Source organism: Scyliorhinus canicula, chromosome 6 (assembly GCF_902713615.1).
Source record: "Scyliorhinus canicula chromosome 6, sScyCan1.1, whole genome shotgun sequence".
Taxonomy (NCBI): Eukaryota; Metazoa; Chordata; class Chondrichthyes; order Carcharhiniformes; family Scyliorhinidae; genus Scyliorhinus; species Scyliorhinus canicula.
In genome coordinates this window covers 20767897-20839985 of record NC_052151.1, presented here as the reverse complement: position 1 = coordinate 20839985, position 72089 = coordinate 20767897, and the positions used below count along the sequence as shown (strand labels likewise).

Below are 72089 nucleotides of genomic sequence, written 5' to 3'. Positions count from 1 at the left end.
CTCTCCGGTGGTCGACCAGGATAAGACGCAAGCCTCAGAGACTGGATTTATGAACATTTGTTTTGTTTGCTCTGTTGTGTATTCCTCAGTCAGTCACGTTAGACAGACTCATTCACATGTACTTCCATTCACATACACCAAAAAAACATAAAAAAGGGGGAGATGTCATGATATGCAAACATGCAGCTAATGAACACTTAGAAGAGGACACGACCAATGAGCAGTCAGGACACTCAGGGGTGGTATCTCACTATAAAAGGGATGAGGCAATCATACCCCGCCTCTTTCCACAGACCAACATCTACAGAGTGAGACAGGGTGTATCCTCAGCATCACACCCCAGCACGTGGCTTAGAGCAAGGCTGGTTCAGTTAGACTGAGTTACTACAATTAGGTTCGCAGAGAGTCGAACTCAGTGAGAACTGTGCTAATAGTTCAATAAACACATTGAACTCATTTCAAAGTCTGGAGCATCTTTTACTTAAAACTGCACCAAGTGGCAGCCTGTGTTATTCCAAACAACATAACACAACAACTCTAATAAGATTGAAGATGTGCAGTTGCGATCCCAGGCAGCCAAGGCTGTGGGCCAAGTGCTGGAAAATGGGATTAGAATAGTTAGCTGGTTGTTTTTGACTGGTGCAGACACGGTGGGCTGACGGATCTTTCTGTGCTGGAGGTTCCTGTGACTCTATAACTTTTTTAATCCACCTTCTCAAATTGTCCGGCCACATTTGAGAAATTTGGCAGTTGGCCAAAAATCAGTTTGCCTCTGAGCTAAAAATAGACAGCAGTTGTCCTCTCCAGAGTTTCCTGGTGGGTTGGGTCGTCTTAAAACGGCAGCTCACCTGCATCCCCCCCTTCCCCCACTCCAAATCAAAAGCCCAGCCCAGTGGCTAATTAGAGCAGCGGGAATGATCACCAGCTGGAAGTGTATAAGCAGCTGGTGAATGGCAGTTCCTTTGTGACCTCACAGTACGGTCACCTGCCTTTCAGAGCGCTGAGTTTGCGGATGCTCCGACTCTGTGCCAGGCTCCGCAGGCAAGACCAGGGGGAGGTCAAGCAGGATTGGGGGATTCAGAGACAAGTTTCTCCACTTTAGACAGATGGTAACATGGGGCTGGTGGGGGTGGAAGGGGCCAGACGGCAAAGACTTGAGTACAAGGGGGGGGGGGGGGGGGGGGGGGGGGGGGTTGCGGCAGTGAGGGGAGAGTGCTTTATGAGTCAAGTCATGGGCAAGGGAAGAGGCAGGAGGGCCAACCTTTTTCTGTGGGGTGGGAAGACAGGGGAGGGGTTCACTGAGGCACACGATTGTGAGGAGGAAAGACTGGGTAAGGTTGCACACAGAAACATGGAAAATAGAAGCCGGAGTAGGCCTTCCGGCCCTTCGAGTCTGTTCCGGCAATATGATCATGGCTCAGTAATATGTTCCCTTTTCCCCCCACATCTTTTGATCTGTTTAGCGCCTAGTGTTGTACCTAACTCCTGGAAAACATAAAATGCTTTGTCCTCCGCTGATTCCTGTGATAGCGAGTTGCACAGGTTTACCACTCTCTGGGTGAACAAATTTCTCCTCATCTTAGTCTGAAATGGTCAACCCAATATCCTCAGACTGTGACCCCTGGTTCTGGACACACCCACCATCAGGAACATCGGGCGGGATTCTCCGACCCCGTGCCATTGGCGCTGGCGCGGTCGGCGTAGCGCCGGTCGGGGTCTGGCGATTCTCTGCACGCAATGGGCCGAGTTAGGCCGAGTCCCGCCGGCGCCGTTCTCATGTGTTCCAACTCGGCGGGACCTTGGCCTTGATATTGCGAGGGCGGCCTGGTGGGGGCAATCCAACCCCGGGGGGGGTGCCTGGCCTGCCCACCGATCGGTGGGCGGGCTTATCCTGGTGGGGGCCTGTATTCCTCTGTGCCGGGCTCCTATTGCTCTCTGCCATGTTGCGTCGGTGCCGGAGCGGAGAAGGCAAACTCTTGCTGGCCGTAACATGTATGTGCAAACTCGATAGTCAGGTAAGTTTGGTAGATTTCCTTCCCGTAAGGATATCAGTGAATCAAATGTTTTTGTTCCCCAACAATCAACAATGGTTTCATGGATCATCATTTGACTTTTTGGGCAGGATTGTCTGCGAACCGGCGGCAACTCCGGCGGCAACTTGGGCGCCGAGGAGTGGCACCGGCACCGGAATCCTTCGCACCTTCAGGGGTTAGGCTGACGCCGGAGTGGTTTGCGCCCTGCCTGCCGGCGCGGAAGGGGCTTGGCATCATGCCAACCGGCGCCATAGCGCCTTTGCCAGCCGGCGTGAGTTGGCGCATGTGCGGGAGTGCCAGCGTGTGCTGGCATCAGCCGAGCACATGTACAGGGGGATCATCTCCACGTCGGATATTGTGGAGGAGCACAGCAGCCGACGTGGAGGAATAGAGTGCCCCCACGGCACAGGCCCGCCGGCGGATCGGTGGACCCCGATTGCGGGCCAGGCCACCGTGGGGGCACATCCCAGGACCAGATCTCCACATCCACCCCGAGGACCTCAGAGGCCACCGCGCAGCCAGGTCCCGCTGGTAAGTACCTACTCTAATTTACGCCGGCAGGTCCGGTCGAAAACGGGTGGCTTTTGGCCCATCATGGGCCGGATAATCGCTGGGGGGCTGCTGCCAGTGGCCGCCAACCAGCGCGGCACGATTCCCGCCTGTGCCAAATCCCCAGCGCCGGAGAATTCGGCAGCCGGCGGAGACAGGATTCACGTCGCCCCCAGACGATTCTTCGACCCGGCCCTTTATTTCCAGACATTGTTATTTCAAATTTCACCATCTGCCATGGCAGGATTCAAATCTGGGTGCCCAGAACATTGCTCTGGGTGTTTGATAACCCGCCCAGTGACAATACCACTTCGCCATCGCCTCAGGAAGGGACGAGGTCAAAGGGCAGGTATTTTATCTTCTCCGCTTCCACTGGAAGGTGGGTGAGAACAGGCGAGGTTTGGGGTGATTTGAGTAAATGTGAATTGAACATTGAATAATTCATTCACAGACACCGCAGTAAAATTGTTCGATTTAGTTCATTTCGGTTTTCCTGTTAACATCCTCCTCCATTACCCAATTATTTTACCACCTGCAAAAGTTGAAATTATGCCTTGCACACCCAAATCCATATTATTAATATTTACCCAAAGTGTAATTATACTATTGCAGATGAAATGAAATGAAAACCGCTTATTGTCATGAGTAGGCTTCAATGAAGTTACTGTGAAAAGCCCCTAGTCACCACATTCCGGGGCCTGTCTGGGGAGGCTGATACGGGAATCGAACCGTGTTGCTGGCCTGCTTGGTCTGCTTTAAAAGCCAGCGATTTACTTCACCCAGTCTGAAAAACAATTGTTCACCGTGACTCTCTGGTTTCTGTCACTGAGATAATTCTGTATCAATGCTGCCAATCACTTTAAACCCATGCGTTTAAATGTTGCTATCATATTGTAATTTCACAAACACCTTTTGAAAGTGTATAAACACAACAACAGCTGTACAATCCCCATTATCCATTAAATATCGAAATGAAGTTTTTCAAACAGGATTCCCCTTGAACAATGATGTGGAGATGCCGGCGTTGGACTGGGGTGGGCAAAATAAAATGTCTTACAACACCAGGTTAAAGTCCAATAGGTTTATCTGGAATCACTAGCTTTCGGAGAGCCTGATGAAGGAGCTACGCTCCGAAAGCTAGTGATTCCAGACAAGCCTGTTGGACTTTAACCTCTTGAAAAAGGCAGAATTTCCACCGAGTCTCAATCAGGAGCCAGCATTCCCGCAGCATCCGGTAAACTAAGAGAGATGCAGTTTATCAGCTTCCACACGGGTTCATGTCGACTCAAATAGTGGGATTCATGCCTGACAAAGAACCTTTATTATACTCGGAAAATTCAACAGCCACAGCTGGAGTCAGAACATGAGTTTGGAATCTCAATCCCAGCACACGTGGGAAACCTACCCAGATTCTGGGAACATAAATCCTGCAGGTTTCAAAGAAGTAGCCCAAATGACCCTTCAACCCACTAGTCACATGTGAACGAGGAACACTCTGGGATTGACAATTGTGGAATTCTTTGGTCAGTGTGTCAGTCTGTACAGAAAGTTTCAAACGTGACAGGTTAAAGAGTGAATTGTTGTTTTATATTCTGTTGTTACTTTGAAGGAACATAGTGTGGAGATTCACCTGAAGAAGGAGCCGTGCTCCGAAAGCTCGTGTTTGAAACAAACCTGTTGGACTTTAACCTGGTGTTGTAAGACTTCTTACTGTGAAGGAACATAGAACATAGAACATAGAACGATACAGCGCAGTACAGGCCCTTCGGCCCACGATGTTGCACCGACATGAGAAGTCAAAAACTAAAGGCTATCTAACCTACACTATGCCATTATCATCCATATGCTAATCCAATAAACTTTTAAATGCCCTCAATGTTGGCGAGTGCACTACTGTAGAACATCTGACATACCTGCAGAATTATTAAAATATAGATAAGTGAAAAGTTTCCCCAGGCCGACCTCCAATGCATGTTCCATATCCATTCCAGAAACCTCCGTTTCAACCAATTGGTGGCTTTTGAATTTCATTACATCATAACTCTAAGATTAGAAGAGAAAATCGATTACGATATGACAACTGAACTAACACCAAAATAGATCAGTGTTGAGAGGATTGTCCTCAGTTCCAAGGTGTGGTCACAGTATTCATGTCCTGGATGGACTGACCATGTAAAAGATTTCGGAGTTTTGATGGAATTGTTGGCATCAGCACTTCCAGATTAATTTTGATTCCTCTCTCACTTTGTCAACTTTAGTGTTCTGCACTCTGGGCCTTGTCCCTTCCCCATTTTTAAAAAACAATAAACATACATAGTGAAAAGTTTGTTGACGTTTTTCTACACTGAATCAATACAATGAACACATTCCCAGTTTTGTAACCCCCACAAGACCCATGGGGACAACCCGCCCAATCCACCTGTGGGGCACGTGGATTATGAGCTCGCCCGGTGAGGGGTGGAGGCCCATTAATTTAATCAGATAAAAGGCGGCCTAGGAAGAAACCGGCATCTTCAGATGGTCCTGGCTGGGACGAGCTGTGCCCTTCACTTAGCTTAGCTGAAGGAGCTGAGTAAAATATACCCATGTTTACTGATGATACAAATCTAGCTGGGAATGTAAGCTGTAAACAGAACACAAAGAAGCCCACAGGTACAGGCAGGATGGGTAAATGGACAATACCTTGCCGGACAGAGATGGCAATACTGCACAGCCCGCTCCACCAGCTGTTAAGAAGGGGCACCAGTGGGTATGCCCCCCCCCCCCCCCCCCACCGCACCAGAAGAGATTCATGGAGATGAAACAGAGATTTCCCTCTAAGAAATTGCTCACCCATTTCAAACCAGCCAAGTTGCTTCTACTCACATGTGACACTTCCCCTTACGGAGTGGGGGCCGTGTTTGCACATCGAATGTGCGACGGATTGGAACAGCCTATCACATTCGCGTCCTGCACACTGGCTGACGAGAGCACAATTATGCGCAAATTGAGAAGATACAATTTAGTGACATTAAGTCTGTTATAAGTTCCCTTTCAGAAAGTGGGTTTGATTCAGTGAATACAGGAGGAGCTGGAACAATCCCCAAGTGTACATTCCTTCACATTGTCTCACTAACTCATCCCAGTTCCCATACCGACCCATCTCTTGATCCGGTGCTGGAGAAGTAATCCCTGATATTTTCCTTACTACTCGACCTGGTAGTGAAGACCAATCAGGCGATGGCAACTCCTGTATAAAATGTTAATAAGAGCCGAGGACCGATTCCAGTCCAGTCTCATGTCTCAGGGTTGGCGTGTGAGCTGTCGCAGCGCCGCACATGTACCCCAAAAAACAGGCATTAAATAATTTGTACTGGTCCAAACAATAGAGAATGCGGTAAACTCTGAACTATACTTACCGCGCCCTGAATTACGAAAATGGGTTTAAAGCAGTCAACTTCTTCACAGAGGTCGAGCACCTTGTCTACCGCATTCTGTGCAGCGAGTTGGTTCCAGAAGAGGACAGACACGGTTAAGAAGATTCTCAGCATCTTGGTGTCGGCTCAGATCACTGGTGAATCCACTGAATGACTCTCAGCACCTTCAGCTCGATCTGCAGTTTGAGCAGAGAGCTCAGAGATTTTTATACTGTTTTAGGGAGATGATTTTGAATAAAGTTTAGCTACAGGCATGAACATCATGCATTGAAGAAATGCCCCAGGTAATTAACTATGGAAATGTTTCTTCGTCCCAAATGTGATGAATTTAGAAATCATTAACTATGTGAGTGCTGGTTGCTGGGAAGTCTGCACTGTCCGCGGCAGCTATTTCATTATTAGTTCCAATTCACATACTCAGGATTGACCTCCCTGTTTGCAAGGTGAGTGGAATGGAAGATTCTGGTGTTAGTGACCCAGCAGAAAACAATTTCACATTTGGGTTTCATATCCGCTCAATTTTATTTGCTGGGTTTCCTGCACCGGCAGCAACTGTGAACAGAGTGACCATGCTGCACTCCAACCACGGCACAGACCACTATTTCCTCAGTGCGTTGGTCAGGCTGCTGTGCCTCCCACATTTCACATTGTTTCTCTTTCATCTCCCCTTTTCCAAGACTGGCTGAGGTACATTGCCATTGTGTCATAATCATAACAGCACTTACGAGGTGGCAATGATTAAACTCCCCGTGACCCTCGCCGAGTATCCCCTCCCCCCCCCGTGAAAGGGGACGGGAACCCGAAATAATGTATAGTTATGGTCTGTATCAGGTCGGCCAGTTCTGGTACCAATAGGAGAGACTCGGTGAGGGGGCTGGATTCTCCATTTCTGAGACTAAGTGTTGATTCGTGGAGTTTCCCGACAGCAAATCTGGGACAAATATGTAAACAGATTATGGAAAGATGTAGGAGCAACAGGGTGGTGGTGATAGGAGGAGATTTTAATTTTCCCAACATTGACTGGGATACACTTAGTGTCAGAGATCTAGATGGAGCAGAATTTGTAAGGAACATCCAGGAGGGTTTTCTAGAGCAGTATGTAAATAGTCCAACTCGGGAAGGGGGCATACTGGACCTGGTGTTGGGGAATGAGCCTGGCCAGGTGGTTGAAGTTTCAGTCGGGGATTACTTTGGGAATAGTGATCACAATGCTGTAAGTTTTAGAATACTCATGGACAAAGACGAGAGTGGTCCGAAAGGAAGAGTGCTAGATTGGGGGAAGGCCAACCACACCAAAATTTGGCAGGAGCTGGGGAATGTGGATTGGGAGCAGCTGTTTGAAGGTAAATCCACATTTGATATGTGGGAGGCTTTTAAAGAGAGGTTGATTAGAGTACAGGACAGACGTGTCTCTGTGAAAATGAAGGATAGAAATGGCAAGATTAGGGAATCACGGATGACAGGTGAAATTGTGAGACTAGCTAAGAGGAAAAAGGAAGCATACATAAGGTCTAGGCGACTGAAGACATTCGAAGCTTTGGAAGAATATCGAGAATGTAGGACCAATCTGAAATGAGGAATCAAGAGGATTAAAAGGGGTCATGAAATATCTTTAGCGAACAGAGTAAACGAAAATCCCAAAACCTTTTATTTATATATAAGGAGCAAGAGGGTAACTAGAGAAAGGGTTGGCCCACTCAAGGACAAAGAAGGAAAGTTATGCGTGGAGTCAGAGAAGATGGGTGAGATTCTTAACGAGTACTTTGCATCGGTATTCATCAAGGAGAGGGACATGACGGATGTTGAGGTTAGGGATAGATGTTTGATTACTCTAGGTCAAGTCGGCATAAAGAGGGAGGATGTTTTGGGTATTCTAAAAGGCATTAAGGTGGATAAGTTCCCAGGTCCAGATGGGATCTATCCCAGGTTACTGAGGGAAGTGAGAGAGGAAATAGCTGGGGCCTCAACAGATATCTTTGCAGTACCCTTGAACACGGGTAAGGTACCGGAGGACTGGCGAATTGCTAATGTTGTCCCCTTGTTTAAGAAGGGTAGCAAGGATAATCTGGGTAATTATAGACCGGTGAGCCTGACGTCAGTGGTAGGGAAGCTGCTGGAGAAGATACTGAGGGATAGGATCTATTCCCATTTGGAAGAAAATGGGCTTACCAGTGATAGGCGACATGGTTTTGTGTAGGGAAGGTCATGTCTTACCAACTTAATAGAATTCTTTGAGGAAGTGACAAAGTTGATTGATGAGGGAAGGGCTGTAGATGTCATATACATGGACTTCAGTCAGGCATTTGATAAGGTTCCCCATGGTAGGCTGATGGAGAAAGTGAAGTCTCATGGGGTCCAGGGTGTACTAGCTAGTTGGATAAAGAACTGGCTGGGCAACAAGAGACAGAGAGTAGTAGTGGAAGGGAGTTTCTCAAAATGGAGAACTGTGACCAGTGGTGTTCCACAGGGATCCGTGCTGGGACCACTGTTGTTTGTGATATACATAAATGATCTGGAGGAAGGTAAAGGTAGTCTGATTAGCAAGTTTTCAGATGACATTAAGATTGGTGGAGTAGCAGATAGTGAAGGGGACTATCAGAGAATACAGCAGAATATAGATACATTGGAGAGTTGGGCGGAGAAATGGCAGTTGGAGTTCAATCCGGGCAAATGCGAGGTGATGCATTTTGGAAGAAATGAGATGAAAATAGCTTATTGCCACAAGTAGGCTTCAAATGAAGTTACTGTGAAAAGCCCCTAGTCGCCACATTCCGGCGCCTGTTCAGGGAGGCTGGTATGGGAATTCAAGATCCAATTTAAGAGTGAACTATACGGTAAATGTAAAAGCCCTGTGGAAAATTGATGTACAGAGAGATAGAACATAGAATAGTACAGCACAGGCCCTTCGGCCCTCGATGTTGTGCCGAGCAATGATCACCCTACTTAAACCCACGTAACCCGTATACCCGTAACCCAACAATCCCCCCATTAACCTTACACTACGGGCAATTTAGCATGGCCAATCCACCTAACCCGCACATCTTTGGACTGTGGGAGGAAACCAGAGCACCCGGAGGAAACCCACGCACACACGGGGAGGACGTGCAGACTCCACACAGACAGTGACCCAGCCGGGAATCGAACCTGGGACCCTGGAGCTGTGAAGCATTGATGCTAACCACCATGCTACCGTGAGGATCTGGGTGTTCAGGTCCATTGTACCCTGAAGGTGGCTGCGCAGGTCGATGGAGTGGTCAAGAAGGCATACGGCATGCTTTCCTTCATCGGAAGGGGTATTGAGTACAAGAGTTGGCACGTCATGTTACAGTTGTATAATTATGTGGAAATGCTGGCGTTGGACTGGGGTGAGCACAGTAAGAAGTCTTACAACACCAGGTTAAAGTCCAATAGGTTTATTTCAAACATGAGCTTTTTGGAGCACTGCTCCTTCAACACTTGGAACACTTCAGCAGTCAAGGGCATTCAGCCTCTGATCTCCGGGTAAGCGTTCTCCAAGGCGGCCTTCAGGACATATGACAACGCAGAATTGCCGAGCAGAAACTTACAGCTAAGTTCCGCACACATGAGTGCGGCCTCAACCAGGATCTTGGATTCATGTTGCATTACATTCACCCCCCCACCATCTGGCCTGGACTGGCAAAATCCTACCAACTGTCCTGGCTTGAGACAATTCACACCTCTTTAACCTGGGATCATCCCCTATCTCTGGATCTGTAATGATTTGATTCCCCGCAAATGCTCGCATTCCAAGCATTGTCTGGCATCTCTGACTTTGTCTATATAAATATTTCTGGAACATACCTCTCCATTCACCTGAGGAAGGAGCAGTGCTCCGAAAGCTCGTGTTTGAAACAAGCCTGTTGGACTTTAACCTGGTGTTGTAAGACTTCTTACAGTTGTATAAGTCTTTGGTTCGGCCACATTTGGAATACTGCGTACAGTTCTGGTCGCCACATTACCAAAAGGATGTGGATGCTTTGGAGAAGATGCAGAGGAGGTTCACCAGGATGTTGCCTGGTATGGAGGGCGCTAGCTATGAAGAAAGGTTGAGTAGATCTGGATTATTTTCATTAGAAAGATGGAGGTTGAGGGGGGACCTCATTGAGGTCGACAAAATCATGAGAGGTATGGACAGGGTGGATAGCAAGAAGCTTTTTCCCTGAGTGGGGGACTCAATCACTTGGGGTCACAAATACAACGGAAGAGGGGAAAAGTTTAAGGGAGATATGCATGGAAAGTTCTTTATGCAGAGGGTGGTGGGAGCCTGGCACGCATTGCCGGCGGAGGTGGTAGAGGTGGGCACGATAGCATCATTTGAAAATGAAATGAAAATTGCTTATTGTCGCGAGTAGGCTTCAATTAAGTTACTGTGAAAAGCCCCTAGTCACAACATTTCGCCGCCTGTTCGGGGAGGTTGGTACAGGAATTGAACCGTGCTGCTGGCCTGCCTTGGTCTGCTTTAAAAGCCAGTGATTTAGCTCAGTGTGTTAACCAGCCCCTATCATTATTTAAGATGTATCTAGACAGATACATAAATGGGCAGGGAGCAGAGGGATACAGATCCTTAGAAAATAGGCGACAGTTTTAGATAGAGGATCTGGACCGCCGCAGGCTTGGAGGGCCGAAGGGCCTGTTCCTGTGCTGTAATTTTTCTTTGTTCTTTGTTCTTTGGCACCGCACCTGGACCGATTCTGCTGCTGTTGAGGGACCTGCACCGGCACCACGTGGAACACAATCAATCCCAATGGGAAACGGTGCCGGATTCACTGGGCCCGTGATTGACACTCAGGAAGCTGACAAGTTGCAGCCGCAGATGCACACTGCACTCCCCACACACACCATCCCAGCCAACAAAGTGGCAGTAAGACGCACGGCCCAATGATTTATGCACACCAAGCTGGAAACCCTCCCGGGCGTCATGGAGGAGACACGGATCACCCTGTATCCCAGCCCTGGAAGGAGGTGCCAACTGCTGCCATTCACTGTGCCTGGGCACAAGGGCAGAGGTGGTCAGCGCCGTAGGCAACTCGTCCGTACCGGCCAGCAGTGCCGGAAAAACCACATAACCTCCTCAGGGTCTCCAGGGTGAGTAGGTAGAACTGTTACCCTGGCACTGACCCGTGTTCCACACACCCGTAACCCCACTACCCCCAACCCAGAGTGCCGCAGAATCACCATCCTGCACCAGATCCTGGAACCCACGCCGGGCTCCAGAGCCCATGGCCGGGTGCCCTGGCCACTGAGGCCACCAGCTACCCACTCCCTGGGCTTCATGTGTCTGTCTGTCTAACACCGTCATTTTCTGTTTGCCCCCCCCCCCAGCCCCAAGGAGAAGGCCGCCCATAGTTGTCAGGAGCGGAGACAACTGGAAGGGGACAGCCAGACCGGCAGCCCCTGCCCCTGCCGGATCTTGTGGGCTGAACAAGGCCAACGCCATGCCACCGGGACACCTGAGCATCAGACCCATCCAGGCCAGGTCGCCCCATAAGATGGCCGCTAACAGGGACCCAGGTCGCAGGGCGGGAATTGCTCCAGCACATCGTCCCTCTGCTGCGCGATGTTGTGGAGGACGCAGCAGGCCACCACAATACGGGTGACCCTCTGAGCGTCATACTGGAGGACTCTGCAGAGCGGTCCAGGCACCTGAAGCATACCTTCAGGAGGCTGAACACCATTCGATGACGCACGAGGCCGCTGTATGGGTGTCCTTGTATCGGGTCTCCGCATCAGTCTGTGGCCACTGGATAGGTGTCATCAGCTACGGCCGCAGTGGATAACCCTTGTCTCCAAGGAGCCAAGCTCCCAGCCAAGGGGGCCGGTCCATTTCAGTTTGTGTAGAGCAGCCTGTCATCAGCAGGAAGGCCACCGTGCAGCGACCAGCAGGAAGGCCACCATGCAGCGACCAGCAGGAATGACACCATGCAGCGACCAGCAGGAAGGTCACCTTGCAGCGACCAGCAGGAATGCCACCATGCAGCGACAGCAGGAAGGCCACCATGCAGCGACAGCAGGAAGGCCACCATGCAGCGACCAGCGGGAAGGTCACCTTGCAGCAACCAGCAGGAAGGCCACCATGCAGCAACCAGCAGGAAGGCCACCATGCAGAGACCAGCAGGAAGGCCACCATGCAGCGACCAGCAGGAAGGCCACCATGAAGCGACCAGCAGGAAGGCCACCTTCTGCCGACCAGCAGGAAGGCCACCATGCAGCGACAGCAGGTAGGCCACCATGCAGCGACCAGCAGGAAGGCCACCATGCAGCGACCAGCAGGAAGGTCACCATGCAGCGACCAGCAGGAAGGCCACCTTGTGCCGACCAGCAGGAAGGCCACCATGCAGTGACCAGCAGGAAGGCCACCATGCAGCGACCAGCAGGAAGGTCACCATGCAGCGAATATCAGGAAGGCCACCATGCAGCGATCAGCAGGTAGGCCACTGTGCAGCGACCAGCAGGTAGGCCACCATGCAGCGACCAGCAGGAAGGCCACCATGCAGCGACCAGCAGGAAGGCCACCATACAGCAACCAGCAGGAAGGCCACCATGCAGTGACTATCAGGAAGGCCACCATGCAGCGACCAGCAGGAAGGCCACCATACAGCGACCAGCAGGAAGGCCACCATGCAGCGACCAGCAGGAAGGCCACTTTGCAGCGACCAGCAGGAAGGCCACAATGCAGGGACCAGCAGGAAGGCCACCATGCAGCGACCAGCAGGAAGGCCACCATGCAGCGACCAGCGGGAAGGTCATCTTGCAGCGACCAGCAGGAAGGCCACCATGCAGCGACCAGCAGGAAGGCCACCATGCAGCTACCAGCAGGAAGGCCACCTTGTGCCGAGCAGCAGGATGGCCACCATGCAGCGACCAGCAGGAAGGCCACCTTGCAGCGACCAGCAGGAAGGTCACCATGCAGCGACCAGCAGGAAGGCCACCATGCAGCGACCAGCAGGAAGGGCACCATGCAGCGACCAGCAGGAAGGCCACCCTGCAGCGACCAGCAGGAAGGCCACCATGCAGTGACCAGCAGGAAGGCCACCATGCAGCGACCAGCAGGAAGGGCACCATGCAGCGACCAGCAGGAAGGCCACCATGCAGCGATCAGCAGGAAGGCCACCATGCAGCGACCAGCAGGAAGGCCAGCATGCAGCGACCAGCAGGAAGGCCACCATGCAGCGACCAGCAGGAAGGCCACCATGCAGCGACCAGCAGGAAGGTCACCATGCAGCGACCAGCAGGAAGGCCACCATGCAGCGACCAGCAGGTAGGCCACCTTGTGCTGACCAGCAGGAAGGCCACTTAGCAGCGACCAGCAACCTTGGCCATCCAGTCACACCTTTCCACTCCACACCCAGGTCCCTCCTGTCACAGTGCCCCACCCACACCCAGGCCCCTCCTGTCACACCTTCCCACTCCGCACCCAGGTCCCTCCTGTCACACTGCCCCACCCACACCCAGGTCCCTCCTGCCACACTGCCCCACCCACACCCAGGCCCCTCCTGTCACACCTTCCCACTCCGCACCCAGGGCACTCCTGTCACACTGCCCCACCCACACCCAGGCCCCTCCTGTCACACCTTCCTACCCCACACCCAGGGCACTCCTCTCACAACTTCCTACCCCACACCCAGGGCACTCCTGTCACACCTTCCCACCCCACACCCAGGCCCCTCCTGTCACACCTTCCCACTCCGCACCCAGGGCACTCCTGTCACACCTTCCCACCCCACACCCAGTCCGCTCCTGTCACACTGCCCCACTCCACACCCGGGCCTCTCCTGTCACACTGCCCCACCCCTCACCCAGGCCACTCCTGTCACACCTTCCCACCCCACACCCAGGGCCCTCCTGACCCGCCTTCCCACCCACACACAGGGCCCTCCTGTTACACCTTTCCACCCACACAAAGGGCCCTCCTGTCGCACCTTCCCACCCACACACAGGGCCCTCCTGTTACACCTTTCCACCCCACACCCAGGGCCCCTTCTGTCACACCATCCCACCCCACACCCAGGGCCCTCCTGTCACCCCTTCCCACCCCACACCCAGGCCCCTCCTGTTACACCTTCCCACCCACACCCAGGCCCCTCCTGTCACACCTTCCCATCCCACACCCAGGCCCCTCCTGTTACACCTTACCATCCCACACACAGGGCCCTCCTGTCACAGCTTCCCATGCCACACCCAGGGCCCCTCCTGTTACACCTTTCCACCCCACACCCAGGGCCCCTCCCGTCACTCCATCCCACCCCACACCAAGGGCCCCCCTGTCACACCTTCCCACCCCACACCCAGGGCCCCTTCTGTCACACCATCCCACCCCACACCCAGGGCCCTCCTGTCACCCCTTCCCACCCCACACCCATGCCCCTCCTGTTACACCTTCCCACCCACACCCAGGCCCCTCCTGTCACACCTTCCCACCCCACACCCAGGCCCCTCCTGTTACACCTTACCATCCCACACACAGGGCCCTCCTGTCACAGCTTCCCATCCCACACCCAGGGCCCCTCCTGTTACACCTTTCCACCCCACACCCAGGGCCCCTCCCGTCACTCCATCCCACCCCACACCAAGGGCCCCCCTGTCACACCTTCCCACCCCACACCCAGGGCCCCTCCTGTCACACAGCCCCACTCACACCCAGGGCCCTCCTGTCCCAATTTCCCACTCCACAGCCAGGGCCCTCCTGTCACACCGCCCCACATCACACCCAGGCCCCTCCTGTCACCTTTCCACCCCACACCCAGGCCCCTCCTGTCACTCCTTCCCACCCCACACCCAGGCCCCTCCTGTCACTCCTTCCCACACCACACCCAGGCCCCTCCTGTCACTCCTTCCCACCCCACACCCAGGCCCCTCCTGTTACACCTTTCCACACACACCCAGGCCCCTCCTGTCACACCTTCCCACCCCACACCCAGGCCCCTCCTGTCACACCTTTCCACCCCACACCCAGGGCCCTCCTGTCACATTGCCCCACCCCACACCCAGGACCCTCCTGTCACACCTTCCCACCCGACACCCAGGCCCCTCCTGTCACACCTTCCCACCCCACACCCAGGGCACTCCTGTCACACTGCCCCACTTCACACCCGGGCCCCTCCTGTCACACCTTCCCAGCCCACACCCAGGGCCCTCCTGTCACACCTTCCCACCCCACACCCAGGCCCCTCCTGTCACACTGCCCCACCCCACACACTGGCCCCTCCTGTCACACCTTCCCACCCCACACCCAGGCCCCTCCTGTCACCACTTCCCACCCCACACCCGGGCCCCTCCTGTCACACATTCCCACCCCACACCCAGGCCCCTCCTGTAACACTGCCCCACCCCACAACCAGGCCCCTCCTGTCACACCTTCCCACCCCACTCCCAGGGCCCTCCTGTCACACCTTTCCACCCACACCCAGGCCCCTCCTGTCACATCTTCCCACTCCACACGCTGGCCCCTCCTCTCACACCTTTCCACCTCACTCCCAGGGCCCTCCTGTCACACCGTCCCACCCCACACCCAGGCCCCTCCTGTCACACCGGCCCCCCCCACACCAAGGGCCCTCCTGTCACACTGCCCCACCCCAAACCCAGGCCCCTCCTGTCACACATTCCCACCCCACACCCAGGGACCTCCTGTCACACCTTCCCACCCCACACCCAGGCCCCTCCTGTCACACCTTCCCACCCCACACCCAGGGCCGTCCTGTTACACCTTCCCACCCCACACCCAGGGCCCTCCTGTAACACTGCCCCACCCACACCCAGGGCCGTCCTGTCACACCTTCCCACCCCACACCCAGGGCCCTCCTGTCACACATTCCTACCCCACACCCAGGGACCTCCTGTCACACCTTCCCACCCCACACCCAGGGCCGTCCTGTCACACTGCCCCACCCCACACCCAGGGCCCTCCTGTCACACCTTCCCACCCCACACCCAGGCCCCTCCTGTAACACTTCCCCACCCCACACCCAGGCCCCTCCTATCACACTGCCCCACCCCACACCCAGGACCCTCCTGTCACACTGCTCCACACCAAACCCAGGGCCCTCCTGTCACACTGCTCCACACCAAACCCAGGGCCCTCCTGTCACACTGCTCCACACCAAACCCAGGGCCCTCCTGTCACACTGCTCCACACCAAACCCAGGGCCCTCCTGTCACACTTCCCCACTGCACACCCACTCCCCTCCTGTCCCACCTTCAAACCACTCACCCAGGGCCCTCCTGTCACACCTTCCCACCCCACACCCAGGGACCTCCTGTCACACCTTCCTACCCCACACCCAGGGCCCTCCTGTCCCACCGTCCCGCCCCACACCCAGGCCCCTCCTGTCACACTGCCCCACCCCACACCCAGGGACCTCCTGTCACACCTTCCTACCCCACACCCAGGGCCCTCCTGTCCCACCGTCCCTCCCCACACCCAGGTCCCTCCTGTCCCACCTTCCCTCCCCACACCCAGGGCCCTCCTGTCACACTGCCCCACCCCAAACCCAGGGCCCTCCTGTCACACTGCCCCACCCCACACCAAGGGTCCTCCTGTCCCACCGTCCCGCCCCACACCCAGGCCCCTCCTGTCACACTGCCCCACCCCACACCCAGGGACCTCCTGTCACACCTTCCTACCCCACACCCAGGGCCCTCCTGTCCCACCGTCCCTCCCCACACCCAGGTCCCTCCTGTCCCACCTTCCCTCCCCACACCCAGGGCCCTCCTGTCACACTGCCCCACCCCAAACCCAGGGCCCTCCTGTCACACTGCCCCACCCCACACCAAGGGCCCTCCTGTCACACCTTCTCACCCCACACCCAGGCCTATCCTTTATCACCGCTCCACTCCCAGGCCTCTCCTTTCTCACCGCTCCACTCCCAGGCCTCTCCTTTATCACCGCTCCAAGCCCAGGCCTCTCCTTTCACACTGCTCAACTCCCTGGATTCATATTTCATCTGGCTCCACTCCACTAGAATTCAAGACCGGCAAATACCTGTGAGGACAAAAGACAAGTGTGCCAAGTGTAGGGAACGCTCAATAACGAGGGACATTATGAATCTTATCAGAAATAAAAAAGAAGCATTCGTAAATGTCTAAAAGGCTCAGGACAGATGACGTGCTTGAAGAATATAAAGCAAGTAAAAAGGAACTTAAGGTAGGAGTTAGGAAGGCTAAAAGGGGTCATGAAATGTTGTTGGCAAACAGGATTAAGGAAAATCCTCAGGCATTTTTTACATATGTAAAGAACAAGAGGGTAGCCAGAGAAAGGATTGGTTCATTGAAGGATATTGGAGATAATGTCTGTCTGGAACCAGAGGAAGTGGGCAAGATACCAAATGAATACTTTGCCTCAGTATTCACCAAAGAGTAGGACTTGGTGGATAAGGAGTACAGGGTAGAGTGTGTGGATATTCTGAGTCATGTTGATGTTAATAAAGAGGAGGTATTGGGTATCTTAAAAAGCATTAAAGTAGATAGGTCCCCAGGGCCTTATGGGATCTACCCCAGAATACTGAGGGAAGCAAGGGAGGAAATTGTTGGGGCCTTGACAGCAATCTTTGTAATTCTCATTGGCTACAGGTGAAGTTCCAGAGAAGTGGAGAGTAGCCAATGTTGTTCCATTGTTTAAGAAGGGCAGAAGGGATAATGCAGATGCCGGAATGTGGTCACGAGGGACTTTTCACAGTAACTTCATTGAAGCCTACTTGTATCTCTCAGCGATTATTATTATAACCCAGGAAATGATAGGCCAGTGAGCCTGATGTCATTCGGAGGGAAATTATCGTGAAAGGTTCTGAGAGATCGGATTTACTCATATTTGGAAACAAATGGACTTATTAGTGATAGACAGCATGGTTTTGTGAAGTGGAGGACATCCCTCACTAATTTGATTGAGTTTTTTGAGGAATTGGCAAAGATGATAGATGAGGGAAAGGCAGTAGATGTTGTATACATGGACTTCAATAAGGCCTTTGACAAAGTACCTCATGGTAGACTGGCACAAAAGGTGAAGTCACATGGGATCAGAGGAGAGCTGGCAAGTTGGGTACAGAACTGGCTTGGGCACAGAAGACAGAGGGTAGCAGTAGAAGGCTGCATTTCCGAATGGAAGGATGTGACTAACTGTGTTCCAAGTGGGATCAGTTCTGGGGCATTTGTTGTTCGTGGTGTATATAAATGATTTGGAAGAAAATGCAGCTGGTCTGATTAGTAAGTTCACAGATAGAACATAGAACGATACAGCGCAGTACAGGCCCTTCGGCCCTCGATGTTGCACCGACATGGAAAAAACTAAAGGCCATCTAACGTACACTATGCCCTTATCATCCATATGCTTATCCAATAAACTTTTAAATGCCCTCAATGTTGGCGAGTTCACTACTATTGCAGGTAGGGCATTCCATGGCCTCACCACTCTGCGTAAAAAACCCACCTCTGACCTCTGTCCTATATCTATTACCCCTCAATTTAAGGCTATGTCCCCTTGTGCTTGCCACCTCCATCCGCGGGAGAAGGCTCTCGCTGTCCACCCTATCTAACCCTCTGATCATTTTGTATGCCTCTATTAGGTCACCTCTTAACCTACTTCTCTCTAACGAAAACAGCCTCAAGTCCATCAGCCTTTCCTCATAAGATTTTCCCTCCATACCAGGCAACATCCTGGTAAATCTCTTCTTCACCCGTTCCAAAGCTTCCCCGTCCTTCCTATAATGAGGCGACCAGAACTGTACGCAATACTCCAAATGCGGCCGTACTTGAGTTTTGTACAACTGCAACATGACCTCATGGCTCCGGAACTCAATCCCTCTACCAATAAAGGCCATCACACCATAGGCCTTCTTCACCACCCCATCAACCTGGGTGGCAACTTTCAGGGATCTATGTACATGGACACCGAGATCCCTCTGCTCATCCACACTACCAAGAATTTAACCATTAGCCAAATATTTCTCATTCCTGTTATTCTTTCCAAAGTGAATCACCTCACACTTCTCCACATTGAACTCCATTTGCCACCTCTCAGCCCAGCTCTGCAGCTTATCTATGTCCCTCTGTAACCCGCAACATCCTTCCGCACTGTCTACAACTCCACCGGCTTTAGTGTCGTCTGCAAATTTACTCACCCATCCTTCTGCGCCCTCCTCTATGTCATTTATAAAAATGACAAACAGCAACCGCCCCAGAACAGATCCTTGTGGTACGCCACTCGTAACTAAACTCCATTCTGAACATTTCCCATCAACCACCACTCTCTGTCTTCTTTCAACGAGCCAATTTCTGATCCACATCTCTAAATCACCCTCAATCCCCAGCCTCCGTATTTTCTGCAATAGCCGACCGTGGGGAACCTTATCAAATGCTTTACTGAAATCCATATACACCACATCAACTGCTCTACCCTCGTCCACCTGTTTAGTCACCTTCTCAAAGAACTCGATAAGGTTTGTGAGGCATGACCCACCCTTCACAAAACCATGCTGACTATCCCTAATCATATTATTCCTATCTAGATGATTATAAATCGTATCTTTTATAATCCTCTCCAAGACTTTACCCACCACAGACGTTAGGCTCACCGGCCTATAGTTACCGGGGTTATCTCTACTCCCCTTCTTGAACAAAGGGACCACATTTGCTATCCTCCAGTCCTTTGGCACTATTCCTGTAGCCAATGATGACTTAAAAATCAAAGCCAAAGGCTCAGCAATCTCTTCCCTGGCTTCCCAGAGAATCCTAGGATAAATCCCATCCGGCCCCGGGGACTTATCTATTTTCACCTTGTCCAGAATTGCCAACACTTCTTCCCTACGCACCTCAATGCCATCTATTCTAATAGCCTGGGTCTCGGCATTCTCCTCCACAATATTATCTTTTTCTTGAGTGAATACTGACGAAAAGTATTCATTTAGTATCTCGCTTATCTCCTCAGCCTCCACACACAACTTCCCACCACTGTCCTTGACTGGCCCTACTCTTACCCTAGTCATTCTTTTATTCCTGACATACCTATAGAAAGCTTTTGGGTTTTCCGTGATCCTACCTGCCAAAGACTTCTCATGTCCCCTCCTTGCTCGTCTTAGCTCTCTCTTTAGATCCTTCCTCGCTTCCCTGTAACTATCAAGCGTCCCAACTGAAACCACGCCTCCTCTTAACAAGAGATTCCACTTCTTTGGTAAATCACGGTTCCCTCGCTCTACCCTTTCCTCCCTGTCTGACTGGTATGTATTGATCAAGAACACGCAATAGCTGTTCCTTGAACAAGCTCCACATATCCAGTGTGCCCAACCCTTGCAGTCTACTTCTCCAAACTACACATCCTAAGTCATGTCTAATGGCATCATAATTGCCCTTCCCCCAGCTATAACTCTTGCCCTGCGGGGTATACTTATCCCTTTCCATCACTAATGTAAAGGTCACCGAATTGTGGTCACTGTCTCCAAAGTGTTCACCTACCTCCAGATCTAACACCTGCCCTAGTTCATTACTCAAAACCAAATCCAAAGTGGCCTCACCTCTTGTTGGCCTGTCAACATATTGTGTCAGAAAACCCTCCTGCACACATTGTACAAAGAACGACCCATCCAATGTACTCGAACTATATCTTTTCCAGTCAATATTAGGAAAGTTAAAGTCTCCCATAACAACTACCCTGTTACTTTCACTCTTTTCCAGAATCATCTTCGCCATCCTTTCCTCGACATCTCTAGAACTATTAGGTGGCCTATAGAAAACTCCCAGCAGTGTGACCTCTCCATTCCTGTTTCTAACCTCAGCCCATACTACCTCGGAAGAAGAGTCCCCATCTTGCATCCTTTCTTCCACCGTAATACTGTCCTTGACTAGCAGCACCACACCTCCCCCTCTTTTGCCCCCTTCTCTGACCTTACTAAAACATGACACAAAAATTGTTGGAGTTGGGGATAGTGAAGAGAATTGTCAGAGGACACAGCAAGATATAAAGTGATTGGAGTCATGGGTGGAGAAATGGCAAATGGAGTTTAATCCGGACAAGTGTGAGGTAATGCATTTTGGAAGGTCCAATGCATGTAAGAATTACACAGTAAATGGTGGAACTCTTGTGAGTACTGACAGGCAGAGAGATGTGGACGTGCATGTCCAGCGATCACTGAAAGTGACAACATACATGGATAAGGTGGTCCAGAAGGCAGAAGGCATGCTGGCCTTCGTCGGTCGGGGCATTAAATATAAAATTGGCAAGTCATGTTGCAGCTGTACAGGACCTTAGTTTGGCCTCATTTGGAATATTGTGGACAATTCTGGTCGACACACTACCAGAAGCATGTGGATGTTTTGGAGAGGGTACAGAAGCGGTTTACTAGGATGTTGCCTGGTATGGAGGGCATTAGCTGTGAGGAGAGGTTAGATATGCAAGAGAGGAAATTGCTGAAACCTTGACAGAAATCTTTGGATCCTTACTGTCTTCAGGTGATCTCCCGGAGGACTGGAGAATAGCCAATGTTGTTCCTTTGTTTAAGAAGGGTAGCAAGGATAATCCAGGGAACTACAGGCTGGTGAACCTTACGTCAGTGGTAGGATAATTAGAATAGAATAGAATAGAATAGAACAGTACAGCACAGAACAGGCCCTTCAGCCCTCGATGTTGTGCCGAGCAATGATCACCCTACTTAAACCAACGTAACCCGTATACCCGTAACCCAACAATCCCCCCCATTAACCTTACACTACGGGCAATTTAGCATGGCCAATCCACCTAACCCGCACATCTTTGGACTGTGGGAGGAAACCTGAGCACCCGGAGGAAACCCACGCACACACGGGGAGGACGTGCAGACTCCACACAGACAGTGACCCAGCCGGGAATCGAACCTGGGACCCTGGAGCTGTGAAGCATTGATGCTAACCACCATGCTACCGTGAGGCCCCGAATTACTGGAGAGAATTCTTCGAGACAGGATCTACTCCCATTTGGAAGCAAATGGACGTATTAGCGAGAGGCAGCATGGTTTTGTAAAGGGGAGGTGGTGTCTCACTAACTTGATAGAGTTTTTCGAGGAGGTCACAAAAATGATTGATGCAGGTAGAGCAGTGGATGTTGTCTATCTGGACTTCAGTAAGGCCTTTGACAAGGTCGCACACGGCAGACTGGTACAAAAGGTGAAGTCACACGGGATCAGGGGTGAGCTGGCAAGATGGGTACAGAACTGGTTAGGTCATAAAAGGCAGAGAGAAGCAATGGAAGGGTGCTTTTCTAATTGGAGGGCTGTGACTAGTGGTGTTCTGCAGGGATCAGTGTTGGTACCTTTGCTGTTCGTAGTATATATAAATAATTCGCAGGAAAATGGTCTGATTAGTAAGTTTGCGGACGACACAATGGTTGGTGGAATTGTGCAGAGCGATGAGGACTGTCAGAAGATACAGCAGGATTTAGATCATCTGGAGACTTGGGCGGTGAGATGGCAGATGGAGTTTAATGTGGACAAAAGTGAGGTAATGCATTTTGGGAGGTCTAATACAGGTAGGGAATATACAGTAAATGGTAGAACCCTCAAGAGTATTGAAAGTCAGAGAGATATAGGTGTACAGGTCCACAAGTCACTGAAAGGGGCAACACAGGTGGAGAAGGTAGTCAAGAAGGCATTCGGCATGCTTGCCTTCATTGGCCGGGGCATTGAGTTTAAAAATTGGCAAGTCAAGTTGCAGCTGTATGGAACCTTAGTTAGGCCACACTTGGAGTATAGTGTTCAATTCTGGTTGCTACACTACCAGAAGGATGTGGAGGCTTTAGAGAGGGTGCAGAAGAGATTTACCAGGATGTTGCCTGGTATGGAGGGCATTAGCTATGAGGGTCCATTGAATAAACTTGATTTGTTCTCACTGGAACAACGGAGGTTGAGGGGCGACCTGATAGAGGTCTACAAACTTATGAGGGGCATAGACAGAGTGGATAGTAAAAAGACGTTTTCCGAGGGCAGAGTGGTCAATTACTAGGGGGCATAGGTTTAAGGTGTGAGGGGCAAGGTTTAGAAGAGATGTGCAAGGCAAGTTTTTTACACAGAGGGTAGTGGGTGCCTGGAACTCACTGCTGGAGGAGGTGGTGGGAGCAGGGACGATAGTGACGTTTAAGGGGCATCTTGACAAATACATGAATGGGATGGGAATAGTGGGATACGGACCCTAGAAGTGTAGAAGACTTTAGTTTAGACGGGCAGCATGGTCGGCGCAGGCTTGGAGGGCCGAAGGGCCTGTTCCTGTGCTGTACTTTTCTTTGTTCTTCATTCTATAACTTTGGTGTGTTCTCACTGGAACAACAGAAATTGAGAGGCGACCTGATAGAGGTCTACAAGATTATGAGTGGTATAGACAGAGTGGATAGTCTGATACTCTTTCATCGGGTAGGAGAGTCAAGTACTGGGGGACACCGGTTTAAAGTGCGTGGGGAAAAGTTTGGACCAGATGTGCCAGGCAGGTTTTTTACACAGAGGGTGGTAAATATATGGAACGTGCTGACTGGGGAGGTGGTGGGAGCGGGTACGATAGCGGCATTTAAGGGGCATCTAGACAAATATATAAATAGGCTGCTCCATGGCGGACTCAACCCGCGGACCGAGACTGCCAAAATAGTGCCCACATCGGCCGCTCGCCCGACCCGCACCGCCTGCACACATAGCACCCAGTACCGAAAGAAGTCCCCCTTCGCTGCGATCGATCTGCCCCCGACTCTGATGGCCGTGTACTGTGTCCACAGCTGCCTCGCACGTTTCCCAAACGGCAGGACCACATTAGAAACACGACGTCGGGAATTCGTCTGGTGGGAGATGGAGAATAGCGGGTCGGGTCTCAGGCCTGAGATGGTGGATATTCGGCACGGCGTACCTGGGCGGGATTCTCCGACCCCCCTGACGGGCTGGTAAATCGCCGGGGGGCAGCGTGAGCCCCTCCCCCGCCGGCTGCCAAATTGTCCGGCGCCGAAGTTTTGGTGGGGGCGGGAATCACGCCGCGCCGATCAGCGGCCGCTGGCAGCAGCCACCCCCAGCGATTCTCCGGCCTGCAATGGGCCGAGCGGCTGCCCGCATTAGGCCCGTCCCGCCGGCGTAAATTTGACCTGGTACTTACCGGCGAGACCTGACTCTGCTGGTGGACTCCGGGGTCCTCGGGAGGGCACGGGGGGGATCTGGCCCCAATGGGATGCCCACACAGTGGCCTGGCCCGCGATCAGGGAGCACTGATCTGAGGGCGGGCCTGTGTCGTTAGTGAACTCTTTCCCTCCGCACCGCCTTCTGTGGACCTCTGCGATGGCCGGTGTAGAGACGAAGCCCCCTGCGCATGCGCTGGGATGACACCAGCGCATGCTGGGGCTCCCGTGCATGCACCAAGTCGTGCCGACCGGCGGAGGCCCTTCACCGCCGGTTGGCACAGTGCCAAGCCCCTTCCGCACTGGTTGGCGTGGCGCCAACCCCGCCGACGCCAACCTAGCCCCTGAAGGTGCGGAGGAGTCCGCACCTTCCGGGCGGCCCGACGCCAGAGAGGTTCACGCCACTCCTCGGCCCCGGGACTGCCCGTCCCGCCAGGCAGGGGAGAATCCCACCCGTGAAGAGGAATAGATTGGTGCAGACCAATCTAGGCACCCTACAGACAAAAACAGGGGAATGCATAATATGCAACAAAGAAATGGCTGAGCAATGAATGCATACTTTAGCCCTGTCTTCACAAAAGAGGACACAAATCAGATACCAGAAATTTTGGAGAATGAAAGTATTAGTGAGAGAGAAGAACTGAGTGAGATCAATATTAGTAGAGAAATGATGCTGTGAAAGCTGATGGGATTGAAGGTGGATAAATCCCCAGGGCCTGAGAATCTGCTCCCCAGAGTGCTTAAGGAGGTGGCTCTGGGCAGCACGGTGGCACAGTGGGTTAGCCCTGCAGCCTCACAGCGCTGAGGACCCAGGCTCGATCCCGGCTCTGGGTCACTGTCCGTGTGGAGTTTGCACATTCTCCCCGTGTTTGCATGGGTTTCGCCCCGACAACCCAAAAATGTGCAAGCTAGGTGGATTGGCCATGCTAAATTGCTCCTTAATTGGAAAAATGATTGGGTACACTAAATTTATTTTTTAAAAAAGGAAGTGGCTCTGGAAATAGTGGATGCATTGGGGTCATCCTCTGCGATTCTATAGACTCTGGAACAGTCCCTGCAGATTGGAGGGTACCTGATCTCACTCCAATATTCAAAAAGGGAAGTAGAGAGAAAGCAGGAAATTATAGACCAGTAAGCCTAACATCGATAGTGGGGAAAATGATTGAAACCATTATCAAGGATTTCATTGTGGAACATTCAGAAAGCAGTGCCAGGATCAGTCAGAGTCAGCATGGATTTATGAAGGGAAAATCATGCTTGACAAATCTGTTGGAATTGTTTGAAGATGTAACCAGTACAGTTGACAAGGGGAAACCAGTCGATGTGGTATATTTGGACTTTCAGAAGGCGTTTGACAAAGTTCCGCTCAAGAGATTATTGTGCAAAACGAAAGCGCATGGGATTGGGGGAAGTGTATTGAGGTGGATAGAGAGGAAACAAAGAGTAGGAATTATTGGGTCCTTTTCAAATTGGCAAGCAGTAACTAGTGGGGCACCACAGGGATCGGTGCTGGGATCCCAGCTATTCACAATATATATTAATGATTTGGATGAGGGAACAAAATGTAACATCTCAAAGTTTGCAGATGATTCCAAGTTAGGCGGGAGGGTGAATTGTGATGAGGATGCAAGGATCCTACAGCAAGATTCTGGACAGGTTGAGCGAGTGAGCAAATCAATGGCAGATGCAGTATAATTTGGATAAGTGTGAGGTTATTCACTTTGGAAGCAAAAACAGGAAGGCAGATTACTACCTGAATGGTTGTAAATTAGGAGAGTGGAGCGTGCAGCGGGACCTGGGTGTCCTTGTGCACCAGTCGCTGAAGGTAAGCATGCAGGTGCAGCAGGCGATAAAGAAGGCTAATGGGATGTTGGCCTTCATTGCGAGAGGTTTTGAGTATAGAAGCAGGGATGTGTTGCTGCAATTATACAGGGTTTGGTGAGGGCACACCTAGAATATTGTGTACAGTTTTGGTCTCCTTTCCTGACGAAGGGTGTTCTTGCTCTCTCTCTCTCTCTCTCGAGTGCAGCGGAAGTTTACCAGGGATGGCGGGACTGTCATATGAGGAGAGATTGACTAGGTTGGGATTGTTCTCGCTGGACTTCAGAAGAATGGGGGGGGATCTCATAGAGACTTATAAAATTCTAACAGGACTAGACAGGGTAGATGCAGGGATGATGTACCCGATGGGGGTGTGTCCAGAACCAGTGGTCACAGTCTGGGAATTCAGGGTAATCCATTTCGGACAGAAATGAGGAGATATTTCTTCACCCAAAGAGTGGTGAGCCTGTGGAATTCATTACCACAGGACGTAGTTGATGCTAAACATTGAATCTATTCATGAGGTGGCTGGATATATCCCTTGGGGAGAATGGGATCAAAGGCTATGGGGAGAAAGCAGATTAGGCTATTGAGTCGGATGATCAGCCATGATCGTGATGAATGGCGGAGCAGGCTCGAAGGGCCGAATGGCCTCCTCCTGCTCCTATCTTCTATGTATCTATTTATCTATGTAACATCCACTGCCGACTCTCATCAATCATCTTCGTCACTTCTTCATATGGCTTCTATTCATATTTCCAAGCCAGTTAATGTTCATATGCTCCAAATGGAGCTGGATGCGGAAGCTGCCATTTCCAGGGAGGTTCTTATCAAGCAAGGAGTGTATACTTTGGGCGGGATTCTCCGCGAACTGGTGGGGTGGGCCACTTACGGGCCGAAGAGTGGCGTGAACGACTCCGGCTTCAGGCCGCCCCGATGGTGCGGAATCCTCCGCACCTTCAGGGGCTAGGCCAGCACGGGAGTGTTTGGCGCCACGCCAGGCGGTGCAGAAGGGCTTGACACCATGGCAACTTGCACCGAAGGGCCTCCGCCTGCCGGCATGAGTTGACGCATGCGTGGGAACGCCAGCGTGTGCTGGCGTCATCCCAGCGCATGCGCAGGGGGTTCTCTGTGCCGGCCATGGCGGAGGTTGACAGCGACCGTTGCGGAGGGAAAGAGTACACTGATGGCACAGGCCCGCCCGCGGATCAGTGGGCCCCGATTGTGGGCTAGGACACCATGGGGGCACCCCCCCGTGGCCAGTTCCCCCCGCGTTCCCCCGAGGAATCTGCAGGCCTCACGTGGAGCCAGGTCCTGCCGGTAAGAACCTGTTGTGATTTACGCCGGCTCGACCCGCCGAAAACAGGCAGCCACTCAACCCATCGCGGACCGGAGAATCGCCGAAGAGGCTGCTGCCAGCGGCCGCCGACCCGGCGGGGGGTCGGAGAATCCCGTCCAAGGGTCGACATGGCGGCTCATTTGGCCACTGATACAGGGGAGTGGCTGATTATTGTAGTATCTACCCTCACACTGGTGGTTTCTGGGCTCCAGTCAATGCACCTTTCTTTTACTGTTGTGCAAGGAAATGGCCCTCGCCTGTTGGGCCACGATTGGCTACACCAGCTGCAGTTTGATTGGCAGCATATCCTGCAAGGAGGCTCTGGCGGTTTGTGTACGGTACTGAGCAAATTCCCGGAGGTTTCCCAGCCTGCTTTGGGTATCATTAAAGGGGCAGTGGCCAAAATCCCGGTGTGCCAGTAAGCCCAGCACTGATATTTTCATCTTGCCTGGTTTCCTATGCTATAGTGGAGATGGTTGAGACCGTACCTCAGCATTTGGTAAGTTTGAGCATTATTCAGCCAGTGAGCTTGGCTGATTGGGCGGCGCAGGTTGTCCCCGTATTTAAGCCTGATAGGACAGTCTGCCTCTGTGGAGAATAAAAAGGCATGCTTGTTAGGTGGATTGTTCATTCTGAATTCTCCCTCAGCATACCCGAACAGGTGCCGTAGTGTGGCGACGAGGGGATTTTCATAAAAACTTCATTGTTGTATTATTGTGAGCCTACTTGTGACACCAGTAAAGATTATTATTATTATTGAATTGACAGTGGACTAGGCTTCGAGTTCAGACCGTTATCCTTTACCTCACATTGAGCTGGAGCTTGATAAAGCCTCATGGAATTATGTCACAATTTATACACACAAGGGACTTTCTGAATACACCTGACTTCCGTTCAGAGTCTCTCAGGCATGCGCAGTCTTCCAGCGCATCACGGAGAATATCCTGCTTAGTTTGCCCCAGGTTGCGGTTCACTGATTTGGCGTGTTAGTCACAGGGGCCACGGAACACAATCATTTCCAGAACCTCAAGGTGGTGTTGAAACGGTTTTCCAAACATGGGGTCCGCCTGCACAGGGCGAAGTGCGTGTTTCCCGCGAAGGAAGTGATATATTTGGGATATCGGGTGGATTGAGATGGCCGGCACCCGATTCGAGATGGGGAGGAAAATGGCCCCCGCTCCAAGAGACGGCACGGAACTTCGATCTTTCCTTTATTCTGCCGCTTTACTCTGAATTTGGCTATCGCCTCGCCAGCCTCCACTTGCTTTTGAAAAAGCACCAGCCTTGTCTTAGGGCAAGGCTCAGGATATGGCGTCTAACAAGGTGAAATGGCCATCGCCTTCTTCAGGAGTGTTGACACATTTTGGCTCCTCAAAACCGTTGTATGTCACGTGCGATGCTTCACCGTATGGTATTGGGGTAGCTTTGTCCAAGCGAATGGACGATGACCGTGACCGTCGGTAGCTGTGCCTCCGGGACGCCAGCTGCGTGACAGAAAATGTGGCCAGATCAAAGAAGAAGGTCTGGCAGTCATATTCGGTGTAAAGGCATTTCACCAATACGGCTATGGTCGCCATTTCTTTATCGTCATCAATCACAGGCCATTGCTCAGCCTCTTCCGTGACGACAAGGCGGTTCTATTTCAAATCCCAGGATGAGGAAGATGAGAATGTTTTGGGAATGTGGTTGCGATTGTATCTCTAATAGACCTGGCGGGCTGAGAGGGGTTTGCAGGAATATCACTGTGTTGTTTTGCAAAAATATGTGTGGGACCACTCAAACAAAAATATTTTAAAAAACATTTTAAAATGTTTTGTTTTTACAATTGGGAAAGTGTCCTTCAGATGGAGAGCAGGCCTCACTTCAGCCAGGAGCAGTCCCTGGAATGGGGGTCTCCCAGTTTCCTGCAGCTTTCACACAAAGGAGGGGGAACTGGCAGCAATCCCAATCGAGGACATTATCCTGTCAGTACAACCTCTTCCTGTGACATCTGCAATGCAAAGTGTGGAGGGAAGGAGCTCTTGATCCTCCAGAAATTTTGAAGGCGTGAGGAAAGGAGAATGAGACCCGGTTGGCACGGTGGTTAGCACTGCCACCTCACAGCGCCAGGGACCCGGGTTCTACTCCGAACTTGGGTGACAGTCGGTGTGGAATTTGCACATCCTCCCGTGGCCCGTGTGGGTTTCTTCCGGGTGCTCCGGTATCCTCCTATGGTCCAAAAAGTGCAGGTTATATGGATTGGCCCCTTAGTGTCCAAAGGTTAGGTGATGTTACGGCTTTGCGGGGGTGTGGGCCTAGGTAGGGTACTCTTTCAGAGGGTCAGTCCAGACTCGGTGGGACGAATGGCCTTCTTCTGCATTTTTGATAAGGGAATAGATAAAGGTTTCCGTGGCTGCAAATGACACTCCAGGACGTTGCCTCCCTGGTGCTACGGTCAAGGATGTCTCAGAGCTGTGACAGGACATTCTGGATGGTGAACAGCCAGTGATTGTGCTGCACATTGGTACAACTGACACATCACAAAAAAAGAGATGAAGTCCTAAAAGCAGAATATAGGGACTGAGGAAGAAAGTTTAGATGTCGGGCCACAAAGGTAGTGATCTCAGGATTACTACCAATGCCACGTGATAGTCAGAGTAGAAATAGTAGGACGTATCGCATGAGTACGTGGCTGATGAGATGGTGCATGGTGTGAGGGGAAGTGTTTCAGATTCCAGGAACATTCGGACCAGTTTTAGGGAAGGTGGGACCTGTACAAAACGGACGGGTTACACCTGGGCAGGACCGGTTTAAACACATATGGCTGGGGGGGGGGGGGGGGGGGGGGGGGGGGTTGCAATCTATGTATGGATTCAGAGCAGGGGGATTCGAGAACAAGAGACAAAGACAGCAAAGGGAATAAGAAATGTGATAGGCAGAGAAATCAAGGGCCCATAGCAGATAATGGCACTGTAAAAAATAGCAGGGACAGGTTGAGGGACGTTGAAAGGACTAACCTTAACATTTTGTACCTGAAACCTCTGAACATTGAAACTAAAATGGATGAAATAGTGCACAGGTCGATGTAAAGGGATATGATACAGTAGGGATTTTGGAGATGTGGCTCCAAGGTGACCAAGGATAGGAACTAAACATTGAGGGCTCTTCCGTTTTTAGGAAGGACAGGCAGAAAGGAAAAGGTAGTGTAGTTACATTATTGATTAAAGAAGATGTTGCATAAAGTATAAATCTTTTTATTGTCACAAGTAGGCTTACATTAACACTGCAATGAAGTTACTGTGAAAAGCCGCTAGTCGCCACATTCTGCCGCCTGATCGGATACACAGAGGGAGAATTCTCAGCTGGTACGGGAATTGAACCCATGCTGCTGGCCTTGTTCTGCATCACCTATCAGCTTTCTTGCTCACTGAGCTAAACCAGCTCCTCTTGATCCAAGATTGAGGAATGATATTAGCACAGACGATGTGAAACCTGTCTGGGTCAAGCTAAGAAACAGCAAGGGGCAAAATACAAATGTAGGGGTGGTGCAATCCATCCAAACTGCAGAGGGAATGGTGGGAATAGCATTAGACAGGAAATCGGAGATGCATGTGATAAAGAAACATTTATGATTATATGTGACTTTAATCTGCATATAGATTGGGTGAGTCAAATTAGCCACAGTACAATAGAGGAGGAATTTCTGGAGTGTGTATTGGATGGTTTTCTGGGCCAAGGTGTTGAGGAACCAACAAGGGAGCAGACCATCATGGGCTGGGTGTGTGCAATGAGAAAGGATTAGTTGGCAATTGAGTTGTGAGAGAACCCTTGAGGATAAGTTGTTGATTCTGAGAGCAGGGTTCTGAATCTCAATAAAGGTAACAATAATGGTATTAGGCATGAGTTGGCAATGTTGGACTGGGAAACATTACTGAAAGGAAGGGCAGTGGATAGGCAATGGCAGGCATTCAAGGAACGAATCAGTGAACTGAGAAAGTTGTTTATTTCCATTTGGCGCAAGAATAGAAAGGGAACTGTGACCAAACCATGGCTTACAAGGGAAATTAGATATGGTATTAGAGTCAAAGAAGAGGCCTACAAATGCGCAAAGAAAACCATTAGACCTGAGAATTGGGAACAGTTTAAAATTCAGCAAAACGGAACAAGGGTTTGATAAAGAAGGGGACAATACAATATGAAAGGAATCTTGTGGGGAACATAAAAACTTATTGTAAAGGTTTCTATAGGAATGTAAAGAGAAAATGATTGATAAAAATTAATGCAAGCCCCTTACGGTCAGAAACGGGAGAATTCAGGAACGGGGAGCAAAGAAATGGCTGAGGAACTAAATTCATACTTTGATTCTGTCTTCACAAAGGAAGACATGAATTATGTACCAGAAGTTTTGAGTAACACAAGGTTTTGTGAGGAGCTGAAGGAAATTAATATTAGTAGGGAAATGATTTGGGGGCAATGTATTGGATTGCAGGTGGGTATATCTCCAGGGCCTGATAAATCCTTAGCTAATACAACCCCTATATTCAAAAAGGGAGGCAGAGAGAAAAAATGGAGCAACAGACCAGTGAGCCTAACATCGGCAGGGTGGTGGGGGAGGGAGTTGCTGAAGACTATTAACAAGGATTTAGAAATTTAGAAAGCAGTGACAAATCTACTCAAATTCTTTGAAGATGTAACTAGTACAGGGGGGAGGGGGAGCAACCAGAAGTTGTGGGGCACATAGGCACCAACGACATGGCTAAGAAAAGGGATGAGGATCTAAAAAGTGATTTTAGGAAGTTAGGTTGGAAGCTAAGACAAGCAGAGTAGTGATCTCAGGATTGCTACTGGTTCCACGTGCAAGTGAGGCAAGGAACGAGAGAGCGAGTGCAGCTGAACACGTGGCGACAGGGCTGGTGCAGGAGGAAAGGCTTCAGATATGTGGATCATTGGGATACCTTCTGGGGAAGGAGGGACCTGCACATGGAGCTTCAAGTCAAGAGGAAGAAAGAAGCTTACATAAGGTTGAGGAAGCAAGGATCTGGCACTGCTCTAGAGGGTTACAAGGTAGCCAGGAAGGAACTCAGAAATGGACTTCGGAGAGCTAGAAGGGGCATGAAAATGCCCCGGCAGGAAGGGTTAGGGAAAACCCCAAGGCGTTCTACACTCACGTGAGAAATAAAAGGAAGATCAGAGTGAGAGTAGGGCCGATCAGGGATAGTGGAGGGAACCTGTGCCTTCAGTCTGAGGAGATAGAGGAGGCCCTAAATTAATATTTTGCTTCAGTATTCATGAGAGAGAGGGACCTTGTTGCTCATGAGAACAGTGTGAACCAGGTTAATACACTGGATCAGGTTGATATTAAGAAGGAGGATGTGCTGGAAATTTTGAAAAGCATCAGGATAGATAAGTCCCCTGGGCCTGACGGGATATACCCAAGGTTACTACGGGAAGCGAGGGAGGAGATTGCTGTGCCTTTGGCGATAGTCTTTGTGTCCTCACTCTCCACTGGAGTAGTACCGGATGATTGGAGGGAGGCGAATGTTGTTCCCCTGTTCAAGAACGGGGATTGGGAAATCCTTGGGAATTACAGACCCATCAGCCTTACATCAGTGATGAGTAAAATATTGGAAAGGATTCTGAGAGATAGGATTTATGATTATTTAGAAAAACATGGGCGCAATTCTCCGCTGCCCACGATGGGTCAGAGAATAGCGGGAGGGCCTTCCCGACATTTTTCCCGACCTCCTGCTATTCTCCCCCCCCACGGCCGCCCCACGACACAAATCGCTGCTCGGCGTTTTTACGGCGAACAGCGATTCTCCCCAGGCCGATGGGCCGAGTTCCCAGGCCTTTACGGCCGTTTTCATGAACGCAAACACACCTGCTCTCACCGTTCGTGAAACCGGCCGCAAAGTGCCGTCCCGGACAACCATGGCACCAATTGGCGCGGCCGCACCACGGCCGTGCCAAGGGTGGCATGGGCCTGCGATCGGTGGGCACCGATCATGGGCAGCGGGTCCGATACCCGCGCACTATTTGTTCTTCCGCCGCCCCGCAGGATCAGTCCGCGGGGCGGCTGAGGGGCATGACAGCCCGCGCATGCGCGAGTTTGACGCATATGCGTGATGACGTCATCCGCGCATGCGCGTGTTGGAGCCGTCGAACCCGCGCATGCGTGGCTGACGTCATCATGTGCGTCAGCCGCCGTGACGCTTGGCACACAGGCTTAGCGACGGTCGCTAAGGCCGTGATGCCGTGCTTCACGGGGCCGCGCTGCTAGCCCCGCCCGGGAGGGAGAATCGGGTCCCGGGAGGGGGCGCGGAGGCTGCCATGAAAAACGGCCAGTTTCACGGCAGCCTTTACGACTCTCCGCATTTGCAGAGAATTGGCCCATAGTTTGATTAAAGATAGTCAGCATGGCTTTGTGAGGGGCAGGTCATGCCTCACAAGCCTCATTGAATTCTTTGAGGATGTGATGAGACACATTGATGAAGGTCGGGCAGTGGATGTGGTTTGTATGGATTCCAGTAAGGCATTTGATAAGGTTCCCCATGGTAGGCTCATTCAGAAAGTTAGCGGGCATGGGATACAGGGAAATTTATCTGTCTGGATACAGAATTGGCTGGCCGAAAGAAGACAGCGTGTGGTGATGGATGGAAAGTATTCTGCCTGGAGGTCAGTGACCACTGGTGTCCCACAGGGATGTGTTCTGGGACCTCTGCTCTTTGTGGCTTTTATAAATGACTTAAATGAGGAAGTGGAAGGGTGGGTTAGTAAGTTTGCCGATGACATGAAAGTTGCTGGAGTTGCAGATAGTGTTGAGGGCTGTTGCAGGTTTCAAAAGGACATTGACAGGATGCAGAGCTGGGCTGAGAAGTGGCAGATGGAGTTCAACCTAGATAAATGTGAAGTGATTCATTTTGGAAGGTCGAATTTGAATGCTGAATACAGGGTTAAAGGCAGGATTCATGGAAGTGTGGAGGAACAAAGGAATCTTGGGGTCCACATACATAGATCCCTCAAAGTTGCCACCCAGATTGATAGGATTGTTAAGAAGGTATATGGTGTTGGCTTTCATTGACAGGGGGATTAAGTTTAAGAGCCGCGAGGTTTTGCTGCAGCTTTATGAAACCCTAGTTGGACCACACTTGGAATATTGTGTCTAGTTCCGGCCGCCTCATTATAGGAAGGATGTGGATGCTTTGGAAAGGGTGCAGAGGTGATTTACCAGGATGCTGCCTGGACGGGAGGGCATGTCTTGTGAAGAAAGGTTAATAATAATCTTTATTACTGTCACAAGTAGGCTTAATTTAACACTGCAATGAAGTTACTGTGAACAGCCCCTAATAGCCACATTCTGGCGCCTGTTCAGGTACACAGAGGGAGAATTCAGAATGTCCAATTCACCTGACAGCACATCTTTCGGGACTTGTGGGAGGAAACCGGAGCACCCGGAGGAAACCCACGCAGACACGGGGAGAACGTGCAGACTCCGCACAGACAGTGACCCAAGCCGGGAATCGAACTTGGGACCCTGGCGCTGTGAAGCTAGAGTGCTACCCACTGTGCTACCATCAGGTTGAAGGAGATAGGTCTTTTCTCACTGGAGTGAAGAAGGAAGAGAGGTGACATGATAGAGGTGCACAAGCCGAACAGGCTCCAGAATGTGGCGACTAGGGGCTTTTCACAGTAACTTCATTTGAAGCCTACTTGTGACAATAAGCGATTTTCATTTCATTTCAAGGTGATGAGAGGCATGGATAGAGTGGATAGCCAAAGACTTATCCACAGGGTGGAAATGGCTGTCATGAGGGGACATAATTTTAAGGTGATTGGAGGAAGGTATAGGAGAGATGTCAGAGGTCGGTCCTTTACACAGAGAGTGGTGGGGGTGTGGAATGCACTGTCAGCAGAGGTGGTGGAGTCAGAGTCATTGGGGACATTTAAGCGACTCTTGGACAGGCACATGGACAGCAGTAAATTGAAGGGGTGTTGGTTAGGTTGATCTTAGATTAGGATAAATGGTTGGCACAACGTCGTGGGCCGAAGGGCCTGTACTGTGCTGTACTGTTCTAATGTTCTGCTCTGTTCCATGTAGTAGAGTTCACCAGGGAGAACCGGTGGATGTGGTTTATTTCAACTTTCTGAAGACTTTGCATCAGGTCTTACATAGCAGATAACTGTGGAAAGTCAAAGCGCATGGGATGGTGGATAATGCATTGGGTTGGCTCGAAAGCTGGTGAGCAGACAGGAAGCAAAATATTGGAACAAATGGGTCTTTTTCTATTTGGCAGACAGTGACGAGCAGGAATCTATGCTCAGACTCCAACTGCACACGTTACAAATAAATGATTTGGACGAGGGAACTAAATGTCTAGGACTAGATTCTACATGTCGGGATTCTCCATTTTGCCGGCAGCGCGGGGGTTTCTCAAGGCGTGGGGCTGCCTCACAATGGAAAACCCCATTGACCAGCTGGGGAAACGTGCTGATCTCCAAATTTGCAGCTGATACTAAGTTGAGAGGAAGATCCTCAGTGAGACCTTGGTGTCCTCGTGCATCACTCGCTGAAAGTAAGCGAGCAGGCGCGGCAGGCAGTAAATAAGGCAAATGGTATGATGGCCTTCATAGTGAGAAGAATTGAATATAGGAATGGAGATGTTATACTGCATTTATATAGGGCATTTGTGAGATCACAACTGGAGTATTGTGTGCAGTTTTGGTGACCTTATCTGAGGAAGGATATACTTCCTATGGAGGGAGAGTTTACGAGGCTGATTCCTGGCAAGGGGAATGACAAATGAGGAGAGTCTAACTCGGTTAGGATTATATTCATTGGAGTTTAGAAAGTGAATGGGCATCTCACAGAAACTCATTAAACTTTAAAGAGGCTTCGACGGGGTTGATTCAGAAAGAATGTTCCCGATGGTCCAGACTCCAGAACTAGGGGTCATTGTTTGAGGATAAGGGGTAAACCTTTTGGGACTGAGGTGAGGAGAAATTCCTTAACCCAGAGAGTGGTGGATCTGTGGAATTCACTATCACAGAAAGCAGTTGAGACCAAAACATTGCGTGATTTCAGAAGGAATTAGATATAGCTCTTGGGGCTAAAGGGGCCAAGGGATACAGAGGAAGGCTGGATCAGGTTATTGAACTTGATGATTAGCCATAATCATAATGAATAGCGGAGCAGGCTTGAAGGGCCGAATGGCCTCCTCCTGTACCTCAGTATGTTTCCATGTCATGAGTCTATAACCAGATCCCAACCAACCCATCCAGATTGGCGAGAGTTTCAAAACAGTGAAGAAATTCCCAACACCAGATGAATGACTGATCCATGAATTGTTGCATGTTGGCCGTTATCTATCCAGTGATATCCCATTGACAGAGTTAGAAAGACTGTTCAGAGTGGAGTTTGACAGGTTGAAGTGTCAGGCTGCACGGGGATGTGAGCTGTCACCTGACCAATATGGAGCTCACTCTCCAAGTGTCACATCTCTCAATAAATTACCCTCCATTTCTTCATTCTTACTCATTCTTTAATTTTACACCTCAGTGTTTGAATTGAATCGTTTCACTGAAATGTGGAGAGTTTATCTAATATGAAACTAGTGATGTGATCATTGACCCAGATTTATTTCTGAGGAAGAATCTAACACGAGACCAAATGTGTAAATGCATCACCCTCTTTATTTCACAGTGAGAAGACATTCCCAGCAGTTTGAAAAACAAAAGACAAACAAAGACTAGAAGACGATGGCTTATTTACTCCACAAGAGAAACCTGTGAATGGGACACCTGTTAACAAGAGTCAGATCTGAATAGATCATTTTCTCAATCACAGATTCAGTCTGTCGATATTCCCAATGTCAGCTCCCAGTGTGGGTTTGAGGAGATCTGAATTGAAACTTTATTCCATCTTCAGTCTCTGGATTCTAATTTTAGATTCTTCCTCCAGTTTAAGGACCAGTTTAAGCTGCTTCATACCTGAGTCACAAAACTCCCACTTCACTTTCCTGACCTGGGCCTATCTGTTTCCTGTACCTGGACTGGTCTGAGTCAGACCAAACTGGATTGAGAAACAACCTTTTGAATCATCCCCACCACAATGTCCAGTGTTTGATTATCAGGAATGACAGGAACAGGGAATACTTTACTCCCCACACAGGGAGTCCCCATTCGCAGGTTTCTCCAGTGAGTGTCGTGTTCTTCCTAGAGTGTACAGTGTCTATTCCACAGTCTGTTATATGGACCGTTCCCATTATATTTCACAGCACAGGAGACAGAACTATTCAAACATTGAAGGCAATTCTTCCAGATGATGTGATGAAAATCTCAGTGTTTTACATATGGTGAACACACTGTCTCTTTACAGTTTAAATATTCCCTTGGAATTAAATAATTCCATCTGGAACTAACTCCGAGTGAGAGAGCCCAGGAACAATCACACATCTGAACACCTCATGATTTCATATTGAACACCTTCAATACACTGTGCTCTGTAACAAATCCCAATTTCAATTAACTCTTTTCACATCAACGTTAAACAGTCTGGTCAGTTTGATGGATAAACGTGAATATAATCCATCGCTGTGTAAAGATAGAAACTTCTGGAACTATATCTGTCACTCAGATCATCTCAGTCGCAGTCTGTGCACAATTCATTTAAAGCAAGATCACAGAAAAAGCAAATTACTGCAGTGATTAATCCCCGTTACCCAATCGAGGGCCCACCATCCTGTACAATTGAGTTTAGCCCTGTGTGTGTGTGCAGTGTGGAGACGTTAGACTGATATTATCAATGCTGCTGCATTGAGGTGGTTGGTTAGCAATGAAATTGAGACATCGCAAAATAATTTGCAATTGAAGGGGAACCTGATTCTAAACAATATTAAAGGAACAATAGCAGCCGGGATTCCTCTATCTGGGATTGCCAGATCTTCCAGGCTGGAGGCTCACACCTGGTTAACATGTGGTTGGAAGACCATGTGATGTCTCCATATTTGGTTGGTTGAGTGAGTGGGTAAGGTCATGGAGACTGGAATGTGATGGATTGTTGAGGAAATTCAGCCAAATAAGGAAAAAGTAGAAAAGTTGAATATTTTGCACTGGAAAATGTTATTCGGAGAGGCTAGATGAACGATAGAAATGTAAATATGCAGACACAATAAGCAAGTCTCACCTATTTGCTCCTTGAATGCCTGCCATTGCCTGTCTGCTGTCCTACCTTTGAGTAATGTTTCCCAGTCCATCATAGTCAGCTCATGCCTCATATCCTGAATCACATGCATCACTGATTTCCTGTGTAATATTATTCCCAACATTACAACCCCTACGATTGCCCCTTGATGCTTCTTAACTTGTCCCACACAGATTCCACATCATTTGTGCTCATATATTTCCTCAATATCTTTTTTAATCAACAATGCAACTCCACCACCTTTTCCTTTCTGTCTGTCCTTTCTAAAAACTGTATAGCCCTCAATGTTTCGATGTTTAGTTCCCACTCTTGGTCATCTTGGAGCCATGTTTCTGTAATCCCAACTATATCATATCCCTCTACATCTATCTGCGCAAATAATTCATGCATTTTACCTTGAATGAACAGACATTTCACTCACTCTGAGGTAAATATATCTTGTTTTAAGTAAGGAGCTTAAATCTATGCTGAATATTCCAGGTTAAACTCAATGTGTACTTTGTGGAAAATGAAAGCGGTTTTAGAATAGAGGCCGGGATTCTCCGGCCATTCATTGGCTGCAGGCTTCTCTGGTCCCACTGGCAGGGTACCAGTGTTGTGGGCTGGCTTCAATGGGAATTCCTATTGACTCCGGTGGGAGCAGATAATCCCGCTGCCAGTGAATGGCGCTCTGTCTCCTGCTGCCGAAAAAACACTTGGCTAGAGGCCCAGAGAATCCCGCCCAGAGTTAAGCAACATCTCACTGTTCAGTGTCCACAAAGGGAACAAAACCTAGTTTTCAGGTTCATCAGTTTTTTCAAAAGCAATGTACATGAGCCCACGTGTGTTATACAAAGCGATACGAAATAACTCTCCAAAGTTTTGATTGTCCTGTTTTAAGTCATTCTGGAATTGAACCACGCGATTTTCAATTTCGTCTTCATCAGCTTCCCCGTCAAAAGCCCTGGAACAGAATTAATAGAGGAATTTAATTTTTATTCGTCCTGACAAAACCAGTTTGGAAACCAAGTTGGTCGTCAGGACAACATGAACAGGAGTTGACCATTCAGCCCATTGAGCCGCCTCCACCATTCAGTTAGTCCACAGCTGTAGTGACAACATAGAGAAGCTCACCAAATGGACAGACAAGTGACAGATAGAGTTTAATACAGAGAAATGTGGGGTGATGCATTTTAGAAGGAGGTAAAGGGAGAGTCAATACAGACTTTATGTCCCAATTCAACAGAGTGTACCGGGCCAGGGGACCTCAGGATGTATTGCTCTTTGAAGGTGGCAGCAGTAATTGAGAAAACTGTCAATAAAGCATCTGGTTTCCCTGTCATATAGGTTGTGATGATATGAAGACACCAATCTCTTATATGGGTGACATTGTCCATGGGAGGTGGGGGTGGGTGGGCCTGAAGCTCACTTAGAGATCAGGGTACCCTTTCAAAATGGCGCCACAATCTCTGAGGAGCCGGTCTCACCGGCAGGTTCGGCTCGAAGTGTGGGCTAGACCGGCGGAAAACTTCTCAAGGAATGAAAAAATGACAAGAAGATATCGGAGCAGAATTAGGCTATTCAGCCCATCGAATCTGGCCCGCCATTCAATTCTGGCCGATGCGTTCCTCATGCCCATTCTCCTGCCTTCCCCCCATAACTGCTAATCTCCTTATTAATCCATAAATTCCCTTATTAATCGAGAACCCCTGATTTGTGCTTCAGGTGCTGTAACCTACAGGGCTGCAGACCCAGAACTGGAAGGTGGAATTAGCAGAATTGTTCTATTCTACAACATAAGAACGAGGAGCAGAAATAGGCAATTTAACCTCTCCAGCCTGCTCCACCGTTCAATATAATCATGGCTGATTTCATCATGGCCTCAACTCTCCCATTCTCACTGACCCTGAAACCCATTATGAATTAAAAATCAGTCTAACACCTCTGTAAATTTTCTCATTGTCCCAGCATCCGCTGCACTCTGTGGTAGCGAATTCCACAGATTCATGACTCTTTGGGAGAAGAAGTTTCTCCTCATCTGTTTTAGACGACCGCTTATCCTGAGACTGTGACCTCTTGTTCTAGAATGCTCCACAAATGGAAGCATCCGCTACACATGTACTTTATTCATATATATTTCATCAATCATTAAAGTGGCCATAGTCCTTGATGACCATGGGCTGCTTTCCCCTTTGAGGGGGAGAGCTGCCTGGTGGTGATTTAACCTGAGGGTCACCACACCTCAGGAGGGGTGGGCAAGGGTGGGGTCTTCATGAATAATCTCAGCCAGTAGGGGCTTTGAACCCACACTGCTGGCCTTGCTCTGCAACACAAACCAGCTGTCCCGCCAAGTGAGCTGAACTGGTTCCCATATCATTTTTTGACCTTAATTTGATCCCCCTCATTCTTCTAAACGTATAGGCCTAAACTGCTCAATCTGTCTTCATAAGATAGATCCCTCGGCTGGCATTCTCCGTCCAGCGTCCAGTGACACCGGGATCATGAATCACAATCGGGCGGAGAATCGTGTGTCAGCTGAAATCGAGGCCGGCGCCTGGCGCCAGCGGAATGTCGTGCTCCAGTGCCTCGGCAGCAGCGTGAACGTATTCCAGGCTGCACACCAGCGCGGACACGCAAATTATACAGTGAACACCATTGGCCTATCATTAACCGCCATGATCCGGAATTCTCCGCGCCTCCCGCAATGCTCCGCCTCTGTCAGGAGAAATTACCAACGGCACGATTCACTTGTGGTATTTCAAATAGGGAAACAATCACCATGGCTGCTGAGGGAGGTAGAGTTGGTAAGTTATCACTAAGGCGGGAGTGATGGGCAAGCTAATGGGGCTAAAGGCAGACAAGTCTCCTGGCCCTGATGGAATGCATCCCAGAGTGCTAAAAGAGATGGGTAGGGAAATTGCAGATGCACTAGTGATAATTTACCGAAATTCACTAGACTCTGGGGTGGTCCCGGTGGATTGGAAATTAGCAAATGTGACGCCACTGTTTAAAAAAGGAGGTAGGCAGAAAGCAGGAAATTATAGGCCAGTGAGCTTAACTTCGGTAGTAGGGAAGATGCTGGAATCTATCATCAAGGAAGAAATCGCGAGGCATCTGGATAGAAATTGTCCCATTGGGCAGACGCAGCATGGGTTCATAAAAGGCAGGTCATGCCTAACTAATTTAGTGGAATTTTTTGAGGGCATTACCAGTGCAGTAGATAACGGGGAGCCGATGGATGTGGTATATCTGGATTTCCAGAAAGCCTTTGACAAGGTGCCACACAAAAGGTTGCTGCATAAGATAAAGATGCATGGCATTAACGGTAAAGTAGTAGCATGGATAGAGGATTGGTTAATTAATAGAAAGTAAAGTGTTGGGATAAATGGGTGTTTCTCTGGTTGGCAATCAGTAGCTAGTGGTGTCCCTCAGGGATCCGTGTTGGGCCCACAATTGTTCACAATTTACATAGATGATTTGGAGTTGGGGACCAAGGGCAATGTGTCCAAGTTTGCAGATGACACTAAGATGAGTGGTAAAGCGAAAAGTGCAGAGGATACTGGAAGTCTGCAGAGGGATTTGGATAGGTTAAGTGAATGGGCTCGGGTCTGGCAGATGGAATACAATTTTGACAAAGGTGAGGTTATCCATTTTGGTAGGAATAACAGCAAACGGGATTATTATTTAAACGATAAAATATTAAAGCATGCCGCTGTTCAGAGAGACTTGGGTGTGCTAGTGCATGAGTCACAGAAGGTTGGTTTACAGGTGCAACAGGTGATTAAGAAGGCAAATGGAATTTTGTCCTTCATTGCTAGAGGGATGGAGTTTAAGACTAGGGAGGTTATGTTGCAATTGTATAAGGTGTTAGTGCGGCCACACCTGGAGTATTGTGTTCAGTTTTGGTCTCCTTACTTGAGAAAGGACGTACTGGCGATGGAGGGTGTGCAGAGGAGATTCACTAGGTTAATCCCAGAGCTGAAGGGGTTGGATTATGAGGATAGGTTGAGTAGACTGGGACTGTACTCGTTGGAATTTAGAAGGATGAGGGGGGATCTTATAGAAACATTTTAAATTATGAAGGGAATAGATAGGATAGATGCGGGCAGGTTGTTTCCACTGGCGGGTGACAGCAGAACTAGGGGACATAGCCTCAAAATAAGGGGAAGTAGATTTAGGACTGAGTTTAGGAGGAACTTCTTCACCCAAAGGGTTGTGAATCTATGGAATTCCTTGCCCAGTGAAGCAGTTGAGGCTCCTTCATTACATGTTTTTAAGGTAAAGATAGATAGTTTTTTGAAGAATAAAGGGATTAAGGGTTATGGTGTTCAGGCCGGAAAGTGGATCTGGGTCCACAAAAGATCAGCCATGATCTAATTGAATGGCGGAGCAGGCTCGAGGGGCCAGATGGCCTACTCCTGCTCCTAGTTCTTATGTTCTTATATATTCCCAAAGGCATAGCTGTGGGCTGCCAGTCCTGCCACTGGCCGAGAACAGTCGCGGGGTGGGGGTGGGGGGGGGGGGTCGGTTGTGCAGCAGGGAATGGTGATTTGGGTCCTGCAGCGCACCCCACTGACCGCCCACCACGGCCCCTGGTTGCCCAGAGAACCACCAGCCGTATCGGTGCCCCTCAAAAGGCCGCTCCCCCGAGGAGACCACAGACTCCGCTCCGCTATTCACAACCTGGTGCCACATTGCTGCTGTGGCAGCACGCAGTCCACCCAAGGGGGAAGCCCACAGCAGATCCCACAGGAAGCCACAGGACAGGGGCTGCAGGGCGTACTGTTGGCATAGGTAGGGGAGCAACTGGTACCCTTGCTGGCAGGGATGGGTGCCGGGTCAGAGCCTCCCCCAAAGTTGCCATGGACTGATGGGGCAAGGGGTGCAGTGCAGATGGGGGCATACGGAGAGGCAGCAATGCAGACTGGGGCCACCGTGTAGCCGGTTGGACCAGGATGGGCTCAGGTGTACCATTCTAACATGTTCGCTTTAAGCAGCACGGTGGCGCAGTGGTAACACTACAGTCTCACGGTGCCGAGGTCCCAGGTTCGATCCCGGCTCTCGGTCATTGTCTGTGTGGAGTTTGCACATTCTCCCTGTGTTTGCGTGGGTTTCGCCCCCACAACCCAAAGATGTGCAGGGTAGGTGGATTGAACACACCAAATTGCCCCTTAATTGGAAAAAATTAATTGGGTACTCTAAATTTATTTTTTTTAATGTTCGCATTTCACCCCCAGCAGAGAATGGATTTTGGTTTCCAACCGGGAATGGCTGGAATCTGCCTGGCTGACGCAGCCCTGACGGATACACTGCGGCTGTACAAGCTGGAGCTGCTCCGGGAATACCCTGCCGAACAGGAGTCTGCCCCAGAGGAGGAGGAGCCAGCGGGTGGGAATGGAGAGCCGGCCATCCAGCAGGCGGAGGAGGGGTTGGGAAGGAGTCGCCACATCAGAACCCGTGTGTAGCGGCAGCACGTGTCATTGGAGGACCAGCCGGACCCAGCATGTCACCAAAGACTCCGGCTGGGCAACGAGACTGTGCGACATCTCTGCTGCATCATGGAGCATCTGGAACCGCGGGGAGTATGGGGGAGGACACCTGCTCCTCAAAGCTATCAAGGTGACGGTCACCTTGAACTTCTATGCAACGGAGTCCTTCCATGTGCCGAGTGGGGACCTGTCGAGGATCTCCCAGACATTCATGCACAGGTGCAACCGTGCCATTACAGAGGCCCTGCATACCCAGGCACTGCAACGCATCCATCTCAATGTGGACCAAGCCCACCAGGATGCCCAGGCAGCGGGATTCACTGCCATCGCTGGGAAGCCCCAGGTTCAGGGGCTGATCGATGAGACACATGTCCCCCTATGAGCACTGCCGCAGGAGGAATTGGCCTTCATAAACCAAAAGGGGTACAACTCCATGAATATGCAGCTGATCTGTGACCGGCAGCTGCAATCATGCACATCTGCGGTGATAACCAGGCAGCGTGCATGAGGGCTCCATCCTTGGCAGGAAGAATATCCCAAGGTAGTTGAGGAACTCCCCTGAGTGAGGGGTTGAGAGGTTGTCTTCTCGGTGACAGGGGTTATCCACTGCAGTCGTGGCTGATGACGTCGATCCGGAAGCCCCAACCAACGCAGAGACCCGCTACAATGACGCATGCAATGACCAAGGGTGTGATCGAGCAATGCTTCGGCATCCTGCAGATGTGATTCAAGTGCCCGAGCCACTCTTGAGGTGCCCTTTAGTATAGCACTAGGAGCGTCTCCCTCATCGTGGTATCCTGCTGCATCCTCCACAAAATCACGCAGCAGAGGTGCTGGAGGAAGAGGAAGTACTCCAGGCCTCATCCAGTGAAGAGCATGTAGAGGAGGGACAGGGTGGCAGGGCTTGGGGCCTGGGCAGCCACTGGAGGCCGCAAAATGTGTTCACCTGGCCACTGCACAGGGGACACTAATTGGCACCAGGTTCACTGACTATGGGACCCAGCCACTGGCTACTCGAACATCCCGTCCCAACCCACACACCCACCTCTCCCCCATGTCCAATCTCCCCATCCCTTGTGCACCCTCTCTGCACCACCCCTCTGGCAGGTGAAACCGCCTTCATTAACGTGGAACTCTCGCGATTCAGTCCCGGCGTCAGTGCTTAGTCTCTCAAACGGAGAATCCTGGAGCTCATCCCTGCAATCAATCGAGTGAACCTCCTCTGAAATGTCTCCAATGTCATTACATCTTACATCTTTCCTCAAATAAGGAGACCAGAATTGTGCACAATACTCCAGGTACGGTCTCACCAATGTCTTATATAGTTGCAACAACACTTCCTTACCTTTAAATTCAATTTTTGCTTTAAATGCCAAAATTGTATTCGCTCTCCTGCTGCACCTACATGTTAGTTTCCTGCAACTCATACATGAGGACCCCCAGGTCCCTCTGCACCGGAACATCCCAAAGTCCCTCCCAATTTAGTTAATAAGTTGCTATTCCATTTTCCCGACCAAAATGGATGATCTCACACTTATCCACGTTAAACTCCATCTGCCACATTTTGGCCCACTCACCTAACCTATCTATATTCGCCGTATTATTGCCAAGTTTGAGGCTGCCACAAAAATAGGTGGGAAGGCAAATGGCGAGGGTGACGCAAAGGGTCTCCAGTGGGATATCGGCAGGTTAAGTGAATGGGCAACAACTTGGCGGATGGAATATGATGTAGGAAAATGTGAAGTTTTGCGCTCTGGCAGGAAGAATAAAGGAACTAGAACATAGAACGATACAGCGCAGTACGGCCCTTCGGCCCTCGATGTTGCACCGACATGGAAAAAATCTAAAGGCCATCTAACCTACACTATGCCCTTATCATCCATATGCTTATCCAATAAATTTTTTAATGCCCTCAATGTTGGCGTGTTCACTAATGTTGCAGGTAGGGGCATTCCACGGCCTCACCACTCTTTGCGTAAAAAACCCACCTCTGACCTCTGTCCTATATCTATTACCCCTTAATTTAAGGCTATGTCCCCTCGTGCTAGCCACCTCCATCCGCGGGAGAAGGCTCTCGCTGTCCACCCTATCTAACCCTCTGATCATTTTGTATGCCTCTATTAAGTCACCTCTTAACCTTCTTCTCTCTAACGAAAACAACCTCAAGTCCATCAGCCTTTCCTCATAAGATTTTCCCTCCATACCAGGCAACTATCCTGGTAAATCTCCTCTGCACCCGTTCCAAAGCTTCCACGTCCTTCCGATAATGAGGCGACCAGAACTGTACGCAATACTCCAAATGCGGCCGTACTAGAGTTTTGTACAACTGCAACATGACCTCATGGCTCCGGAACTCAATCCCTCTACCAATAAAGGCCAACACACCATAGGCCTTCTTCACAACCCTATCAACCTGGGTGGCAACTTTCAGGGATCTATGTACATGGACACCGAGATCCCTCTGCTCATCCACACTACCAAGAATTTTACCATTAGCCAAATATTCCGCATTTCTGTTATTCTTTCCAAAGTGAATCACCTCACACTTCTCCACATTAAACTCCATTTGCCACCTCTCAGCCCAGCTCTGCAGCTTATCTATGTCCCTCTGTAACCTGCAACATCCTTCCGCACTGTCTACAACTCCACCGACTTTAGTGTCGTCTGCAAATTTACTCACCCATCCTTCTGCGCCCTCCTCTAGGTCATTTATAAAAATGACAAACAGCAACGGCCCCAGAACAGATCCTTGTGGTACGCCACTCGTAACTGAACTCCATTCTGAACATTTCCCATCAACTACCACTCTCTGTCTTCTTTCAACTAGCCAATTTCTGATCCACATCTCTAAATCACCCTCAATCCCCAGCCTCCGTATTTTCTGCAATAGCCGACCGTGGGGAACCTTATCAAACGCTTTACTGAAATCCATATACACCACATCAACTGCTCTACCCTCGTCTACCTGTTCAGTCACCTTCTCAAAGAACTCGATAAGGTTTGTGAGGCATGACCTACCCTTCACAAAACCATGCTGACTGTCCCTAATCATATTATTCCTATCTAGATGATTATAAATCGTATCTTTTATAATCCTCTCCAAGACTTTACCCACCACAGACGTTAGGCTCACTGGCCTATAGTTACCGGGGTTATCTCTACTCCCCTTCTTGAACAAAGGGACCACATTTGCTATCCTCCAGTCCTCTGGCACTATTCCTGTAGCCAATAATGACCTAAAAATCAAAGCCAAAGGCTCAGCAATCTCTTCCCTGGCTTCCCAGAGAATCCTAGGATAAATCCCATCCGGCCCCGGGGACTTATCTATTTTCACCTTGTCCAGAATTGCCAACACTTCTTCCCTACGCACCTCAATGCCATCTATTCTAATAGCCTGGGTCTCAGCATTCTCCTCCACAATATTATCTTTTTCTTGAGTGAATACTGACGAAAAGTATTCATTTAGTATCTCGCTTATCTCCTCAGCCTCCACACACAACTTCCCACCACTGTCCTTGACTGGCCCTACTCTTACCCTAGTCATTCTTTTATTCCTGACATACCTATAGAAAGCTTTTGGGTTTTCCTTGATCCTACCTGCCAAAGACTTCTCATGTCCCCTCCTTGCTCGTCTCAGCTCTCTCTTTAGATCCTTCCTCGCTTCCTTGTAAATATCAAGCGCCCCAACTGAAACTTCACGCCTCATCTTCACATAGCCTCCTTCTTCCTCTTAACAAGAGATTCCACTTCTTTGGTAAACCACGGTTCCCTCGCTCGACCCCTTCCTCCCTGCCTGACTGGTACGTACTTATCAAGAACATGCAATAGCTGTTCCTTGAACAAGCTCCACATATCCAGTGTGCCCAACCCTTGCAGCCTACTTCTCCAACCAACACATCCTAAGTCATGTCTAATAGCATCATAATTGCCCTTCCCCCAGCTATAACTCTTGCCCTGCGGGGTATACTTATCCCTTTCCATCACTAACGTAAAGGTCACCGAATTGTGGTCACTGTCTCCAAAGTGCTCACCTACCTCCAGATCTAACACCTGGCCTGGTTCATTACCCAAAACCAAATCCAATGTGGCCTCGCCTCTTGTTGGCTTGTCAACATATTGTGTCAGGAAACCCTCCTGCACACATTGTACAAAGAATGACCCATCTAATGTACTCGAACTATATATTTTCCAGTCAATATTTGGAAAGTTAAAGTCTCCCATAACAACTACCCTGTTACTTTCGCTCTTTTCCAGAATCATCTTCGCCATCCTTTCCTCTACATCCCTAGAACTATTAGGTGGCCTATAGAAAACTCCCAACAGGGTGACCTCTCCTTTCCTGTTTCTAACCTCAGCCCATACTACCTCAGAAGAACTGAAAACTATTTAAATGTAGCAAAATTGCAGAAAGTTGCAGCCCAGAGTGATTTAGGGGGTTCTCATGCATAAATCACAAAAAGCTTGCAAGCAAGTTCAGCAGGTAATAGGGAAGGTAAATAGAATTGTTGGCCTTTATTTCAAAGGGAATGGAACATATAAATAGGGAAGTCTTGCTAAAGCTGCAAGGCACTAATTTGACCAGACCTAGAATACTGCAAATAGTTTCGGTCCCCTTATCTAAGGCAATTGCAGGCAATCCAGAGAAGGTTCACCAGGTTGATCCCGGGTATGGAGGGATTTTTTTATGAGGAAAGGTTGAGTAGGTTGGGCCTGTACTCATTGGAGTTTAGAAGAATGAGAGGTGACCTTATTAAGACGTATAGGATTCGCAGGAGCTTGACAGGTGATAGAAATCAGATTTTGTAGTTAGCTATAGATAAGATAGATGAACGGTTTAATGAAGAAATCCTGGTTGGAAAAATCCTTTAATCCTGAAGAGTATTACATAGATTACATAGAATTTACAGTGCAGAAGGAGGACATTCGGCCCATCGAGTCTGCACCGGCTCCTGGAAAGAGCACCCTACCCAAGGTTAACACATCCACCCTATCCCCATAACCCAGTAACCCCACCCAACATTAAGGGCAATTTTGGACACTAAGAGCAATTTATCATGGCCAATCCACCTAACCTGCACATCTTTGGACTGTGGGAGGAAACCGGAGCACCCAGAGGAAACCCACGCACACACGGGGAGGATGTGCAGACTCCGTACAGACAGTGACCCAAGCCGGAATCGAACCTGGGACCCTGGAGCTGTGAAGCGATTGTGCTATTCACAATGCTAACTAAATAAAAATATATTAACCATAAAAGTGAGGAAAAAGCTGACGAATTATGAACAGAACACAGTTCTCACATTTTGCAAGTTGTTGGCCCAAATAGCAGAAAAGACCTTTTGTGTTATGGTAAACTGGGCTGACATCCCAGTTCTGTTTTGATGGTAACGGCTGTCAGCTCATAGTGATAATTTCTTGTGGGAAACGTGTTTCACTGGACCATCATGGAAAATTACCGCAAATCGTTCATCTCTTAAATTTGACAGACAGACACTTCGGTTGAATTAAGTGAATTCCAAATCAGTTAAAACCAATCACAGCTGTAAAGAGGATGAAACTTTAAAGATAGTAATCTCCTTAAAAAGTTCAGTTGCCGGGATGAGAAACCACCCCTTTTTCTACTGCGGAATCATTCTTACTTAATCTCTGAAACCTTTTCTCTTGCTTGCTTTTGCAAATCACCTGTTTTATGTTGTTGAAATCATTCAGTCGTTTTTAACAGTGTGTATTTGATTTGTAGAATTACCAAGTTGTATTTATCGACCACTCGACCACTGTATTTGCTAAAGACAATTGATCTGACCAGCTTGTTGCAGGGCTAGTTGGATTTTGTATTGAAAAATAAACTTTATCAGTAGACACTAAAGCTGACGAATAAAGTTACAAATACTTCACCAAGAAGCGCAGTCTGGAATCTCTGTTATTTGGGAACTAAAAAGGGATAACGCATATCCAGGGTTCCAAGTAGACACAGAGATCCATCAATTGGCATAGTCGACAGGATGGTTCCTCTTGTGGCAGAGTCTAGGACCAGAGGGCACAATCTCAAAGTAAGAGGTCGTCCATTTATGACAGAGATAATGAGGAGATTCTTCTGGGTGAAAATAGAACGGGAGTCATCGCCTCAAAATAAGGGGAGCAGGTTTAGGACTCAGTTGAGGAGGAACTTATTCACCCAAAGGGCTGTGAATCTGAGGAATTCTCTTCCCAGTGAAGTAGTTGAGGCCACTTCATTAATTGTTTTTAAGGCAAAGATAGATAGATTTTGAATAATAAAGGAATTAAGGGATATGATGAGCAGGTGGGTAAGTGGAGCTGAGTCCACAAAAAGATCAGCCATGATCTTATGGAATGGCAGAGCAGGCTCAAGGGGTCAGGTGGCCTACCCCTGCTCTTAGTCCTGATGTTCTTCTGTTCTGTCCGAGGGGAGAATCTTTGGAATTCTTTACCTGGGGCTGTGGAGGCAGGGACATTAAGTATGTCCAAGGCTGAGGTAGGCAGATATTTAAGCGATAAGGCAATCAAATATTATTTGGAGAAGGTGGGGAAGTGGAGTTGAGGATTATCATCTCACATTTAATGGTGGAGCAGACTCGATGGGCCTACATCTTGTGGCCCAATGGTATGACAATTTTTAAATGTTGTATTTAAACATTGTGGAAGAGACATACGCTCAATGGTCTGTCCTTATGGACACACGGAATTGAGCTGCACAGTTCTGTCTGTTTGGTCGAAGAGACTCCAGGGTCAGATTCACCAACTCTAGCTCCAAATATGCTCTTATGTTTGCGTGATTTTTATGTGCAAAGATTGCCTGCAGAGTTTCCTGTGCTACAACTCCAACACATACTGCCCACACCCAGCCGATATCTCAGAAACTCCTTCTCCATCACCTTCTGTACTTTTCAAGGGAGAACTTCCATTTTTACTGATTGTTCATGAAACCTGAATCCCTGATCAGGAATTCCCGGAGTGAACTGTTGTTCACAGGAATGACTGGCTGAAAATTCACAGGCCCCAAGTCCATGAATTTCTGCCAATGATTTAAACAGACTAAAAACCAGCCCATAATTTCTGCCATTTCAGCAATGTCTGCCATCAAGACTACAGATGAGAAATAGCATCACAGTTCATTACAACAGGAGAATAATGTCCACATTGGGATTGTGCTGTGTAGTGACCCTTACTGGTAGTGCCATAGGAAGGTGGCAAGTAACATTGTAACTGTGTGAGGAAAACAGAGGTAATTTTAAGTGATCTATAGTTGCAGAGTTAAATATTAGGAATAAGTTATAGCTTTAAGATGGTTGAATTAAATGTTGCCATTTAAGGCTGTGTAAACCTATTGTGAGATTCATGCTAGACAGAAGTGTTTGTATCTGTGAAGGTCTGGACAACTCAAATTCATCTTGTTTTGTGCTCAGAGAGGGTTGTGGCATGAAACATAAACAAGCTTAATAACCAGTGACACCAATAGCGTAGGAATGCTTTCTGAGTGTAGATTTTGCTGAATATAGCAGTTGGTTTTAGAAGGCTAGATAGAGAGGAAACATCTTTCAGATTGTGAGAAGAAAAGCTATACCATGATGCAATGGTTAAGGAAACAATTGCAGGAATGGCTCATTAAGGAGACTAGAGAAATGAAGAGAAGTTTCCAAGAAGTCTGAAGTTACATTAATAAAGAAAGAACCGAGCAGCATGGTGGCACAGTGGGTTAACCCTGCTGCCTCACGGTGCCGGGGTCCCAGATTCAATTCTGGATCACTGCCCGTATGGAGTTTGCACATCCTACCCGTGCCTGCGTGGGTTTCGCTCCCACAACCCAAAGATGTGCACAGTAGGTGGATTGGCCTGGATAAATTGCCCCTTAATTGGAAAAATGAATTGGGTACTCTAAATTTATTAAAAATAAACAAAGAAAGAACCGCCTGAAGAATAAGATAATATTTCTGGATGTTAAAGTCAGAGATGGGAAGTGACGAGCTGATATGGTAGGCCACAGACAAACAACAATTCTGAAGCAATTGGAAGGCTTGTTGTCCTTATTTCCTGAGTTTGTGCAGCATTTTGGAAGCATGTTGCGATTCAAGATAAAGGAAGTTTTAAAGGAGAGGTGGAAAACCTGGCGCTGGATTTCTTGTTAAAAGTGAAGTGGAAGCTTTGTTTGACAGGATAGTTGGAAAATCTGGAGTGCATTATTAATACAAACAGCTGATGGAAAACATTGTTTGGAAAAATGCTTTAAAGCGTGTCTTTTTGGGAGTAGAGTTAGGAAACTCATGTGCCAATCATCTGGGGGGATTGTGAGAGAAATTCACAGAAGATCAGTTCAGCAGCATTAGCCATTTAGTTTCAGAATGGGGGGTTATTTTTGAAAACTATATATACATTTATGAACCTAAGGAGGGAGTAAAGAAGCATTGTAGTATAATCAAACTTTCCATGTTTAATAATGTTTTCTTTCATATTATTAAAAACTAATGAGTAATCCAGTGTTTCTATTCCTCCACATTTTCGAAAAATAAATAAAAGTTATAGTTCTTTGAGCCCGCATTCCATTCTGGAATGTTTCTGTCCAGTGGTAACACCAACTGGGAAAAAACTGTGTCATTTATAACTATGCAGCGAAACGAGCAGATAAAGAGACATTTAAAGTAATGACAGTGGAATAGAACATCAGATATCTCAATGATGGGATGATGTATTTTGGATGAGGCACTGATCAATGGAAGTGAAATTGTTCTTCCAGAAATACAGAACGTGGTATATGTGTGAATTACAGAAAAACAGGAACTAACTCCAGATGATCCAGAGTAATGGGAATGGGGAGGTCTGGCTGTCTTATCAGAAGAGAGTCTGCTGGTTGTAAAATATGGACCAATCCATTTCACGATGAATATTGACCAATGTTTCCACGTGACTGGATGACCCCATTAATCACAGATTGACTCAACGTAGAGTCTTGGCAGCATGGTGGCACAGTGGTTAGCACTGCTGCCTCACAGCTCCGGGTTCCCAGGTTCAATTCCGGCCTCGAGTGACAGTCTGTGTGAAGTTTGCACTTTATCCCTGTGTCTGGGTGGGTTTCCTCCGGGTTCTCCGGTTTCCTCCTGCAGTCCAAAGACGTGCAGCTAGGTGGATTGGCCATGCTAAATTTCCCCCCCAGTATCCGAAAAGGTTGGGTGGGATAACTGGGGTACGAGGATAGGGTAGAGGTGTGGGTTAAGAACGCTGCTCTTTCCCAGGGCCGGTCCAGCCTCGATGGGCCAAATAGCCTCCTTCTGCACTGTAGGGATTCTATGATCTTCTATGATGTTGGCTCAAGAGCTGATATGTTGAAGGGCCATTTGGACTCAAACCATAAATTGCTCCTCTCCACAGATGCTGCCAGACCTGTTATGCTTATCCAGCTTTTCCTCTTTCATTTTGATATCAAATATATCAGCAATGAAACTCACCTGACATAGAGCCAAACATCAGGTCCTCTTTCTACTTCAACTGTGTCATCTAATGGTTCCGGTACCATTTCGATTTCAGGAAGGAGTAGACGATATACGACAAATGACTGTTGCATTGTGCCATTTTCCAAAGAACCAAGAACTCCCCAAGGTGCAGAGACAGGAACAATTGTACCTGTGGATAAAGAAACACAGCAGTTCCAGGTAAGGGGACTGGGTGACTTTGCTGAGATGTGGAAAACACTGATGTGGATACATTGAATTATAGACACACAGAATGATGCTGTTCCTGTGCCTTTTGCTGGAGTTATCCAATTAATCACACTGATTTCTTTCCCCACTGACCCACTTAAATGTTCCCCATTAGTTCAACATTTATCTTTTGAATGGCGGGATTGAATTTTCTTCCATCAGACAGAGCATTCCAGATTACAATGATTCATTGTTTAAATGAAAGTTTCCTCTGTTCTTTTGCCAATCATATTAATTCTATGTCCTCCGGTTATTGACTCCTCTGCACTGGAAACAATTTCACCAAATTTACTCTGTCAAAACCCTTCTAGGTTTGAAAACCTCTCAAATCTCCTGGTAACTTTCTCTGCTCAAAGGAAATTCCCTCCAACTTCCCCAGTCTCTCCATGTAGCTGAGGCCCATCAACACTCACATAATTCTCACAAATCTCTGTGCAACCTCTGCAAGGCCCTGGGCTCCTTCCTGAAGTGTGGAGCCCAGGATTAAGCACAATACTCCAGCTGAGGCATAACCAGTGTTGCACGAATGTTAAAAATAATTTTTTCACTTTTCGATTCTATTCTTTGAATAACACCAAGGATTCTTTACATTGTGGCAATTCATGGAAGCTGGTTGTCCTTGGTGACCGCGTCTGCAGGAGGTGTGTCCAATTGCATCTACTGGTTAGTCGCATTTCGGAGCTGGAGCTGAGGGTGGATTCACTGTGGAGCATATGCGACGCTGAGCAAGTCGTGGATAGTACGTTCAGTGAGGTGGTCACACCGCAGGTGAGGATTGAACAAGCAGAAAGGGCCACCAGGCAGAGTAGAGGAAGGCAGGTGGTGCAGGAGTCCCCTGTGGCCATCTCTCTTTCTAACAGATATACTCTTTTAGATACTGTTGGGGGAGATGACCGTCGGTAAAAGCAGTGGCAGCCAACTCCATGGCACCATGGGTACACAGTAGGGGAGGAGGAATAACGTCAAGGTTACAGTGGTAGGGGATTCAATTGTAATTGGAGCAGACGGGCATTTCTGTGTCCGAAAAAGTGATTCCAGAATGGAATGTTGCCTCCCTGGTGCCAGTGATATCACTGAACGACCACAGGGCATACTGAAGGGGGAGGACAAACAGGCAGATATGAAGTACACATTATTACTCACGGCATAGGCAGATGTCGTGCATGCAGAATTTAGGGAGCTAGTAAGTAGATTGAAAAAACAGGAGCCAGAAGGCAGTAATCTCTGGATTACCTCCAGTGCCACGTGAGAGTGAGTATAGAAATAGTAAATTGGTCAAGATGAATGCATGGCTGGAGGAAAGGTGCAAGAGGATGGGCTTCAGATTCCTGGGACATTAGGACCGCTTTTGGGAATGGTGGGATCTGTACAATGCAGACAGTTTGCACCTGAACCAACATGGATCCAGTGTTTTTGCAGGGAGGTTTGCTAGTGTTGTTGGGGAGGGTATAAACTAACTTGTCAGTGTGGGGGAGGGATTCTGAGGGAAGATTCAGCAGGAATAGATGCACAGCCAAAATTAGAAGAGACATCAAGTGACATAGGAAAGCAGAGAATGTCTCGACTACTTAAGTCACAAGGGAGTTTGTAAGATTGGATGGTATTTATTTCAATGCAAGGAGTCTGATGAACCCAGGGAGATGAATTTAGGGCACAAATTAAAACATGGGGATATGATTTCATGCTGTCACTGAGATATGGTTGAGAGAGGGATGGGATTGACAGCTCAATATTCCAGGATACAGGATTTTCAAGTGAGATATGGCAAGTGAGGTGTGGCAATTGTGATCAGGGAATCAAATACAGCAGTAAGGAGGGACAACACCTTGTAAGGCACTTCGACTGAAGCCAGCTGGATAGAACTTAAAAACCGAGAAGGAGCAATCAGATTGATGGGAGTGTTCTCCAGGCCCACAAGCAGACCGAGAGAAATAGAATAGCAGGTATGTGGACAGATCTCAGAGGTGTAAAAGTAATAGGGCAGTGACAGTGGACATTTCAGCTTCCTCAATATTAACTGTGGTAGTCAAAGTGTGAAAGGTTTAGAGGGAGCAGAATTCTTAACATGCAACCAGGAGAATGCTTTAAGCCAGTAAGGAGAAATGAAATGAAAATCGCTTATTGTCACGAGTAGGCTTCAATGAAGTTACTGTGAAAAGCCCCTAGTCGCCACATTCCGGCACCTGTCCGGGGAGGCTGGTACGGGAATCGAACCGTGCTGCTTGGTCTGCTTTAAAAGCCAGTGATTTAGCCCAGTGAGCTAAACCAGCCCCTGTAGGCCCTACAAGAGAGGGAGCGGTCCTGGTCTTAATTTTAGGTAACGTTGTTGAGCAAATGGCTGAAGGATCATTTGTGAACATTTTGCAAACAGTGTTCGTAACTCGCAGATGCGAGTCAGGATGGTATTGGTGCGGCGTTAGTTCAATGAGATGACACATCATCCTAGGCACCAGTAGCTTACGTGTCACGGGCAATGACACCCACTGAAACCAGATATGCACAGATTGAGAAGGAGTGCTTAGGTCTTCTGACCGGCATCCTCAAATTTCATGATTATGTCTATGGCCTGCCGACATTCACTGTCGAGACGGATCATCGGCCTCTGGCCCACATCATCCATAAGGACCTGAACGACATGATGCCTCGGTTGCAGAGAATCCTGCTTAAACTTAGGAGGCATGACTTCAATTTGGTGTACACGCCTGGCAAGGAGCTCATCTTAAGGATGACCTGACGGTGATCGATAGCGATGCCATCCTTCTCAAGCTGGACAGGATTGTCATTCCACTCAGTCTCCAGAGCTTGGTGCTGCACCAGATTCATGAGGGACACCTGGGCGTCGAGAAGTGCAGACGCAGAGCCAGGCAAGCTGGCCCGGCATCAGCCAGGACATCACGAACATGGTCCTGAACTGGGCTACCTGTCAGCAATTCCAACCAGGGCAGAGCAAGGAGATGCTCCAACCACATGACCAAGAGACCTCTCCGTGGTCCAAGATTGGCATCAACCTCTTCCATGCTAATGGCGCGACTACATATTGATCATTGACTACTTCTCAAACTACCCAGAGGTGCTGAAGCTACAAGAGCTCACCTCACGGACTGTCATCAAAGCCTGTAAGGAGGCGTTCTCAAGGCATGGCATCCCAATCACCGTCATGAGCGACAATGGCCCGTGCTTTCACAGTCGAGAATGGTCTATGTTTGCCAGGTTATACAGTTTCAACCATGTCACCTCCAGTCCGCATGGAAAAGTCAAGAAAGGGGGGCACATTGCTAAATAACTCATCTGCAAGTTCGCGGACTCTGCTTCCGACATACACCTTGCACTGCTCGCGTACAGGGCAACTCCATTGTCCGGGGATAGGACGGCCAGATCGGTGGCTCAACTCCTGTCAACGACGCTTCCAGCCATACACCTGCCCAACCTTGATCGCCTCCCGGTGCTGCAGAAGATGCAGCAGCTTCAAGACCGTCAAAAAAAGGGCTATGATGCCTATGCCTCCGATCTGGCCATGCTATCCCCGGCAGACACTGTCAGGATCAAGATACCGGATGGTGGGTGGTCTGCTCCGGCTGTCGCTGTTCGACAGGCCGCGCCCCGTTCTTATGTTGTACGTATGGTTGATGGCGCCAGCGTGCGAAGGAATCGATGTGCACTGCGCAAAGTTGCTTGCCCACAATCACTTTCCCCTCCATTTCCACATGTTGAATTGCCACCTCCAGATACCTCAAGCCACGAGGCCACCAGTCAGGCTTCCATCCCGCCTGTCAATGTGCCGTCATCCCCTCCACCTCCTCTCCGGTGGTCGACCAGGATAAGACGCAAGCCTCAGAGACTGGATTTATGAACATTTGTTTTGTTTGCTCTGTTGTGTATTCCTCAGTCAGTCACGTTAGACAGACTCATTCACATGTACTTCCATTCACATACACCAAAAAAACATAAAAAAGGGGGAGATGTCATGATATGCAAACATGCAGCTAATGAACACTTAGAAGAGGACACGACCAATGAGCAGTCAGGACACTCAGGGGTGGTATCTCACTATAAAAGGGATGAGGCAATCATACCCCGCCTCTTTCCACAGACCAACATCTACAGAGTGAGACAGGGTGTATCCTCAGCATCACACCCCAGCACGTGGCTTAGAGCAAGGCTGGTTCAGTTAGACTGAGTTACTACAATTAGGTTTGCAGAGAGTCGAACTCAGTGAGAACTGTGCTAATAGTTCAATAAACACATTGAACTCATTTCAAAGTCTGGAGCATCTTTTACTTAAAACTGCACCAAGTGGCAGCCTGTGTTATTCCAAACAACATAACACAACAACTCTAATAAGATTGAAGATGTGCAGTTGCGATCCCAGGCAGCCAAGGCTGTGGGCCAAGTGCTGGAAAATGGGATTAGAATAGTTAGCTGGTTGTTTTTGACTGGTGCAGACACGGTGGGCTTACAGATCTTTCTGTGCTGGAGGTTCCTGTGACTCTATAACTTTTTAAATCCACCTTCTCAAATTGTCCTGCCACATTTGAGAAATTTGGCAGTTGGCCAAAAATCAGTTTGCCTCTGAGCTAAAAATAGACAGCAGTTGTCCTCTCCAGAGTTTCCTGGTGGGTTGGGTCGTCTTAAAACGGCAGCTCACCTGCTTCCCCCCCTTCCCCCACTCCAAATCAAAAGCCCAGCCCAGTGGCTAATTAGAGCAGCGGGAATCATCACCAGCTGGAAGTATATAAGCAGCTGGTGAATGGCAGTTCCTTTGTGACCTCACAGTACGGTCACCTGCCTTTCAGAGCGCTGAGTTTGCGGATGCTCCGACTCTGTGCCAGGCTCCGCAGGCAAGACCAGGGGGAGGTCAAGCAGGGTTGGGGGATACAGAGACAAGTTTCTCCATTTCAGACAGATGGTAAGTTGGGGCTGGTGGGGGTGGAAGGGGCCAGACGGCAAAGACTTGAGTACAAAGGGCGGGGGGGGGGGGGGGGTTGCGGCAGTGAGGGGAGAGTGCTTTATGAGTCAAGTCATGGGCACGGGATGAGGCATGAAGCAGGAGGGCCAACCTTTTTCTGTGGGGTGGGAAGACAGGGGAGGGGTTCACTGAGGCACACGATTGTGGGGAGGAAAGACTGGGTAAGGTTGCACACAGAAACATGGAAAATAGAAGCCGGAGTAGGCCTTCCGGCCCTTCGAGTCTGTTCCGGCAATATGATCATGGCTCAGTAATATGTTCCCTTTTCCCCCCACATCTTTTGATCTGTTTAGCGCCTAGTGTTGTACCTAACTCCTGGAAAACATAAAATGCTTTGTCCTCCGCTGATTCCTGTGATAGCGAGTTGCACAGGTTTACCACTCTCTGGGTGAACAAATTTCTCCTCATCTTAGTCTGAAATGGTCAACCCAATATCCTCAGACTGTGACCCCTGGTTCTGGACACACCCACCATCAGGAACATCGGGCGGGATTCTCCGACCCCGTGCCATTGGCGCTGCCGCGGTCGGCGTAGCGCCGGTCGGGGTCTGGCGATTCTCTGCACGCAATGGGCCGAGTTAGGCCGAGTCCCGCCGGCGCCGTTCTCATGTGTTCCAACTCGGCGGGACCTTGGCCTTGATATTGCGAGGGCGGCCTGGTGGGGGCAATCCAACCCCGGGGGGGTGCCTGGCCTGCCCACCGATCGGTGGGCGGGCTTATCCTGGTGGGGGCCTGTATTCCTCTGTGCCGGGCTCCTATTGTTCTCTGCCATGTTGCGTCGGTGCCGGAGCGGAGAAGGCAAACTCTTGCTGGCCGTAACATGTATGTGCAAACTCGTGCCAGCCGTAGAGCGCATGCGCGGACCCACGGCGCCCGTTCTGATGGCCGTATCGGCAGCTTGAGCGTCATAAGGCTCCCTAGTGCCGTTCTGGCCCCCTGTGAGGCACAGGATCAATGTTCCCAGGGCCTGTTGATGGGCCGTAAAACGCTGCAGCATTTACAACAGCATCAATGCTTAGCCCCAGGATGAGGGAATCCCACCCATCATTCCTGAATCTACCCTCTCTCGTCCTGTTAGAATGTTATACGTTTCTATGAGATTCCCCTTCATTTTTATGAACTTCAGTAAATACAATCACAACTGACTCAAACCCTCCTCAAACGTCCATCCTGGTTTCCCAGGAATCAGTCTGTGACTGGGGAGGTGGGAAATTATTCAGAGTCAGAAAGCACAGAGGCTCGATAGGCTGGGACTTTTCTCCTGGAGTGTAGGAGGCTGTTTTAACGCAGTTCCTGGTTAGGATCTGGAAGCACTGCCTGTGAGTGTGGTGAAGGCAGATTTAATTGAGGCATTTAAGAGGCAAGTCTAAAAGGAAGCTACGGGAAGAAGGCCACATGGAGGGCAGTGAAAACAGTGCACAAATCGGTAGAATGAGTTTGGAAAGAGTGTTTCTTTTTTTATTGATTGGGTGTGGACATTGTCGGCAAGAACAGCCTTTTTTGCCCATCCCCAAATTGCCCTTGAACTGAGTGGCTTGTTAGGCCATTTCAGAGGGAAGTTAAGACTATAAGACCATAAGACATAGATGCAGAATTAGGCCACTCAGCCCATCGAGTCTGTTACACATTCAATCATGGTTGATACTTTTCTGATCCCCATTCTCCTGCCTTCTCCCCATAACCCCTGATCCCTTATTAATCAAGAACCTATCTATCTCTGTCTTAAAGACACTCAGTGAATTGGCCACCACAGCCTTCTGCGGCAAAGAGTTCCACAGATTCACCACCACCTGGCTGATGAAAATCCTCCTCATCTCTGTTTTAAAGGATCGTCACTTCTGTCAGAGATGGTGTCCTCTGGTTCTAGTTTTTCCTTCAAGTGGCAACATCCTCTCCACATCCACTCTATCCAGGCCTCGCAGTATCCTGTAAGATTCAATAAGATCCCCCCTTATCCTGCAAAACTCCAACGAGTACAGACCCAGAGTCCTCAACCGTTCCTCATATGACAAGTTCTTCATTCCAGGGATCATTCTTGTGAACCTCCTCTGGACTCTTTCCAAGGCCAGCGCATCTTTCCTTAGATAAGAGGCGCAAAACCGCTCACAATACTCCAAATAGAGATTCAGAAGTACATCCCTGGTCTTGTATTCTAGCCCTCTTGACATGAATGCTAACATTGCATTTGCCTTCCTAACTGCCAACTGAACATGCACATTAACCTTAAGAGAATCATGAGCAAGGACTCCCAAGTTCCTTTGTGCTTCTGATTTTCTCAGTATTTCCCCATTTGGAAAATAGTCTATGCCTAAATTCCTCCTTTCAAAATGCATTACCTTGCACTTTTCCACATTGTATTCCATCTGCCACTTCATTGACCACTCTCCTAGCCTGTCCAAGTCCTTCTGCAGCCCCCTTGCTTCCTCAATACTACCTGTCCCACTACAGATCTTTGTACAATCTGCAAATTTAGCAACAGTGCCTTCAGTTCCTTCTTCCAGATCATTAATGTATATTGTAAAAAGTTGTGGTCCCAGCACAGACCCCTGAGGCACACCACTAGTCACCGGCTGCCATCCTGAAAAAGACCTCTTTATCCCCACTCTCTGCCTTCTGCCAGTCACCCAATCCTCTATCCATGCCAGGATCTTACCCTTTACACCATGGGCTCGTAACTTATTTAACAGTATCCTGTGCTGCACCTTGTCAAAGGCCTTCTGGAAATCAAATAAATCAAGTCCATTGGTTCTCCTTTGTCTAACTTCCTTGTTACCTCCTCAAAGAACAGATTTGTCAGACATGACCTTCCCTTGACGAAGCCGTGCTGACTCAGTCCTATTTTATCATGCACTTCCAAGTACTCCGCGATCTCATCTTTAATAATGGACTCTAAAATCTTACCAATGACCAAAGTCAGGCTAACCAGCCTATAATTTCCCATCTTCTGCCTCCCTCTCTTCTTAAATAGTGATGTTACATTAGCCACTTTCCAGTCCTCTGGGGCCCTTCCTGCCTCAAGTGATTCCTGAAAAATCACCACCAATGTCTCCATAATCTCCTCAGCTATCTCTTTTAGAACCCTGGGGGTAGTCCATCCGATCAGGTGACATATCCACCTTCAGATTTTCAGTTTCCCCAAAACCTTCTCCTTAGTAATGGTCACTGCACTCACCTCTGCCCCCTGGTTCTCCTGGAGCTCTGGCATCCCACTGGTGTCTTCCACTATGAATACTGATGCAAAGTAACTATTCAGTTTGTCTGCTATTTCTTTGTTTCCTATTATTACTTCTCCAGCCAAGTTTTCCAGTGGTCCAATGTCTATTTCTGCCTCTCTTTTACCTTTTATATATTGAAAAAACCTCTTCCTATCTTCCTTTATATTACTAACTAGCATGTGCTCACATTTCATCTTCTCTCCCCTTACTGCTTTTTAGTTGTCCTTTGCTCGCTTTTAAAGGCTTCCTAATCCTCTGGCTTCTCACTAATCCTCACCATTTTGTATGCTTTTTCTTCATGCTGTCCTTGACTTCCCTCGTCAAGCATGGATGCCTTGTCCTCCCCTTAGCATGTTTCCTCCTCCTTGCGATGAATTTCTGTTGTGCCTCCTGAATAACCACCAAAAACACCGGCCATTGTTGTGCCACTGTCTTCCCTGCTGGGCTCCTTTTCCAATAATAATAATCGCTTATTGTCACAAGTTGGCTTCAATTAAGTTACAAAGTTACTGTGAAAAGCCCCCAGTCGCCACATTCCATCGCTTGTTCTGGGAGGCCGGTGCGGGAATTGAACCTACGCTGCAGGCCTTGTTCTGCATTACAAGCCAGCTGTTGAGCCCACTGTGCTAAACCAGCCCCAATCAACTCTGGCCAGCTCCTCCCTCATGTCTTTGCAGTTACCCTTATTTAATTGTAATACCATTACATCTGATTCCGGCTTCACCCTCTCAAACTGCAGGGTAAATTCTATCATATTGTGGTCACTGCTCCCTAAGGGTTCCTTCACCTTAAGATCCCAAATCAGGTCTGCCTCATTACACATCACCAAATCCAGAATTGCCTGTTCCCTAGTAGCACCTGTTACAAGCTGCTCCAACAAACCATCTCTTAAACATTCCACAAATTCCTTTTCTTGGAATCCATTACCAATCTGATTTTCCCAGTTCACCTGCATATTGAAGTCCCCTATGATTATTGTAACATTGCCTATTTTACATGCTTTCACAACTCCCAATTTATTTCATGCCCCACATCCTGACTACTGCTAGGGGGCCTGCTCATAACTCCCATCAGGATCTTTTTACCTTTGCTCAACTGTACCCACACAAATTCTATGCCTTCTGATCCTATATCGCTCCTTGCTATCGATTTAACTTCATTCCTTACTAACAATGCAACCCCGCCCTCTTTGCCCATTTACCTGTCCTTTCGATAGGACACATATCCTTGTATATTTAGATCCCAGCACTGATCCCCCGGCAGCCACCTCTTGGTGATGCCCACAACATCGTACCGGCCAATTTCAACGTGAGCAACAAGCTCATTTACCTTGTTCTGTATACATGATAGTCAGGTAAGTTTGGTAGATTTCCTTCCCGTAAGGACATCAGTGAATCAGATGTTTTTGTTCCCCAACAATCAACAATGGTTTCATGGATCATCATTTGACTTTTTGGGCAGGATTGTCTGCGAACCGGCGGCAACTCCGGCGGCAACTTGGGCGCCGAGGAGAGGCACCGGCACCGGAATCCTTCGCACCTTCAGGGGTTAGGCTGACGCCGGAGTGGTTTGCGCCCTGCCTGCCGGCGCGGAAGGGGCTTGGCATCATGCCAACCGGCGCCATAGCGCCTTTGCCAGCCGGCATGAGTTGGCGCACGTGCGGGAGTGCCAGCGTGTGCTGGCATCAGCCGAGCACATGTACAGGGGGATCATCTCCACGTCGGATATTGTGGAGGAGCACAGCAGCCGACGTGGAGGAATAGAGTGCCCCCACGGCACAGGCCCGCCGGCGGATCGGTGGGCCCCGATTGCGGGCCAGGCCACCGTGGGGGCACATCCCAGGGCCAGATCTCCACATGCACCCCGAGGACCTCAGAGGCCACCGCGCAGCCAGGTCCCGCTGGTAAGTACCTACTCTAATTTACGCCGGCAGGTCCGGTCGAAAACGGGTGGCTTTTGGCCCATCATGGGCCGGATAATCGCTGGGGGGCTGCTGCCAGTGGCCGCCAACCAGCGCGGCACGATTCCCGCCTGTGCCAAATCCCCAGCGCCGGAGAATTCGGCAGCCGGCGGAGACAGGATTCACGTCGCCCCCAGACGATTCTTCGACCCGGCCCTTTATTTCCAGACATTGTTATTTCAAATTTCACCATCTGCCATGGCAGGATTCAAATCTGGGTGCCCAGAACATTGCTCTGGGTGTTTGATAACCTGCCCAGTGACAATACCACTTCGCCATCGCCTCAGGAAGGGACGAGGTCAAAGGGCAGGTATTTTATCTTCTCCGCTTCCACTGGAAGGTGGGTGAGAACAGGCGAGGTTTGGGGTGATTTGAGTAAATGTGAATTGAACATTGAATAATTCATTCACAGACACCGCAGTAAAATTGTTCGATTTAGTTCATTTCGGTTTTCCTGTTAACATCCTCCTCCATTACCCAATTATTTTACCACCTGCAAAAGTTGAAATTATGCCTTGCACACCCAAATCCATATTATTAATATTTACCCAAAGTGTAATTATACTATTGCAGATTAAATGAAATGAAAACCGCTTATTGTCATGAGTAGGCTTCAATGAAGTTACTGTGAAAAGCCCCTAGTCACCACATTCCGGGGCCTGTCTGGGGAGGCTGATACGGGAATCGAACCGTGTTGCTGGCCTGCTTGGTCTGCTTTAAAAGCCAGCGATTTACTTCACCCAGTCTGAAAAACAATTGTTCACCGTGACTCTCTGGTTTCTGTCACTGAGATAATTCTGTATCAATGCTGCCAATCACTTTAAACCCATGCGTTTAAATGTTGCTATCATATTGTAATTTCACAAACACCTTTTGAAAGTGTATAAACACAACAACAGCTGTACAATCCCCATTATCCATTAAATATCGAAATGAAGTTTTTCAAACAGGATTCCCCTTGAACAATGATGTGGAGATGCCGGCGTTGGACTGGGGTGGGCAAAATAAAATGTCTTACAACACCAGGTTAAAGTCCAATAGGTTTATCTGGAATCACTAGCTTTCGGAGAGCCTGATGAAGGAGCTACGCTCCGAAAGCTAGTGATTCCAGACAAGCCTGTTGGACTTTAACCTCTTGAAAAAGGCAGAATTTCCACCGAGTCTCAATCAGGAGCCAGCATTCCCGCAGCATCCGGTAAACTAAGAGAGATGCAGTTTATCAGCTTCCACACGGGTTCATGTCGACTCAAATAGTGGGATTCATGCCTGACAAAGAACCTTTATTATACTCGGAAAATTCAACAGCCACAGCTGGAGTCAGAACATGAGTTTGGAATCTCACTCCCAGCACACGTGGGAAACCTACCCAGATTCTGGGAACATAAATCCTGCAGGTTTCAAAGAAGTAGCCCAAATGACCCTTCAACCCACTAGTCACATGTGAACGAGGAACACTCTGGGATTGACAATTGTGGAATTCTTTGGTCAGTGTGTCAGTCTGTACAGAAAGTTTCAAACGTGACAGGTTAAAGAGTGAATTGCTGTTTTATATTCTGTTGTTACTTTGAAGGAACATAGAACATAGAACATAGAACGATACAGCGCAGTACAGGCCCTTCGGCCCACGATGTTGCACCGACATGAGAAGTCAAAAACTAAAGGCTATCTAACCTACACTATGCCATTATCATCCATATGCTTATCCAATAAACTTTTAAATGCCCTCAATGTTGGCGAGTGCACTACTGTAGAACATCTGACATACCTGCAGAATTATTAAAATATAGATAATTGAAAAGTTTCCCCAGGCCGACCTCCAGTGCATGTTCCATATCCATTCCAGAAACCTCCGTTTCAACCAATTGGTGGCTTTTGAATTTCATTACATCATAACTCTAAGATTAGAAGAGAAAATCGATTACGATATGACAACTGAACTAACACCAAAATAGATCAGTGTTGAGAGGATTGTCCTCAGTTCCAAGGTGTGGTCACAGTATTCATGTCCTGGATGGACTGACCATGTAAAAGATTTCGGAGTTTTGATGGAATTGTTGGCATCAGCACTTCCAGATTAATTTTGATTCCTCTCTCACTTTGTCAACTTTAGTGTTCTGCACTCTGGGCCTTGTCCCTTCCCCATTTTTAAAAAACAATAAACATACATAGTGAAAAGTTTGTTGACGTTTTTCTACACTGAATCAATACAATGAACACATTCCCAGTTTTGTAACCCCCACAAGACCCATGGGGACAACCCGCCCAATCTACCTGTGGGGCACGTGGATTATGAGCTCGCCCGGTGAGGGGTGGAGGCCCATTAATTTAATCAGATAAAAGGCGGCCTAGGAAGAAACCGGCATCTTCAGATGGTCCTGGCTGGGATGAGCTGTGCACTTCACTTAGCTTAGCTGAAGGAGCTGAGTAAAATATACCCATGTTTACTGATGATACAAATCTAGCTGGGAATGTAAGCTGTAAGCAGGACACAAAGAAGCCCACAGGTACAGGCAGGATGGGTAAATGGACAATACCTTGCCGGGCAGAGATGGCAATACTGCACAGCCCGCTCCACCAGCTGTTAAGAAGGGGCACCAGTGGGTATGCCCCCCCCACCGCACCAGAAGAGATTCATGGAGATGAAACAGAGATTTCCCTCTAAGAAATTGCTTACCCATTTCAAACCAGCCAAGTTGCTTCTACTCACATGTTGTGGAGATGCCGGCGTTGGACTGGGGTGAGCACAGTAAGAAGTCTTACAACACCAGGTTAAAGTCCAACAGGTTTGTTTCAAACACGAGCTTTCGGAGCACGGCTCCTTCTTCAGGTGACTGGAAAGGCTTGTTCCAGAAATGTTTATATAGACACAGTCAGAGATGCCCCGGAATGCGAGCACCTGCAGGCAATCAAATCATCAAAGATGCAGAGAGAGAGGTAACTCCAGGTTAAAGAGGTGTGAATTGTCCCAAGCCAGTTCAGTCGGTAGGCCTCTGCAAGTCCAGGCTTGTTGGTGGGGGGCCACCAACAAGCCTGGACTTGCAGAGGCCTACCGACTGAACTGGCTTGGGACAATTCACACCTCTTTAACCTGGAGTTACCTCTCTCTCTGCATCTTTGATGATTTGATTGCCTGCAGGTGCTCGCATTCCGGGGCATCTCTGACTGTGTCTATATAAACATTTCTGGAACAAGCCTTTCCATTCACCTGAAGAAGGAGCCGTGCTCCGAAAGCTCGTGTTTGAAACAAACCTGTTGGACTTTAACCTGGTGTTGTAAGACTTCTTACTCTACTCACATGTGACACTTCTCCTTACGGAGTGGGGGCCGTGTTTGCACATCGAATGTGCGACGGATTGGAACAGCCTATCACATTCGCGTCCTGCACACTGGCTGACGAGAGCACAATTATGCGCAAATTGAGAAGATACAATTTAGTGACATTAAGTCTGTTATAAGTTTCCTTTCAGAAAGTGGGTTTGATTCAGTGAATACAGGAGGAGCTGGAACAATCCCCAAGTGTACATTCCTTCACATTGTCTCACTAACTCATCCCAGTTCCCATACCGACCCATCTCTTGATCCGGTGCTGGAGAAGTAATCCCTGATATTTTCCTTACTACTCTACCTGGTAGTGAAGACCAATCAGGCGATGGCAGCTCCTGTATAAAATGTTAAGAAGAGCCGAGGACCGATTCCAGTCCAGTCTCATGTCTCAGGGTTGGCGTGTGAGCTGTCGCAGCGCCGCACATGTACCCCAAAAAACAGGCATTAAATAATTTGTACTGGTCCAAACAATAGAGAATGCGGTAAACTCTGAACTATACTTACCCCGCTCTGAATTACGAAAATGGGTTTAAAGCAGTGAACTTCTTCACAGAGGTCGAGCACCTTGTCTACCGCATTCTGTGCAGCGAGTTGGTTCCAGAAGAGGACAGACACGGTTAAGAAGATTCTCAGCATCTTGGTGTCGGCTCAGATCACTGGTGAAGCCACTGAATGACTCTCAGCACCTTCAGCTCGATCTGCAGTTTGAGCAGAGAGCTCAGAGATTTTTATCCTGTTTTAGGGAGATGATTTTGAATAAAGTTTAGCTACAGGCATGAACATCATGCATTGAAGAAATGCCCCAGATAATTAACTATGGAAATGTTTCTTCGTCCCAAATGTGATGAATTTAGAAATCATTAACCATGTGAGTGCTGGTTGCTGGGAAGTCTGCACTGTCCGCGGCAGCTATTTCATTATTAGTTCCAATTCACATACTCAGGATTGACCTCCCTGTTTGCAAGGTGAGTGGAATGGAAGATTCTGGTGTTAGTGACCCAGCAGAAACCAATTTCACATTCGGGTTTCATATCCGCTCAATTTTATTTGCTGGGTTTCCTGCACCGGCAGCAACTGTGAACAAAGTGACCATGCTGCACTCCAACCACGGCACAGACCACTATTTCCTCAGTGCGTTGGTCAGGCTGCTGTGCCTCCCACATTTCACATTGTTTCTCTTTCATCTCCCCTTTTCCAAGACTGGCTGAGGTACATTGTCATTGTGTCATAATCATAACAGCACTTACGAGGTGGCAATGATTAAACTCCCCGTGACCCTCGCCGAGTATTCCCCCCCCATGAAAGGGGACAGGGAACCTGAAATAATGTATAGTTATGGTCTGTATCAGGTCGGCCAGTTCTGGTACCAATAGGAGAGACTCGGTGAGGGGGCTGGATTCTCCATTTCTGAGACTAAGTGTTGATTCGTGGAGTTTCCCGACAGCAAATCTGGTACAAATATGTAAACAGATTATGGAAAGATGTAGGAGCAACTGGTGATAGGAGGAGATTTTAATTTTCCCAACATTGACTGGGATACACTTAGTGTCAGAGATCTAGATGGAGCAGAATTTGTAAGGAACATCCAGGAGGGTTTTCTAGAGCAGTATGTAAATAGTCCAACTCGGGAAGGGGGCATACTGGACCTGGTGTTGGGGAATGAGCCTGGCCAGGTGGTTGAAGTTTCAGTCGGGGATTACTTTGGGAATAGTGATCACAATGCAACAGGGTGGTGGTGATAGGAGATTTTAATTTTCCCAACATTGACTGGGATACACTTAGTGTCAGAGATCTAGATGGAGCAGAATTTGTAAGGAACATCCAGGAGGGATTTCTAGAGCAGTATGTAAATAGTCCAACTCGGGAAGGGGGCATACTGGACCTGGTGTTGGGGAATGAGCCTGGCCAGGTGGTTGAAGTTTCAGTCGGGGATTACTTTGGGAATAGTGATCACAATGCTGTAAGTTTTAGAATACTCATGGACAAAGACGAGAGTGGTCCGAAAGGAAGAGTGCTAGATTGGGGGAAGGCCAACCACACCAAAATTTGGCAGGAGCTGGGGAATGTGGATTGGGAGCAGCTGTTTGAAGGTAAATCCACATTTGATATGTGGGAGGCTTTTAAAGAGAGGTTGATTAGAGTACAGGACAGACGTGTCTCTGTGAAAATGAAGGATAGAAATGGCAAGATTAGGGAATCATGGATGACAGGTGAAATTGTGAGACTAGCTAAGAGGAAAAAGGAGGCATACATAAGGTCTAGGCGACTGAAGACATACGAAGCTTTGGAAGAATATCGAGAATGTAGGACCAATCTGAAATGAGGAATCAAGAGGATTAAAAGGGGTCATGAAATATCTTTAGCGAACAGAGTAAAGGAAAATCCCAAAACCTTTTATTTATATATAAGGAGCAAGAGGGTAACTAGAGAAAGGGTTGGCCCACTCAAGGACAAAGAAGGAAAGTTATGCGTGGAGTCAGAGAAGATGGGTGAGATTCTTAACGAGTACTTTGCATCGGTATTCATCAAGGAGAGGGACATGACGGATGTTGAGGTTAGGGATAGATGTTTGATTACTCTAGGTCAAGTCGGCATAAAGAGGGAGGATGTTTTGGATATTCTAAAAGGCATTAAGGTGGATAAGTCCCCAGGTCCAGATGGGATCTATCCCAGGTTACTGAGAGAAGTGAGAGAGGAAATAGCTGGGGCCTCAACAGATATCTTTGCAGTATCCTTGAACACGGGTAAGGTACCGGAGGACTGGCGAATTGCTAATGTTGTCCCCTTGTTTAAGAAGGGTAGCAAGGATAATCTGGGTAATTATAGACCGGTGAGCCTGACGTCAGTGGTAGGGAAGCTGCTGGAGAAGATACTGAGGGATAGGATCTATTCCCATTTGGAAGAAAATGGGCTTATCAGTGATAGGCGACATGGTTTTGTGCAGGGAAGGTCATGTCTTACCAACTTAATAGAATTCTTTGAGGAAGTGACAAAGTTGATTGATGAGGGAAGGGCTGTAGATGTCATATACATGGACTTCAGTCAGGCATTTGATAAGGTTCCCCATGGTAGGCTGATGGAGAAAGTGAAGTCTCATGGGGTCCAGGGTGTACTAGCTAGTTGGATAAAGAACTGGCTGGGCAACAAGAGACAGAGAGTAGTAGTGGAAGGGAGTTTCTCAAAATGGAGAACTGTGACCAGTGGTGTTCCACAGGGATCCGTGCTGGGACCACTGTTGTTTGTGATATACATAAATGATCTGGAGGAAGGTACAGGTAGTCTGATTAGCAAATTTGCAGATGACACTAAGATTGGTGGAGTAGCAGATAGTGAAGGGGACTATCAGAGAATACAGCAGAATATAGATACATTGGAGAGTTGGGCGGAGAAATGGCAGTTGGAGTTCAATCCGGGCAAATGCGAGGTGATGCATTTTGGAAGAAATGAGATGAAAATAGCTTATTGCCACAAGTAGGCTTCAAATGAAGTTACTGTGAAAAGCCCCTAGCCGCCACATTCCGGCGCCTGTTCAGGGAGGCTGGTATGGGAATTCAAGAGCCAATTCAAGAGTGAACTATACAGTAAATGTAAAAGCCCTGTGGAAAATTGATGTACAGAGAGATAGAACATAGAACAGTACAGCACAGGCCCTTCGGCCCTCGATGTTGTGCCGAGCAATGATCACCCTACTTAAACCCACGTAACCCGTATACCCGTAACCCAACAATCCCCCCATTAACCTTACACTACGGGCAATTTAGCATGGCCAATCCACCTAACCCACACATCTTTGGACTGTGGGAGGAAACCGGAGCACCCGGAGGAAACCAACGCACACACGGGGAGGACGTGCAGACTCCACACAGACAGTGACCCAGCCGGGAATCGAACCTGGGACCCTGGAGCTGTGAAGCATTGATGCTAACCACCATGCTACCGTGAGGATCTGGGTGTTCAGGTCCATTGTACCCTGAAGGTGGCTGCGCAGGTCGATGGAGTGGTCAAGAAGGCATACGGCATGCTTTCCTTCATCGGAAGGGGTATTGAGTACAAGAGTTGGCACGTCATGTTACAGTTGTATAATTATGTGGAGATGCTGGCGTTGGACTGGGGTGAGCACAGTAAGAAGTCTTACAACACCAGGTTAAAGTCCACCAGGTTTGTTTCAAACACGAGCTTTTGGAGCACTGCTCCTTCAACACTTGGAACACTTCAGCAGTCAAGAGCATTCAGCCTCTGATCTCCGGGTAAGCGTTCTCCAAGGCGGCCTTCAGGACATATGACAACGCAGAATTGCCGAGCAGAAACTTATAGCTAAGTTCCGCACACATGAGTGCGGCCTCAACCAGGATCTTGGATTCATGTTGCATTACATTCACCCCCCCACCATCTGGCCTGGACTGGCAAAATCCTACCAACTGTCCTGGCTTGAGACAATTCACACCTCTTTAACCTGGGATCATCCCCTATCTCTGGATCTGTAATGATTTGATTCCCCGCAAATGCTCGCATTCCAAGCATTGTCTGGCATCTCTGACTTTGTCTATATAAATATTTCTGGAACATACCTCTCCATTCACCTGAGGAAGGAGCAGTGCTCCGAAAGCTCGTGTTTGAAACAAGCCTGTTGGACTTTAACCTGGTGTTGTAAGACTTCTTACAGTTGTATAAGTCTTTGGTTCGGCCACATTTGGAATACTGCGTACAGTTCTGGTCGCCACATTACCAAAAGGATGTGGATGCTTTGGAGAAGATGCAGAGGAGGTTCACCAGGATGTTGCCTGGTATGGAGGGCGCTAGCTATGAAGAAAGGTTGAGTAGATCTGGATTATTTTCATTAGAAAGATGGAGGTTGAGGGGGGACCTCATTGAGGTCGACAAAATCATGAGAGGTATGGACAGGGTGGATAGCAAGAAGCTTTTTCCCTGAGTGGGGGACTCAATCACTTGGGGTCACAAATTCAACGTAAGAGGGGAAAAGTTTAAGGG

The 72089-nt window shown here is 48.8% G+C and overlaps 1 protein-coding gene across 1 annotated transcript; it reads right to left on the bottom strand.

Moving 5' to 3' along the window:
• Positions 1–39121: 39121 nt before the first annotated feature.
• Positions 39122–67834, bottom strand: LOC119966790. Its single transcript, XM_038798769.1, has 4 exons — positions 67605–67834; positions 65542–65671; positions 53385–53559; positions 39122–39401 (listed from the first exon to the last, which is right to left on the bottom strand). The coding sequence occupies exons 1-4, from the start codon at positions 67734–67736 to the stop codon at positions 39230–39232; spliced, it is 609 nt and encodes a 202-aa protein (XP_038654697.1). The 5' UTR covers positions 67737–67834; the 3' UTR covers positions 39122–39229.
• Between the last annotated feature and the right edge of the window lie 4255 nt (positions 67835–72089).

What these genes read in the sequence shown, in the direction of transcription:
- LOC119966790 (XM_038798769.1), bottom strand. Translation starts at nt 67,736, where the DNA reads ATGCTGAGAATCTTCTTAACCGTGTCTGTCCTCTTCTGGAACCAACTC. An exon ending in ATATTTTAATAATTCTGCAG is followed by an intron (nt 53,560 to 65,541) that starts GTATGTCAGATG and finishes CTTTATCCACAG; the next exon opens with GTACAATTGTTCCTGTCTCT. An exon ending in GATGTTTGGCTCTATGTCAG is followed by an intron (nt 39,402 to 53,384) that starts GTGAGTTTCATT and finishes ATTCTGTTCCAG; the next exon opens with GGCTTTTGACGGGGAAGCTG.